Source organism: Oncorhynchus clarkii, chromosome 13 (genome assembly GCF_045791955.1).
Source record: "Oncorhynchus clarkii lewisi isolate Uvic-CL-2024 chromosome 13, UVic_Ocla_1.0, whole genome shotgun sequence".
Lineage (NCBI taxonomy): Eukaryota > Metazoa > Chordata > Actinopteri > Salmoniformes > Salmonidae > Oncorhynchus > Oncorhynchus clarkii.
Window position 1 is genome coordinate 55,606,291 of NC_092159.1, and position 70,801 is coordinate 55,677,091.

At 45.3% G+C, this 70,801-nt stretch overlaps 4 protein-coding genes and 4 non-coding genes across 8 annotated transcripts; 7 read left to right on the plus strand and 1 right to left on the minus strand.

Moving 5' to 3' along the window:
• The first annotated feature begins 1,734 nt into the window (after positions 1–1,734).
• On the plus strand, positions 1,735–27,782 carry LOC139365124 (transportin-2-like). Its single transcript, XM_071102536.1, has 25 exons — positions 1,735–1,814; positions 3,662–3,761; positions 4,606–4,681; positions 5,029–5,178; positions 6,003–6,109; positions 8,107–8,240; positions 8,915–8,996; positions 9,340–9,462; positions 9,576–9,694; positions 10,206–10,266; positions 11,780–11,942; positions 13,270–13,422; positions 17,346–17,571; positions 19,493–19,664; positions 20,056–20,142; positions 21,559–21,666; positions 24,325–24,483; positions 24,694–24,781; positions 24,993–25,091; positions 25,644–25,679; positions 26,126–26,221; positions 26,474–26,649; positions 26,963–27,037; positions 27,306–27,445; positions 27,651–27,782. The coding sequence occupies exons 2-24, from the start codon at positions 3,663–3,665 to the stop codon at positions 27,411–27,413; spliced, it is 2,697 nt and encodes an 898-aa protein (XP_070958637.1). The 5' UTR covers positions 1,735–1,814; position 3,662; the 3' UTR covers positions 27,414–27,445; positions 27,651–27,782.
• Positions 4,061–4,131, plus strand: LOC139365367 (small nucleolar RNA SNORD41). Its single transcript, XR_011626652.1, has one exon. It is a non-coding gene; the product is annotated as a small nucleolar RNA SNORD41 (small nucleolar RNA).
• On the plus strand, positions 7,944–8,014 carry LOC139365369 (small nucleolar RNA SNORD41). The gene has a single exon (XR_011626654.1). It is a non-coding gene; the product is annotated as a small nucleolar RNA SNORD41 (small nucleolar RNA).
• On the plus strand, positions 9,994–10,064 carry LOC139365365 (small nucleolar RNA SNORD41). Its single transcript, XR_011626650.1, has one exon. It is a non-coding gene; the product is annotated as a small nucleolar RNA SNORD41 (small nucleolar RNA).
• LOC139365368 (small nucleolar RNA SNORD41) lies at positions 13,661–13,731 on the plus strand. Its single transcript, XR_011626653.1, has one exon. It is a non-coding gene; the product is annotated as a small nucleolar RNA SNORD41 (small nucleolar RNA).
• Positions 27,783–33,459: 5,677 nt separating the features above from the next.
• LOC139365146 (F-box and WD repeat domain containing 9) lies at positions 33,460–40,868 on the plus strand. The gene is given in 9 exon segments (XM_071102577.1): positions 33,460–33,694; positions 33,952–34,085; positions 34,309–34,456; positions 34,734–35,169; positions 35,172–35,777; positions 36,106–36,254; positions 37,793–37,996; positions 39,158–39,223; positions 39,659–40,868. Coding segments are annotated over 8 exon segments (1,806 nt in total). The 5' UTR covers positions 33,460–33,694; positions 33,952–33,963; the 3' UTR covers positions 39,734–40,868.
• Positions 40,869–41,053: 185 nt separating this feature from the next.
• Positions 41,054–52,784, minus strand: LOC139365148 (guanine nucleotide-binding protein G(I)/G(S)/G(O) subunit gamma-12-like). Its single transcript, XM_071102580.1, has 3 exons — positions 52,629–52,784; positions 41,603–41,760; positions 41,054–41,315 (listed from the first exon to the last, which is right to left on the minus strand). Exons 2-3 carry the CDS (start codon positions 41,693–41,695, stop codon positions 41,190–41,192), a joined length of 219 nt encoding a protein of 72 aa, XP_070958681.1. The 5' UTR covers positions 41,696–41,760; positions 52,629–52,784; the 3' UTR covers positions 41,054–41,189.
• LOC139365147 (deoxyhypusine synthase) lies at positions 42,337–53,428 on the plus strand. Its single transcript, XM_071102579.1, has 10 exons — positions 42,337–42,394; positions 42,988–43,190; positions 43,783–43,932; positions 44,242–44,363; positions 48,739–48,835; positions 48,983–49,069; positions 49,431–49,536; positions 51,673–51,776; positions 52,280–52,405; positions 52,737–53,428. Exons 2-10 carry the CDS (start codon positions 42,993–42,995, stop codon positions 52,827–52,829), a joined length of 1,083 nt encoding a protein of 360 aa, XP_070958680.1. The 5' UTR covers positions 42,337–42,394; positions 42,988–42,992; the 3' UTR covers positions 52,830–53,428.
• The last annotated feature ends 17,373 nt before the right edge of the window (positions 53,429–70,801 follow it).

Sequence of the window (70,801 nt, forward strand, 5' to 3'; positions counted from 1 at the left end):
ATGGTTATTAACTGTACCATAAGTATCAAATCAAATCAAATGTATTTGTCACATACACATGGTTAGCAGATGTTAATGCGAGTGTAGCGAAATGCTTGTGCTTCTAGTTCCGACAATGCAGTAATAACCAACGAGTAATCTAACCTAACAATTCCAAAACTACTACCTTATACACACAAGTGTAAAGGGATAAAGAATATGTACATAAAGATAAATGAATGAGTGATGGTACAGAACGGCATAGGCAAGATGCAGTAGATGGTATCGAGTACAGTATATACATATGAGATGAGTAATGTAGGGTATGTAAACAAAGTGGCATAGTTTAAAGTGGCTAGTGATACATGTATTACATAAAGATGCAGTAGATGATATAGAGTACAGTATATACATATACACATACATATGAGATAAATAATGTAGGGTATGTAAACATTATATTAAGTAGCATTGTTTAAAGTGGCTAGTGATATATTTTACATCATTTTCCATCAATTCCCATTATTAAAGTGGCCAGAGTTGAGTCAGTGTGTTGGCAGCAGCCACTCAATGTTAGCGGTGGCTGTTTAACAGTCTGATGGCCTTGAGATAGAAGCTGTTTTTCAGTCTCTCGGTCCCTGCTTTGATGCACCTGTACTGACCTCGCCTTCTGGATGATAGCGGGGTGAACAGGCAGTGGCTCGGGTGGTTGTTGTCCTTGATGATCTTTATGGCCTTCCTGTGACATCGGGTGGTGTAGGTGTCCTGGAGGGCACTACCCTCTGGAGAGCCTTACGGTTGTGGGCGGAGCAGTTGCCATACCAGGCGGTGATACAGCCCGACAGGATGCTCTCGATTGTGCATCTGTAGAAGTTTGTGAGTGCTTTTGGTGACAAGCCGAATTTCTTCAGCCTCCTGAGGTTGAAGAGGCGCTGCTGCGCCTTTTTCACGATGCTGTCTGTGTGGGTGGACCAATTCAGTTTGTCTGTGATGTGTACGCCGAGGAACTTAAAACTTACTACCCTCACCACTACTGTCCCATTGATGTGGATAGGGGGGTGCTCCTTCTGCTGTTTCCTGAAGTCCACAATCATCTCCTTAGTTTTGTTGACGTTGAGTGTGAGGTTATTTTCCTGACACCACACTCCGAGGGCCCTCACCTCCTCCCTGTAGGCCGTCTCGTCGTTGTTGGTAATCAAGCCTACCACTGTAGTGTGGTCCGCCAACTTGATGATTGAGTTGGAGGCGTGCATGGCCACGCAGTCGTGGGTGAACAGGGAGTACAGGAGAGGGCTCAGAACGCACCCTTGTGGGGCCCCAGTGTTGAGGATCAGCGGGGTGGAGATGTTGTTACCTACCCTCACCACCTGGGTATGGAACGTAAAGTCACAGAAACAAGTGTTGCTGTGGCAGTTACGGAGAAGTATTTGGGATTACAATATTTTACTGCAGAAGAGTTAAAGGGGGTGTTGAATGGTAGTGTCCTGTCCTCCCAGGCCGTTGGCCTGGTGTTGATTAGATCAGGTTAAATTAACGGAATGGGATGGTGTTTCTTTTTATGAGTAGGATTAAAAGTTGGCGGGATAATTTGTATTTGTTATATCACAAAGTATAATGACTTTATTCTCCGGTTCAGTTGGTTGCGGTAATGCAACATTATATCGGATGCCAACCGCCGTTAAACCCCACCAAAGAAGAAGAAAGTGAACGGAAACCGGAAAGGGTCAGTGGGTCCTACAGAATCGGCGTGTTCATTTCAAACCTGTAGTACAAGAGAGGACGAGCACGAGAAAGAAGCTTCCCCGTCGAGAAACTTCAGTCTACAAATCAACATTGTACGTAGCATGTAATGTGTTTATCTAAGTATATTAAATAAAATAAGACGAAATATGATTGATATCTGAATAATTGGTCACATTAGCAAGCAGGTAACGTTAAGCGTTGGGAATCGAAATAGCTTAGTTAGCATTAGCTAGCTAACAAACAATTTCGGCTAGTGAGCTAGCTAACGTTAGCTTATTAGCTAGTGAGAGCACATGAATGCATTGGGCCACACTAGCAAGAAATCGCAACATCAACGAATTTACCGTTTGTCGATACTCGATGGGATTTAGCTAGGGATTCTTGTGAAGTTGGCTACTAACAAAATCAAAGTAGCCCACTGGCCAAATTTGGAAAGATATGTTATTATTTCGTTTGGTTAACGTTTGTAGCCATGTTTAGCAGTAAAGTAGCTAGCTAAACTTAGGAGCTAGTAACTTTGTTTAGATTACTTCTCAGTCGTTGTTAATTCTCTGCCATGTTAAATCGAATAATATATCGACTGCCTTAGTTTTATAGCGTTAGCTAACTAACCCATCTTTGTACTGCTTGGTAGTGTCGAGGCCGCATACTTGGCCTTTTTTTTTTACTGCATTTGTGTGGCTGAAGCCGGGGACTGCCGTGGTGAGAAGGGTTAAATTCAGTGGCGTTGATCCGAATAGCTACCGAATGGCCAGTACTTTGTTTTTTTTCGTGACTAGTTATAGTTAGAACGTCGGAATTAAAATAACCAACGTTAGTCGGATGGTTGTCCGGGTTGTTAAACTTCCCACTATCAGATCGTTTTTGGTGTTTAATATCCGCTTGCTATCGTTACTTGTGTTGTGTCCAAAGAAAGTTGTAGGGCGGCAATTGTTTCAAGTCGCCCAAGTCCAAGGATCACTAACTATATTGCAGCACACCGGCAGAAGGGAACCGGGTGTCGTGGGGGGTGGGGCAGGATTAGGGCGGTTAAGCTGGGTCACGGAGATATTTTACTCCTTGTCTAAAGTAGATCATCGCCTCGTTTTATTTGCCACAATCTGATTCCAAATTTCAACTCCAGCTCCCACACATTTTGTGCTCTGTTTGCACAGCCTATAGACCCGTTTCCGGGTAGAAGCAAGCTCATGCTCCTGGCAACGAGTGCAAATGGCGCTTTTTTTGTTGCCCTGCTCTGGCCATGTGCATGGCTCACCTTCAATCGCATAATGCCACTGAATTCCACATCATTAGTGAGCACATGGCGTTTAGTCTGGCAGTCGATATTTTAATCATAGAATTCTTCAATGTTCAATTTGGGAATCTGGCTGCAAGAGCATGTAGATTTTGTAGCCTGTTTCTTAGCTTTACATATACATCTATTGATTTGTTTTGTCATATATCCCAGTGCCAATCTGTGCCACACCACAAGAAGCATCTGTTTATAAACCCTCATACATTATTTAAACTATAGAAAGGTCAGTCAGCCCATGGTTACTTCCCTAATTGCACCTTATTCCCCATGGTGCACCATGTTGGTCAGACCTGTATGGGCCATGGTCAAAAGTAATGTACCAGTAAGTAATAGGGTGCCATGTATGATGCAACCCTGTCTCATTTTTGCAATGCTAATTACACTAAGTTTACTGTAGAATTCTGAGACCACTTGACCCACAGGATATGATGCACACTTAAAATGCATAACTTAATGATGGTGTTAGTATTCATGCTGTCTGATCCAGAGGTCTCTCATACAGTCATATACCTATACTCTCTCTGTCCCTGCAGACTTCTCTTCTAGTATAACTCTATCTCTACTTTTCCTTGTGTAGTATCTTTTATCAGTAACTGGGGACATAATTCCAATATCTGTAACTTTGTGTGTGTGCTCCCCATGCAGGATGGAGTGGCAGCCGGACGAACAGGGACTCCAGCAGGTCCTCCAGCTCCTCAAGGACTCCCAGTCCCCCAACACGGCCACACAGAGAGCCGTGCAACAAGTATCCTCATGTACAGACACTGACCAGAGGGTGGGGTTAGTGGAATGGCAGTGGTACTTCTGTGTGCTCTTCTGTGGTCCTCAGTTGGTAGAGCATTGTGCTTGCAACACCAGTATAGTTGGTTAGATTCCTGGGACCACCCATATGTAAAATATATGCACACAATACTGTACGTCGCTTAGGATAAAAGCGCTTGCTAAATGGCATATTATTCTATGGTAATTGCATCTAGTTCAGTTTGCATTGATCTGTCTATGGGGCCTGTATTGACAGTGTATTAAAGTGGACTGTCCTCCCCTCTGGATATGATGCATTCTATGTAACTCCTGACTGTTAATGATGGTGTTAGTATTCATACTGTCTGATCCAGAGGTCTCCTACAGTGACTTCTCTACTCTGTCTGGTCCTATAGATTTAGCCTCTGTTAGAATCGCATATAATCTTAATCCTCCAATCCATAACTCCCACTGGCCAATTTATTACGTACTTAAACCCTTGTCCTCATTAGGAACCGTGGGTAACGCTACTTATAACAGCAGTTATTTCACAACCGTTCATATGGTACAACCTATACAAAGGTGCGGAAACCATTTCTGTAGCTTTAGAATTAAACTTAGCCGGTATGTGACGAAATCACAGATCCGTTTGCATTCCAAACTCTGTCGCATTCCTAACTTATGAAATAAGCGCCTCACTTAGTATTTCAACAAGTGGTATTTTTCCTCTGTCTAAATGTCACCCGTAGATTAGTGCTGCAGTGAAAGTGTAGTCCCTAGGTATTTGTTTGAGTTGAGCATCACGTGAGATGTCTGTGATGTCATATTTCCCTTAACCGCTCTGTCAGAAACTTGAACAGCTCAACCAGTTCCCCGACTTCAACAACTATCTAATCTTTGTGCTCACAAGACTGAAAACTGAAGGTGAGAGCCCTGTCTGTCTGAGTTTATATGTTCTAGTTGAGCATCTGGTAGCCTGAGTCGTGTTCATTAGGGCACACACATTACTTCTGAGCTCAAAAAGTAGTTTTGTGTTTCTTTGTCTGTTTCCATTCTTTGGTCAGCATGCCGTCATTATCTGCTAGCCTTGTTATTAGTGGTTCTCTAGGCTGCTGCGTGTCATTCTGAATGCACGTTGCTGTGGCCTTCGTCTGCATCTCTGACATTCTTTTTTTCTTCCTCTACCCCATGACCTCATCATTCCTTCCTTCTCCCCCCCAACCTCATCCTTTCCTCCCCGCACCTCATCCTCTCCTGCTCTCCCTCTCCAGATGAACCCACTCGTTCTCTGAGTGGTCTGATCCTGAAGAACAATGTGAAGGCCCACTACCAGAACTTCCCCCCGGCCGTGGCTGACTTCATCAAGCAGGAATGCCTCAACAACATAGGCGACCCGTCGCCCCTCATCCGCGCCACCATTGGTGAGTCAGTGTGTGTGTGTGTGTGTGAGCTCTGGGTGGGTGGGTGAGTTGGGGTGGGGTCTTGACATGCGTTACATCTGTTTCATTGTCTCAGGTAACTGCTGTCCTGTGGCTTTAATGTGGCTAATTTTTCTCACTGTCTCTCCCTTTAGTAGCTACAGTTGAAGTTGGATTTCAATGTCAGGAATTGTGAAACTGAGTTTAAATGTATTTGGCTACGGTCAATGTAAACTTATGACTTCAACTGTATCTTCACCTCATCTCCTCCCAAATAAATTTGTCTCACCCCCCTATCCTGCCCTCTGGATATTATGCATTCTTTATAACACCTGACTGTTAATGATGGTGTCAGCATTTCTCTGTCTGATCCAGAGGTCTCTGGATTCCTTAACTCTCTTGTACATCCCTGTTTCCCTACATCTGGTCTGACAAGACAGCATAGGTGGAAACCTTTGAGAGGGTTTACGTTCACCTGTCCACTTCTTCCAGATCAGTGGGCTCAAACGTTTTGCTTCACCTGGTGCCCTGGATGGGCGGAGATTTCACGTAAGGACCAATGGAATGGTCTAAAATGTGTAAACTCCGCCCACCCTAGTCACTGGGCAATGCAAAATGAACGTGCCCAGTGAGAATGGCAGTGTCCCTTCCAAGAGAGTATTCTACACCTGCATTGCTTGCTGTTTGGGGTTTTAGGCTGGGTTTCTGTATAGCACTTTGAGATATCAGCTGATGTGCAAAGGGCTATATAAATACATTTGATTTGATTAAGACCAGACCACCCTATGATTGTTGGTTCCTAACCTCTCTTCATCCCTCTCTCGCAGGTATCCTGATCACCACGATCACTTCTAAAGGGGAGCTGCAGACCTGGCCAGAGCTGCTGCCCCAGCTGTGTAACCTGCTCAACTCTGAGGACTACAACACCTGTGAGGTCAGAGCTACCTACCTACCACACACTCACATCTTTTTCTAGCCTCTCCCACTTTCTCTTCCTCCTTTCTTTTCCATCTTCATTCATCACCCTTCATTTTTCTTTCATTTTTTTGTCCTCCCTGGCTTTTCTCTTTTCCCCTCATTCCCTGTCACACTCTTTCCCCTCATTCCCTGTCACACTCTTTCCCCTCATTCCCTGTCACACTCTTTCCCCTCATTCCCTGTCACACTCTTTCCCCTCATTCCCTGTCACACTCTTTCCCCTCATTCCCTGTCACACTCTTTCCCCTCATTCCCTGTCACACTCTTTCCCCTTACCTCCCCTGTCCCTTTTTTCTTCCTTCCATCTTCATATCCCTTCTCCTCTACCTCTCCCCCGCCCTCTACCTCTCCGCCGCCCTCTACCTCTCCCCCGCCCTCTACCTCTCCCTCTACCTCTCCCCCGCCCTCTACCTCTCCGCCGCCGCCCTCTACCTCTCCGCCGCCCTCTACCTCTCCGCCGCCCTCTACCTCTCCCCCGCCCTCTACCTCTCCCCCGCCCTCTACCTCTCCCCCGCCCTCTACCTCTCCCCCGCCCTCTACCTCTCCCCCGCCCTCTACCTCTCCCCCGCCCTCTACCTCTCCCCCGCCCTCTACCTCTCCCTCTACCTCTCCGCCGCCCTCTACCTCTCCCCCGCCCTCTCCCCCGCCCTCTACCTCTCCCCCGCCCTCTACCTCTCCCCCGCCCTCTACCTCTCCGCCGCCGCCCTCTACCTCTCCGCCGCCGCCCTCTACCTCTCCGCCGCCGCCCTCTACCTCTCCGCCGCCGCCCTCTACCTCTCCGCCGCCGCCCTCTACCTCTCCGCCGCCGCCCTCTACCTCTCCGCCGCCGCCCTCTACCTCTCCGCCGCCGCCCTCTACCTCTCCCCCGCCCTCTACCTCTCCCCCGCCCTCTACCTCTCCGCCGCCCTCTACCTCTCCGCCGCCCTCTACCTCTCCCCCGCCCTCTACCTCTCCCCCGCCCTCTACCTCTCCCCCGCCCTCTACCTCTCCCCCGCCCTCTACCTCTCCGCCGCCCTCTACCTCTCCGCCGCCCTCTACCTCTCCCCCGCCCTCTACCTCTCCCCCGCCCTCTACCTCTCCGCCGCCCTCTACCTCTCCCCCGCCCTCTACCTCTCCCCCGCCCTCTACCTCTCCGCCGCCCTCTACCTCTCCCTCTACCTCTCCCCCGCCCTCTACCTCTCCGCCGCCCTCTACCTCTCCGCCGCCCTCTACCTCTCCCCCGCCCTCTACCTCTCCGCCGCCCTCTGCCTCTCCGCCGCCCTCTGCCTCTCCGCCGCCCTCTACCTCTCCCCGCCCTCTACCTCTCCCCGCCCTCTACCTCTCCGCCGCCCTCTACCTCTCCGCCGCCCTCTGCCTCTCCGCCGCCGCCCTCTACCTCTCCCTCTACCTCTCCGCCGCCCTCTACCTCTCCCTCTACCTCTACCTCTCCCCCGCCCTCTCCGCCGCCCTCTACCTCTCCGCCGCCCTCTACCTCTCCGCCGCCCTCTACCTCTCCGCCGCCCTCTACCTCTCCGCCGCCCTCTACCTCTCCGCCGCCCTCTACCTCTCCCCCGCCCTCTACCTCTCCCCCGCCCTCTACCTCTCCGCCGCCCTCTACCTCTCCCCCGCCCTCTACCTCTCCGCCGCCCTCTACCTCTCCGCCGCCCTCTACCTCTCCCCCGCCCTCTACCTCTCCGCCGCCCTCTACCTCTCCCCCGCCCTCTACCTCTCCGCCGCCCTCTTTACCTCCTAAGAAGTATTTTTACTCTCTCTAAATGTTTCAGTAGCGTTCTCTCCACATCCCATGCCATCTGGATATGATGCAGAACACCTTGACAGTGATTGCCAGTGATGCTTGTTGTATTCATACTGTCTGATCCAGACCTGTAGCCTATTGCCTCCAATCATCCTACTTCATTTCCCTCTGTTGCTCTGAGTTTGACTCGGTCTGTCTGCGTGTGTTCTCTTGATCAGGGCTCGTTTGGAGCCCTGCAGAAGATCTGCGAGGACTCGTCGGAGCTGTTGGAGAGCGACGCACTCAACCGCCCGCTCAACATCATGATCCCCAAGTTCCTGCAGTTCTTCAAGCACTGCAGCCCTAAGATCAGGCCAGTCCCAGGTCCCCTGTACCGCCAGACTATCCTGGTCCCAGATCACTTTGTGCTGTCTTGCCAACACCTATGTTCATTGTTATGTCAGTGACTAGGTCTTGGCAAGACAGCACAAACAGATCTGGGAACAGGCTACAACCAGACGCCACTGGTTGTTTCTCTGTTCTCACTGTTTTGTCCAGTAGAGCATAGCACACCATAGCAAAACGTTTTGCACCAGATTACACATCTGTGTTCTTATTGGACCAGCTTAGGTAGTTGCATGGAACCTTTGTCATTTTCAAAACGTTTTGCACCAGATTACACATCTGTGTTCTTATTGGACCAGCTTAGGTAGTTGCATGGAACCTTTGTCATTTTCAAAACGTTTTGCACCAGATTACACATCTGTGTTCTTATTGGACCAGCTTAGGTAGTTGCATGGCACCTTTGTCATTTTCAAAACGTTTTGCACCAGATTACACATCTGTGTTCTTATTGGACCAGCTTAGGTAGTTGCATGGAACCTTTGTCATTTTCAAAACGTTTTGCACCAGATTACACATCTGTGTTCTTATTGGACCAGCTTAGGTAGTTGCATGGCACCTTTGTCATTTTCAAAACGTTTTGCACCTACTATCCCACTGTTTGTAAAACTCTGTTACTCATGGTGCTATTCTCTCTGCCTGTAGATCTCATGCCATCGCCTGTGTGAACCAGTTCATCATCGGCAGAGCCCAGGCCCTGATGGACAACATCGACACCTTCATTGAGGTGAGCATCAGGCAACGCACACCACTGTTGACCATAGAAATATAATCACCGTGGTCAGATGGGCTATTCCCATTCTAGTAGTTCTACTTCTATGGTGGTGACTCTGAAGAACACTGATCTGATCATCTGGCTATGTTGCAGAACACCTTGACAGTGATGGTTATTGACGCTTGTTGTATTCATACTGTCTAATCCAGACTCTACAGCCTCTTACATGTCCATCGTCTAGACAATGGTGTGTACTGTAATCAATGGTGTTGAGGATGGCTGTAGATTCAAGACTGACATCTGTCTCATTTTCTTCTCTGGTCTCTCTCTCTCTCTTCGTGTCTCTGTCTCTCAGAGCCTGTTTGCGCTGGCTACAGACGAGGACTCTGAGGTGAGGAAGAACGTGTGCCGGGCTCTGGTCATGCTGCTGGAGGTCCGTATCGACCGGCTGATCCCTCACATGCACAGCATCATACAGGTGAGACCACCACTTCCTTATTTACTCTCCCACTGACCAATCAGCATGTCCGACACTAATGTCATACCCCATCATCCAATCCCTGACACTGCTGTGTCTCTCTCCCCCACCAGTACATGCTGCAGCGCACACAGGACCCGGATGAGAATGTTTCTCTGGAGGCCTGTGAGTTCTGGCTCACCCTGGCTGAGCAGCCCATCTGTAAAGAGGTGCTCTCTGGACACCTGGTGCAGTGAGTAATCCTAAACATACCTGTAACATACAGCATCACCTGGACGTGATGTAGAGAGAGTGGGGACGGTCAGGTCAGAGGTGTAGAGGGGGACAGAGGTTAGTCAATAGTACAACATGCAAGAGTAACATTCCCATAGAGGTCCTATACTTCCTAGTGTGTTTCATTCTGTTTACACACTTCACTGTGTTCTATTAGGTGTTATGTTCAGAGGAACAGAATGTTGATGACAGTTAAAGGGTTGGCTAGCTGCAGTACAGACATCTCATGACATTTAACCTCTGCCCTTCCCATGCTGTCTGGATATGATGCATAACACATTAACTGTGATGGTCAGTGATTCCTGTTGTATTCATACTGTCTGATCCAGTCAGCTGCAGCCCACTTGCCACATCTGACGCTCTGTAACTTCAATCAATTATTATATGGAACCAAGAACTGCAGTGTTGCTGATTGACCAACAGTAGGAAGACGGCTTGACTAATGGTGTCTGTTCTGTCTCCTCCTGAAGGCTCATTCCTATCCTGGTGAACGGCATGAAGTACTCTGAGATAGACATTATCCTGCTGAAGGTGAGCCTGTCTCAGTTCTGGGTGTGAATGATGACACCACACCTATTTCCCCCCACCAGGGTTGTGTTCATTAGGGCGCACTAGCAAAACGTTTTGCAACGTGGAAATGAAAAGGACCAGTCAAGACAGTACCTCCCTGTTTCGGACCATTTGTTCAGTTGTGTGCTTAATGAACACGACCCAGAAGTCTTTCCTCCCACCTTCCCCCTCCTCTCTTCTTACTGGTAATCTTGGTGTGATGGCAGCTTTATGCTTGAGACTCGACTGATGTTAGACGTATTCATGCTCTCTGACCTAAGTGTTGTATCTGGTTAATGCCAGTTAATACTGTAGCACAGTTTTTCCTCTGTCAACTGTCCACACATTCCCAGTTCCACAACACCCAGGCTAACCCACAGGGAATTTCCCCTGCAGGCACTCCTCACTCTGACTCCTAGTCCTCTGTCAACTGTCCACACATTCCCAGTTCCACAACACCCAGGCTAACCCACAGGGGATTTCCCCTGCAGGCACTCCTTACTCTGACTCCTAGTCCTCTGTCAACTGTCCACACATTCCCAGTTCCACAACACAACACCCAGGCTAACCCACAGGGGATTTCCCCTGCAGGCACTCCTCACTCTGACTCCTAGTCCTCTGTCAACTGTCCACACATTCCCAGTTCCACAACACAACACCCAGGCTAACCCACAGGGGATTTCCCCTGCAGGCACTCCTTACTCTGACTCCTAGTCCTCTGTGAACTGTCCACACATTCCCAGTTCCACAACACCCAGGCTAACCCACAGGGGATTTCCCCTGCAGGCACTCCTTACTCTCTCTCCTAGTCCTCTGTGAACTGTCCACACATTCCCAGTTCCACAACACAACACCCAGGCTAACCCACAGGGGATTTCCCCTGCAGGCACTCCTTACTCTGACTCCTAGTCCTCTGTGAACTGTCCACACATTCCCAGTTCCACAACACAACACCCAGGCTAACCCACAGGGGATTTCCCCTGCAGGCACTCCTTACTCTGACTCCTAGTCCTCTGTCAACTGTCCACACATTCCCAGTTCCACAACACCCAGGCTAACCCACAGGGGATTTCCCCTGCAGGCACTCCTCACTCTGACTCCTAGTCCTCTGTGAACTGTCCACACATTCCCAGTTCTACAACACCCAGGCTAACCCACGGGGGATTTCCCCTGCTAGGCACTCCTTACTCTGACTCCTAGTCCTCGGTCATAAAGTCACACAGTTACTCATTTGACTGCATTAATACCCTTCTGGCTGTTTCTGGCATTAAGCTGTGTCCATATGCCCATGGTTCAGCATGCTTTTTAGAGTGAGAATGTCTTAGCCTCCTGAACTGAAACCACATTTGGCCTAAGTTATTAAATATTAGCCTGGTCCCAGATATTTTTGTGCTGTATAGCCATCTCTTATGCGTACTGTCATGTTTCACAGCACAGACCTCGGACCAGAAAAATAAAACACACAGCAATGATACATCTCTCTCTCTCTCTCCAGGGTGATGTGGAGGAGGACGAGGCTGTGCCAGACAGTGAGCAGGACATCAAGCCTCGCTTCCACAAGTCCCGCACCGTCACCCTGCAGCACGAGGGAGGAGAGGGCGAGGAGGGAGAGGACATCGATGAAGACGACGATGATGATGACGACGATGATGAGTCGGGTTTGACTTAAAGACAGTTACAGCCATTATCACATTGACTGGAACTCTACGTGAGTCGGACTTGACTTAAAGCCGACAGTTACTGAAACCACCGCAGCCAGGGTGGAGATGCGTTAGAGAAAACACATTGAGTAGATGACAGGAGCAGGAGGGTTGTGTCTGCTGCAGGCTCTACGTGAGTCTTGTCTGCGTGTGCTGGCTAAATGGTGTAATATACATATGATAGTCATTCCTGTGGGACAATGACAAAGTTCTCACACCATCCTGACAGCACTGGCTCGGTTACTTCCCTGTTTGGCTGCTCTCTCCACTGTTAGTGCACTGCTCCCCAGCGTCTCATTAGCAGTAGAGCTGGAGGTGCTGATTGGACAGTGTGAACCCTGAACAGCCAGAGTAGTGATTACTGACATCAGTGACGCTCCCTGCTGCTGTCTGGAAATGGAGTGATTGGCATGCAGAGATTCCCCAGAACGGTGGGAGACCCCTGTTATCACAATGGTGTCTAGAAATAAAACAACATGGAAGTGGTATTGCAGAGATTCACCAGAACTGTGGAAGACCCCTGTTATCACAATGGTGTCTATAGAAATAAAACAACATGGAAGTGGTATTGCAGAGATTCACCAGAACTGTGGAAGACCCCTGTTATCACAATGGTGTCTATAGAAATAAAACAACATGGAAGTGGTATTCTGTATATGAGTGTTATTTCACGTAGCCTTTACCCAAATGATTTAGCTTTTTAGCGGTGTCATAACTAGATTACAAGGTGGATAATCCTTAGACATTATTTTATGGAAATTGCTGTCATTGCTTCAGGGCTGTTGCTAGTCTCGTCAGCCAGACGCCAACATCAATGACATTCTGGTGAAGGACAATCTGACTTGTTGTGGAGAAACCTAGAACTCCTTAAGTGGCTGGTAGGCTGTTGCTAGTGTGTGTGTTTAGAGACTGCAGAAAGACATTGTGTTTAGCTGCTGCTGTGGAAGTGATGACATGTTCTCATCTGAACATATATGATGCTAATTAGAGATCGTTTTCTGATCCACAGCAGCATATTGGTAGGACTGGTCTCCTTCAACACCTTTGGTTTATTTGGAGAATCTGTTACTGGTCAGTCCTGTACAACTTGGCCTGGTCCAGATTCAGTAGTGTGAAAAGAGTATGATATTAAATGGCTAGTTCACTCTAAAACCATCTTTAGTATTTTGTTCATTAGTCCACTGTTAATAAAATCCCTGCAGTCAAGTTTTCAACATAGAGCACTTTGGTGCAGAGTTTGAGTGAACTATCCCTTTAACGGTTTGTCCCTCTTATCACCCCGTAGGCAAGTGTTCGGCGGCAGCGCTGGATGTGCTGGCCAATGTGTTCCGAGACGAGCTGCTGCCTCACCTGCTGCCCCTGCTCAAGGGCCTTCTCTTCTCCCCTGACTGGGTCACCAAGGAGTCTGGCATCCTGGTGCTGGGGGCCATCGCTGAGGGTATGGACTAGGAAATCAATCAATCACACTGTTGACACTACACATAGATCTCTTGCTCAGTCTCTCTCCTTCTGTGTGTCTCCCTCTCCACACTTTGGACTCTTTCTCTCTTGACACCATCTCTATCAGGTATCTCTCTGTCTGCTACTTTCTGCTCTGTTGCTCTCCTCTCTTCTTTCTCTCCTTCAGTACACAGTGGTTCTTTCTCCTCTCACTCCATTGAGAGTTGACTGTCCCTCTGGATATGATGCATTCTATGTAACTCCTGACTGTTAATGATGGTGTTAGTATTCATACTGTCTGATCCAGAGGTCTCCTTCAGTCAGACTTCTCTCCTCTGTCTGATCCAGAGGTCTCCTTCACAGACTTTTGTCTGATCACTCCTTTTTTTACTAGATTTAGTCTAGTCTTAGTCATTTTGACTAAAATATTAGTCACATTTTTGTCATTTGAATAATGATTTAGTGTAGCCATTGTTAAAATGAGGGAAATAGTGGGCCATTCTAGTCCACTAAATGTCTTCATATTGTAGTCCTATTTTAGTTAGGGTTAGGTTAGGGTTAGGGTTGGGTTAGGGTTAGGGTTAGGCCATTCATCACATTTTTCATGCCTCATTAACCGATAGTTAACACACATCACTGACTTCCATGTGCACAAACATACATAGCCTTGTCCTACCAACATATCGTTCTGCATAACATCCTATCACATGATTCTCTTCCCAATAGCCCAATTGGCAGAAAAACACATTACTCTGCAGCAGGTAAAAAAACAAGTGATTGTAGTCAGTATTTAGTCTCATTTTCATCAACGTAAATGAAAAATAATTTTGGTGAATTGCAATGTTTTCTGGGTCTGTTTAGTCAGTTATCGTCTTGTCTTTTGCCACTGAAAAATACAGTGGGGCAAAAAAGTATTTAGTCAGCCACCAATTGTGCAAGTTCTCCCACTTAAAAATATGAGAGGCCTGTAATTTTCATCATAGGTACACTTCAACTATGACAGACAAAATGAGGAGAAAAAATCCAGAAAATCACATTGTATGGGATTTTTTATGAATTTATTTGCAAATCATGGTGGAAAATAAGTATTTGGTCACCTACAAACAAGCAAGATTTCTGGCTCTCACAGACCTGTAACTTCTTTAAGAGGCTCCTCTGTCCTCCACTCGTTACCTGTATTAATGGCACCTGTTTGTTATCAGTATAAAAGACACCTGTCCACAACCTCAAACAGTCACTCCAAACTCCACTATGGCCAAGACCAAAGAGCTGTCAAAGGACACCAGAAACAAAATTGTAGACCTGCACCAGGCTGGGAAGACTGAATCTGCAATAGGTAAGCAGCTTGGTTTGAAGAAATCAACTGTGGGAGCAATTATTAGGAAATGGAAGACATACAAGACCACTGATAATCTCCCTCGATCTGGGGCTCCACGCAAGATCTCACCCCGTGGGGTCAAAATGATCAGAAGAACGGTGAGCAAAAATCCCAGAACCACACAGGGAGACCTTGTGAATGACCTGCAGAGAGCTGGGACCAAAGTAACAAAGCCTACCATCAGGGACTCAAATCCTGCAGTGCCAGACGTGTCCCCCTGCTTAAGCCAGTACATGTCCAGGCCCGTCTGAAGTTAGCTAGAGAGCATTTGGACGATCCAGAAGAAGATTGGGAGAATGTCATATGGTCAGATGAAACCAAAATATAACTTTTTGGTAAAAAGTCAACTCGTCGTGTTTGGAGGACAAAGAATGCTGAGTTGCATCCAAAGAACACCATACCTACTGTGAAGCATGGGGGTGGAAACATCATGCTTTGGGGCTGTTTTTCTGCAAAGGGACCAGGACGACTGATCCGTGAAAAGGAAAGAATGAATGGGGCCGTGTATCGTGAGATTTTGAGTGAAAACCTCCTTCCATCAGCAAGGGCATTGAAGATGAAACGTGGTTGGGTCTTTCAGCATGACAATGATCCCAAACACACTGCCCAGGCAACGAAGGAGTGGCTTCGTAAGAAGCATTTCAAGGTCCTGGAGTGGCCTAGCCAGTCTCCAGATCTCAACCCTATAGAAAATCTTTGGAGGGAGTTGAAAGTCCATGTTGCCCAGCAACAGCCCCAAAACATCACTGCTCTAGAGGAGATGCATGGAGGAATGGGCCAAAATACCAGCAACAGTGTGTGAAAACCTTGTGAAGACTTGCAGAAAACGTTTGACCTCTGTCATTGCCAACAAAGGGTATATAACAAAATATTGAGAAACTTTTGTTATTGACCAAATACTTATTTTCCACCATAATTTGCAAATAAATTCATTAAAAATCCTACAATGTGATTCTTTTCTCATTTTGTCTGTCATAGTTGAAGTGTACCTATGATGAAAATTACAGGCCTCTCTCATATTTTTAAGTGGGAGAACTTGCACAATTGGTGGCTGACTAAATACTTTTTTTGCCCCACTGTAGGTGTCAATGAAATGAACACTGCTCTCTCTGTCCCTGTGGACTCTGCTAGTCTCTAATATCTGTCTAGTTCCTTGTTGCGTTAGGTCAGTTCAGATTGACTTAGCAGTGGTGCTGTCGGTCCTTTTTGTCAGTGGATGCTCTATTGTCTCTCTCCACTGTGATTTGTCTCTGTCTCTCCTCTTTCTCTTTCTCTCTCCACTGTGATTTGGCTCTACTTTCTCTTTCTCTCCACTGTGATTTGGCTACACTTTCTCTTTCTCTCTCTCTACTGTGATTTGGCTCTACTTTCTCTCTCCACTGTGATTTGGCTACACTTTCTCTTTCTCTCTCCACTGTGATTTGGCTACACTTTCTCTTTCTCTCTCCACTGTGATTTGGCTACACTTTCTCTTTCTCTCTCCACTGTGATTTGGCTACACTTTCTCTTTCTCTCTCCACTGTGATTTGGCTACACTTTCTCTTTCTCTCTCCACTGTGATTTGGCTACACTTTCTCTTTCTCTCTCCACTGTGATTTGGCTACACTTTCTCTTTCTCTCTCCACTGTGATTTGGCTCTACTGTCTCTCTCTCTCTCCACTGTGATTTGGCTCTACTGTCTCTCTCTCTCTCTCCACTGTGATTTGGCTCTACTGTCTCTCGCTCTCTCTCCACTGTGATTTGGCTCTACTGTCTCACTCTCTCTCCACTGTGATTTGGCTCTACTGTCTCACTCTCTCTCCACTGTGATTTGGCTCTACTGTCTCTGTCTCTCTCCACTGTGATTTGGCTCTACTGTCTCTCTCTCATTCTTCAGCCCTTTATGACCCCTGTCTGTTAGTCAGTAACACACTAATATCGGCAGACAGCAGATGTTGACAGTGAGGGAGACGTGTCCTAATGCAGAGTAGGTGTAATGCCATATATTTTCCGCTGGGCTGACCCAGTTAACACGTCACTAATAGGATGTACACTAATTGGATTCCATCTGAGAGTATATTTTATATTAAAAGGTATAAACACTAAGCCAGATGACTGGCTGTCCTTCACGTGGCTTTGTGTTGATAATAGACTTGGCCAACAATTGAGTGTTGTCAATAAAGAATTTGCCTCAGGCTAGCTAGATTCAAATTCTATCCAACTTTATCGACATGAAAGGAGGAATTGAATGTTGCCTAAGCGATACACAGATCGCAATATTCAATTGAATCTCTTCACAAATACACCAGGGGAAGACAATGTGTCATGGTTAAACTGATCACTTAATATTGAGGTTTTATCTCCAATATGTGCTTTGACCTCATACCCTCCCTACAAAACTGATCCCCCCCCCACCCCCAATCACAAACCAAATATTAAAACAGCGTCATAAAAGGTCAAGTAAAATTCCATGCATTGTTGTGCTTTACCTCCCAGAACCCCCCCCCCCACCTCATCCTGTGTCTGTGACAAAAACACTCTCTCTAACCCCTCCTCTCCTCCAGGCTGTATGCAGGGCATGGTGCCCTACCTCCCGGAGCTCCTCCCCCACCTCATTGCATGCCTGTGTGACAAGAAGGCCCTGGTGCGCTCCATCGCCTGCTGGACCCTGTCCCGCTACGCCCACTGGGTGGTCAGCCAGCCCCCAGACTCCCACCTCAAACCCCTGATGACCGAGCTGCTCAAGAGGATACTGGACGGCAACAAGAGGGTGCAGGAGGCCGCCTGCAGGTGTGTACTGTGTGTGTGTGGGAGTGTCCTTTTGGCATTGTCAATGTGTTTCAGCTATGACAGTCAGACCTGCCCCCCCCCCCCCCCCCCCCCCAATTAATTAAGCTGTGCTTGATTGAGCTTGCCTGCTGTGATGGAACCAATGGAATAGTCCCAAAAGTTCGACCCTGGCAATCAAGGCAAGCTCAATTTAAACGCTCAAGATGGGGTGTGTGTTTAGAGACTGCAGAATGACTGGGCATTTGACTTCTGCTGTGGAAATGATGACATGTTTCTCACCTGAACATATGATGCTAATTTGAGATCGTTTTCTGATCCACAGCAGAATATTGGTAGGACTGGTCTCTTAAAGGGTTGTGTATAGGCCAGCTTGGTTGTTAACCTCTCTGGGAAATGTGGGACGGTAACGTCCCACCTCGCCAACAGCCAGTGAAAGTGCAGGGTGCCAAATTCAAAACAACAAAAATCTCATAATTAAAATTCATCAAGCATACGAGTATTTTACACCATTTTATAGATAAAATTCTCATTAATCCAGCCACAGTGTCCGATTTCAAATAGGCTTTACAGCGAAAGCACCACAAACGATTGTTAGGTCACCACCAAGTCACAGGAAAACACAGCCATTTTTCCAGCCAAAGAGTGGAGTCACAAAAAATACAAATAGAGATAAAATTAATCACTGACCTTTGATGTTCTTCATCAGATAACACTCATAGGACTTCATGTTACACAATACATGTATGTTTTGTTCGCTAAAGCTCATATTAATATAAAAAAAATCTAATTTTACATTGGCGCGTTACATTCAGTAGTTCTAAAACACTCAGTGATTTTGCAGAGAGCCACATCAATTTACAGAAATACTCATCATAAATGTTGATGAAAATACAAGTGTTACACATGGAAATAGAGATATATGTCTCCTTAATGCAACCGCTCAGATTTCTAAAGAACTTTACGGATAAAGCTGACCATGCAATAATCTGAGTACAGCGTTCAGACCCACAAAGCAGCCAAAAAGATATCCGCCATATTGGGTAGTCAACATTAGTCAGAAATAGCGTTATAAATATTCACTTACCTTTAATGATCTTCATCAGAATGCACTCCCAGGAATCCCAGTTCCACCATAAATGTTTGATTTGTTCGATAATGTCCATAATTTATGTCAAAATAGCTTCTTTTGTTAGGGCATTTAGTACACAAATCCAAACGCGCATTCAGGTCCAGCCGAACGTCGGACGAGAAGTTCAAAAAGTTATACTACAGGTCATAGAAACATTTCAAACTAAGTATAGAATCAATCTTTAGGATGTTTTTTATCATAAATCTTCAATAATGTTCCAACCGGAGGATTCCTATGTCTGTAGAAAAGCAATGGAACGGAGCTACCTCATGTGGAATGCGAGTGACCAGCCTGTGACTCTCTGCCAGACACCTGACTCATTCAGCTCTCATTAAGTCCCACTTCACAGTAGAAGCCTCAAACCAGTTTCTAAAGACGGTTGACATCTAGTGGAAGCCTTAGGAAGTGCAACAGAACCAATATCCCACTATCTCCAATAGGGTCTGAGCTAAAAAACTACAAGCCTCAGATTTCCACTTCCTGTTTGGATTTTTTTCTCAGGTTTTCACCTTCCATATGAGTTCTGTTATACTCACAGACATCGTTCAAACAGTTTTAGAAACTTCAGTGTTTTCCATCCAATACTACTAATAATATGCATATATTATAAGCATCTGGGACAGAGTAGCAGGCAGTTTATTCTGGGCACCTTATTCATCCAAGCTACTCAATACTGCCCCCCCTGTCACCAAGAAGTTAAAGCAGATGTTATTGAGTGTCCACTGTATTAATGTCTGTGTGTGTGACGTGTCCATTCTCGTGCTCTGACCCATTGGCCTTTGTGTCCCTCAGTGCGTTTGCCACCCTGGAGGAGGAGGCATGTACAGAGCTGGTGCCCTACCTCAGCTTCATCCTGGACACGCTGGTGTTCGCCTTCGGCAAGTACCAGCACAAGAACCTGCTCATCCTCTACGACGCCATCGGAACGCTCGCCGACTCCGTAGGACACCACCTCAACCAGCCTGTGAGTCTGGATCTTCACTTAGTTAGCAAACTAGCACTTAGCAACATCAGCAAGCTGGATCAGCTTCATTTACCGCCTTACATCCTCTGTTGTGGTGCGTTGTTGCTGTATCACAACCTCCTTGGTTACTTTTCATAGGTTCATCTTTATGCCCCTCTGCTCTCCTCTATGATGAATTCTAAACAGACATTGGAAATCTGAATCACCAGTGTGGATGTATTTTACAGTGAGGTTGTTTAGTGAGAGAAGACAGGTGTATAAATAATATCACATGTAGGTTGTCGCTACGTCACAATCTCAGCCTGGTTGGTTTACACAGGTTTCATCTTTATGGTGAGGAGACACAATATTACTGGACTGTATAATGACTGTCTCCTCTCTGCCCCTACAGGAGTACATCCAGAAGCTGATGCCTCCCCTTATTGCCAAATGGAATGAGCTGAAGGACGAGGACAAGGATCTCTTTCCACTTCTGGAGGTTCTACATTATTATATAAATATATACATTATATACAACCATGTTTGGTGCATCACGAGGTGGATCATTCTTAGTTTTGATTTTGTGGTATTTGCCGTCATTGCTTCAGGGCTGTTGCTAGTCTCCTGAGCCAGAGACCAAAAATAATGACATTCTGCTGAAGGACATTCTGGTATGTTGGGGAAAAGCCTAGAACTCCTTAAGTGGCTGGTAGACTGTTGCTAGTGTGTGTGTGTGTGTTTAGAGACTGCAGAATGACTTTGCGTTTAGCTGCTGCTGTGGAAGTGATGACATGTTCTCATCTGAACATATATGATGCTAATTAGAGATCGTTTTCTGATCCACAGCAGCATATTGGTAGGACTGGTGGTAGGACTGGTGGTAGGACTGGTGGTAGGACTGGTGGTAGGACTGGTCTCAACCTCTTCATCTGACAAATAACTGGTGCTGGAGATCGGGCATTAGGCTGGTTTTTTGTTGTAGGTCATTTTTTATTGATTTTTAAAATGATCTTTAGCTCTTAGAGCCACTCAAAGCATAACAATGGAAACGGGTGACTGTTGTGCTTCCATTGGTCTGTATTATACCACACATCTTATTGTACCACACATTTTGAGGTTCGAAGCGTTGGATAGAACAAAGACTGATATTTCACCGGATGTATCAGTGTGAAGCATCCGCTTGGCGTTTCAACTCCGTACCAGATATGATGAGAGGAAGCCCAGTGGCCGGCCGTGGGAGAAAAGATGGAGCAACATGTATTTAGTCTGACATGTTCTCATCGATGCAACATTTGATCTCCATACAGTTTTCTGTTACTAAAACTAGAATCTGTAACAGACTGGACTGTGTTTTTGAGACTTTACCTGTTGCCAAAGTAAAACAAATGTGTGTTTAGGAGTACAAGGGCAAATTTACTTATTGCACACGCTCACTTCAGAGTAGGCATTCCCTCGTGAAAATATGCAAATATGTACAAGAATGTGACAATAGGATCTCACTAGCTGGTGCTTGGCGCTACCCACCTCCTTGCTTGTTCTGCCCACTATGATTGATTTCCTCCCATTGGAAATGACAGGCTCTGGTTGATCTTGGGTTTGTTTATAAAAATTAAAAAATGTTAACGTCCAGATGTGATTTTGCAAAAAATGTCATTAGCTCATGAGATCTAAACGGGGATTGACTGACTTCTGTATCTGAGAAGTTATAAATCCACTCCCTCCATTCCTTTTGTTGATATGAAATCACAGGAACAGTAAAATAATGCTATTTCTTAAAGGGAATTTTAAGAATTTGAATATTTTTTTCTTCAAATTGACAGGACACTACTTTGACCTGTTGATATGCAGGCTGTATTTTTGTTGTTTCCGTCCCCCGCCCACCAAACTAACCCTGTCTCTCCCTTTGCCTCCCCAGTGCCTGTCGTCGGTGGCCACGGCCCTGCAAAGTGGCTTCCTGCCCTACTGTGAGCCTGTCTACCAGCGCTGTGTAACCCTGGTCCAGAAGACCCTCGCTCAGGCCATGGTAAGAATCTATAGAGCTCGACCGCTTGTTATCCTAAAAACTGGATATGAGTTACCCCGGGTAACTGAGTCGGTTAATTACATGACCTTTATGAATTCTGAAGCCTTTATGTGCTTGTTTTCATTACATTAATAGTTCAATTCACAAAAAGTGACGTTAGTTGAAGATTCTCATAAAACTACATGTAGAACATCTCCTAAGCCTGTGTTTACCAGATACCTTATTTTTGGCTTTTATCCCCCAAAAAGGATACATTTTCCCATAGGCTTTGTCCAACGAGCCATGGTTTTATTTATTTAGTTTACCTTTATTAAACCAGGCAAGTCAGTTAAGAACAAATTCTTATTTTCAATGACGGCCTAGGAACAGTGGGTTAACTGCCTGTTCAGGCGCAGAACGACACATTTGTACCTTGTCAGCTTGGGGGTTTGAACTTGCAACCTTCCGGTTACTAATCCAACGCTCTAACCACTAGGCTACCCTGGTGGAGTTAGTACCTACAAAAAGACACCATTACTATTGCTCTCTCTAGTACAGTTTATACACATTAAATCACTAGACATGCCTTCAGTGAAGAACCATGTTAATGTATAGCAACAAACTGTTACAAAATAAGCCAGCTATAGGTAGGTTTCCTTCCAATTGGCGACCAGATTTTCATGCAAATATTCGACAGGCGCCATAAAAACATTATGTGCGTTTTCCCACATGAGATGGTTCCATCCAATTGACTTGTTGTGTGTAGGTAGCACAGTGGTTAAAAGTGTTGGGTTCACTAAACGAAAGGTGGCTGGTTTGAATGGCCGAGCCGACTTGGTGAATAGTCTGTGCCCTTGATCAAGGCACTTCACCCTAATTTAACCTAAATTAACTTTTGTGGTTCAGTTTCCATGTACCAGGCCTCCCGGGTGATGCAGTGGTCTAGGACACTGCATGGCAGTGCTAGCTGTGCAACCAGCAACTGTAGGTTCGCGCCCAGGCTCTGTCGCAGCCAGCCACGACCGGGAGGTCCGTGGGGCGACGCACAATTGGCCTAGCGTCATCCGGGTTAGGGAGGGTTTGGCTGGTAGGGATCACGCACTAGCGACACCTGTGGCGGGCCGAGCGCAGTGCACGCTAACCAGGTCGTCGGGTGCACGGTGTTTCCTCCGACACATTTGTGCGGCTGGCTTCCGGTTCGGATGCGCGCTGTGTTAAGAAGCAGTGCGGCTTGGTTGGGTTGTGTTTCGGAGGATGCATGGCTTTCGAACTTTGTCTCTCCCGAGCCTGTACGGGAGTTGTAGCGATGGGACAAGATAGTAACTACAAGCCATAGACTACAAAAAGAAGCCTCCAACACACAGCAAAGATTTAAAAGCATGACTAGAGACTCAATGAGTAAAGCATAAAGCTACTGGGTTTATGAGGAAGTTCATGTTTAAGCTGTTATTCATCACTGTGACCATTTTGTTCAAAACTTTTAGAAACCAAGTGTTCCGATAAGCTTGTTCTTAGTAACAGCTTATTTTTTAATATCAAGGAATATTTAACTTTATAAATTGGTGCATGAGGCAGAAAAAATGCAGTGCGACTTTAGTTTGGCCATCAGTTTGGCCATCAGCCTCACCCCTGGAACCATCAGACTGTCCACTTCTCAGCGGAGGGAGGGAGGTAGAGCGGAGAGATGGGGAGTCTGGGGAATGGCAGCCTCACCCCTGCTCCCTTCCTCCCCTCAGACTGACCATCAGATGGAAGACTGTCCACTTCTCAGCGGAGGGGGGAGTCTGGAATGGCAGCCTAGAGACTGACCATCAGATGAGACTGTCCACTTCTCAGGGGGAGTGGGGAGTCTGGTGAATGGCAGCCTCACCCCTGCTCCCTTCCTCCCCTCAGACTGACCATCAGATGGAAGACTGTCCAGACTGGCAGCCTCACCATCAGATGCAGGCCAGCAGTCCAGTGAAAAACAAACGCATATTATGCTCACCTTGCTATAGGTGATATATTACCAGTGTGAGCATATACCTACATTTTTTTAATATAATAAGACAATTGTCAGGGTAATTCAAGCATAGCCAATATGCAGTGATACTGTTTTGGGGCTATAGCCTACTCCACAACCCTCATTGCTACAGTACTGATTGAATTGGTTAATGTTGCATAAGGCTTAGGTTTTTTAAGTCGAGGTTAAGAACAATCTGAGCTGTAGATCTCGGTTTACATTTTCAAACTGCCGTCAAGCGTCTCATCGTGTCGTAGTGGGGGGGACCACTTACCTTCGGTATGATGCTATTTCAATATTTACACAAGTTGTTCCACCGCCATTTCTCGCATAATACATTTTACCGAAGCAAGAAGATTCCACATGGTTTAATGTATGTTTTTGTTGTCCACATTTGGAAAGTTGACAAACACATCTTCTCTTTCCATCATGCCTGCCTGTTCTTTTTTATCCGACATGTTCTTTACACACATGAAGGTTTGGATGGAAGCCTGGTTTCAGATATGAATCGTAACTTAGACTATAAACAAATGTTACTTGCAAATGTATTCTACACCACAAAGCATGAGTTAGTGTAAACTGTGTTTATTCAGCAGTTTATTTAACAAATCGTACGTTTTGGCTCCATATCCTAACTGTGACCAAAACCCCACTGACTCTGTCTCCTCTCTCTCCAGATGTACAACCAGCACCCTGACCAGTACGAAGCTCCTGACAAGGACTTCATGATTGTGGCCCTGGACCTGCTGAGTGGCCTGGCCGAGGGCTTGGGGGGCAGTGTGGACCAGCTGGTGGCCCGCAGCAACATCATGACCCTGCTCTTCCAGTGCATGCAGGTACACCGGGGCCTCCAAGTGCCAACTGTCAGCGGCCATTTTGAAAATGTGAAATTAGTCAACTTGAAGGAGTATATGTTGCCGTATCGCTTGTTGCCGTTCGCAATTTTTTAAATTAAAGTTGATATTCTTGCTTTTTGGAGTGTCAAGAAAAGTTCAAAATAGTTGTTTTAACCAGATGTGTCTGAGACTAACTGTGCGTTCTTCCAGGACCCTATGCCAGAGGTAAGACAGAGCTCATTTGCCCTGCTGGGTGACCTGACCAAGGCCTGCTTCCCTCATGTCAAACCCTGCATTGGTGAGTCAACCATAGTAGTGAAGACATTCACTGTCAATGTCATGAAAAGGTACTGGTGCTGAGGTGTGTGTTGGAGTGGCTAGTAGTTTATGTATTATTTGTATGTTGGTGTGTTTAATGAACCTGTGTGTTTGTGGGAGTGTGTGTATACCAGTGATTGTGTGACTAGTTGTGTTTAGCGTTTGTATATAAACCTGTCTCTCCCCTCTAGCCGAGTTCATGCCGATCCTGGGCCTGAACCTGAACCCAGAGTTCATCTCTGTGTGTAACAATGCTACCTGGGCCATTGGCGAGATCGCCATGCAGATGGGTGAGTTACTGCTTGCTGTGTGTCCTTACTGCAGTCTTCATTTCTTACACACCCACCCTTTACCTCACAACCACTCTAAAATGTCTCTCACTATCTCTGCTTTTCCTCTCCCTCTAACTCTCATAATAACACACACAGACCACCAACAACCAGCCACTCCTATGATCTCTCTTAAGACTGTCTGAAATGTTCTATGTGGAAGTTGAAGGTCTGAGTGTGACTGAGGTCACAACATAGGGATGAACACACAGATGATTATGGTGCTGTGTGTTACGGTGTGTGATGCTAGGGTTTGGTGTCTTTTGGATGGAGCATGTAGCTAACTCTGTCCGATTTGATTCGCTGCTCTTGCTCTATAACCCATGAACTCAATGACCCTCTGTCATACGAGTGAGCCAATCTCCCTTGACTACAGTGTGCTGCAAGATGCCTGAGTGATGGGTCCTGCTACCATTGGACTCTGTAACAGTGAGGCCTGCAGGTGTGTGCAAGCATGGCAGGCCAACCAGCAGTAGTACAGTGTAGTGACATTGTGCTATAATACCTCTACAGGGAGAACTGACAAGAAGGATGAAGGAGATTGCTCAGGTGAGCTAGGGGGAACCATTGCTTATAGATGGCGGCCATTTTGGGAAATTGTCACGGGAACCCTATTTTTGTAGCAACACCACCAGATTTACTCCATCAGTAAATCATGTTGGTAGTGGTGATTTGATAGGAATGATTGTAATGACACTATAAATACTCTCAATGACAGTGAATACTTGACAGCGCTGATGTGGGGATTGATTATAGACCTGGCTTCAAATTCTATTTGAAATCATTTGAAATACTTAAGCTCTGCTTGATTGTGTTGGAAAGGAACCAAGAGAAAAGTCCCTAAAGTTCAAACCCTGTAAATTTGCCGCTCCAGGCAGGCTTGAGAAAATACTCAAAATATCTGAAAGATTTCCAATAGTAATTGAACCCATGTATGGCGAGCAATGCCATAATTTCCAGCTGGTTGATTGTGGTGTTTTCCTCTGTGCCTGTAGGAGCAGACATGCAACCCTATGTTGGGCTGGTCCTCAACAACCTGGTGGAGATCATCAACAGACCTAACACACCCAAGACCCTCCTGGAGAATACAGGTACGGTACTCACACAGACACGCATGCTTAAACCTCCCACCCCCATAGACAATACCACTATTTAGGCTCCAGTCCACTCCTATGATGATCTCTCTAACAGACATTCGAAATCTGAAATATTCTATGTGGAAGTTTAAGGTCTGAGTGTGTGACTAACACTTCTGACACTGAAGTGATTGTTCTAAACCCTGTTGTTATGGCCCTGTAGTTATTGCCACATAAATCATCACTCCTGTGTTTCACTTGGGACAGCCATTACGATCGGCAGGCTGGGCTACGTGTGTCCACAGGAGGTGTCTCCCATGCTGCAACAGTTTATCAGACCCTGGTGCACATCGTTGAGGAACATCAGGGACAATGAGGAGAAAGACTCTGCGTTCCGTGGAATCTGCATGATGATTGGAGTCAACCCCGCTGGAGTGGTTCAGGTGAGGGGGGAGGGGCTTCTGAACACTGTTCCACACAGGAACATGTATTTACTGGGTCCGGGACTGGTTCTATTTTTATTCCCTGAGTGTGTTGCCTCTCTGCTCTTGTCTATGATGAACTCTAAACAGACATTTGAAATCTAAATAACTAGTGTGGATGTAGTTTAGACTCTCAGATAACTGGTGAGAGAAGACTCATTGTATTCAACCTAGCGCGTTTGGTGTCATTGAAGGATGATTGGATGCTAAATTAGCGATAAGGGAATGTGGATGAATGTTGGATGTTGTCATATGAACGTTGGTGTCTCTTCAGGACTTTATCTTCTTCTGTGATGCTGTGGCCTCCTGGGTTAGTCCTAAGGACGATCTGAGAGACATGTTCTACAAGGTAAGCCTCAACAAATCTCACCCGTATGTTTGATCCTCAGAATACGAAGGGTCTAGACTTGGGTTCTAAGTCGACCTAGTGCTCCTCTTTCTCCACAGCCTGTGATGATCTTTCTCTACAGACATTCGAAATCTGAACATATCTTGTGGATATTTTAGAATCTGAGACGTGTGGTGCTAAGAAAACAAAAGAGAACCAGCTTTGCCAGTCGCTGAAGTCCTCTGACCCTGTACCTCACCTTGATTTACAAGCTTTGTTGTTTTTGTAGATCCTCCATGGCTTCAAGGACCAGGTGGGCGAGGAGAACTGGCAGCAGTTCTCAGAACAATTCCCCCCTCTGCTGAAGGAGAGGCTGTCGGCCTGCTATGGCGTGTAGTTCCCCTCGCCGACACAGGACACGCCTGTCAGGTATTGACACACTTTAGGTAGAACTGATCTAGGATCAGCTTCCCTTCCCCAAATCCTAATGTTATGTTTAGTCCAAGTTCTCTCTGTTCACCTGAATAAATAAAAACATTTTCTTCTCTCTCCTTCTCTTCCTATTCCCTCTTCTCTCTTCTTATTCACTCCTCTTCCTCCTCTCTCCCCCTTTCCCACTTTCTCCTCTCTCCAGGTTTAATCTACGGGAGGGTTACTGGGGGAACTCATCCATCTGTGTTACTGCACTGCCCTGATCGTGGGGGCAGGAGGAGAGGGACTGGCCCTGGCTCCTGTCCATTCAGACTACAAGTCCCACGACCCTGTGTGTCTCTGTGAGGGTGGGTGGGAGGGAGGGTTACTGGGAGGGAAACTGGGGAGAAAGCCTCTGGATTTCAAACGCCAAACTTAAATCCGACGACATACTCCGATGTAACCAAAGCCACAGGTTTCTGTAAGAGGGGGAGGGAGGGTAGGATAAGCATATGCAGGGGTCGGCTGCGAACGGCCCTAAATCCATTTGATAACTCTTTAGATACCAAGGTTAGAGGAGAGCTGTGGTGGGAGGGCGGGCGGGGTGGCAGCAACCCCGGAATAAATAAATTAAGGAGAAATCTAAAAACCAGCCCAGGAGCCACAGTTTAAAAACACAACTCACATAATAAGTAGACTGGCACACTTAGACTTAGTTCAGGAAGGGAAGGTAGTTGCCCTGGCCCGAACGACCAATCGGTGCACAAGCACTTTGCATTCATTCTACAGTAGTCATTTGATAATCTATACAAAGGCTGTGGGCGGGATACTGAAGTAGCGCTAATGTTTTATAATAGCTTCCCGAAGGCTAGCCTCAGAGGGGAAACATGAAATGCTTTTCAACGTAATGACGGGGAAAGTTCTAGAAGAGTCATTTGCACCTTTACTACTCAAGCGTTCATAGACAGTACAGTACCATACCTGTTCATATTGGGACTTCTCTATTAAACACAGGTCTATTTACACAGTTTTTCTTCCTTTTCCCACATTTGCTGAATTCATTTTACTTTTTGAAATTACTTTTTTTTTTTATCTTTTTTTTTTAGAGAAATTCTAATTTAAATGTAGTCTTTTTTCCTTTCATAGTTTTTACTACAACAGACACAATCCTTCCAGGAATCATTTTACTGTAGTGCTGACAAAGGTCATTTTTCCAATAAGGGATTGATTGGTTTGCATGGCCATGATAACCTCTTAAGTGACGTGTATCTCATTGTTACAAGTAGATTTTTACATTTAGAAACAATGGTAGTCAGCTTATCGTTCTAACGTAACAACACCAGGTTATTTAGCCACCCCCATCGTACTTATTCTGTGACCAGCCCTCTCCGTCGCCAGACCTAACAAACCGGACGGGTGGCTTTCTATAGGGTGGAGATCCAGCGATGCCATAGTTCAGAGACGCAATATTCAATCCATCTTCTGAAAGAATCACATCCCTGCAACCAGTCATACTCCCTTTTGCTGCTACTTTTGTTTTTCTAGTATTTACAATGGTCTAGAGCATCAAGGCTTCAGGAAGAACTTTAGAAGAAATCAGTTGCTGGTTCTAATTGATATTATGCACTTGTTTTTTTTACAACTTATGGCTTGCTGAAGTAAGAGACGATATAAATAAGATATTGTATAAGCAATGGTCAAAATGAGAATTTTAGGATAAGCCTAACGCCGCCGCTCATATGCTTGGTTTAAAAGTAAGGCATGCAATCAGATGGAATAGATTTAAAGGGTAAGGAGAGGACCATAGATTTAAAGGGTAAGGAGAGGACCATACATTTAAAGGGTCAATCAGCATTTTGAACAATACCAAACGGCTAATCCGCCACTGATGTGGTAAACAGCTGAGGGATGAGGCTGGAGAAATGTAACGACTCTCAACCTTATGGACAGAGTAATGGATACAGGGACTGACTGTCCATTATATCAAGATTATTGTTTTAACCATGTTTTGAGGCTATACAGTGTTTGTATACATTATTAACAAACAAAACTAAAAAAGCTTATTTTGGGTTCTGACAGTTGAGCTAAACGCATTAGGCATATGTTATAGTCAGGAATCAATGGGTATGATTTAATTTGAAAGCCCTTTTAAAGGGGAAGGACTGACAGACATCAAGTATTTTGGATCAAATGTACTTCCCACCAGTGTTTCCAGACAGTCCAACAGAAAATTGACCAGCATTTTCTACGTGATCAGAATGATGAGTATGTAGGGGGGAATGAAATGAGTCCACGAAGATGGAAAAAGACCTTGACTAGTCAGTCGGCTATCATAATAATACATAATACATATCTCGTCCATGGTCCCGAACAACCTTGAGTTGCATGCTTTTCCATAATCGCTTTATTTGACTATCATCTTATTAAAGGCCCTTCTAGGGGGACGTCTTTAGGAGCTTCATCAATTGCAACGCACCCACGCATGCTGTGATAATAAAAGTGGGCGGCTATCTTTAGTAGAAGTATGAAAAGTCCAGGTAAAACTGTCTCTAGTCCAGTTGGTGGTGGCTGTTGCCATTTGCTGTTTTCCTCAACCCGTTGATACTGTGTAGGATATGTCTGGGTATTATACTGATCCTAATTCTCTGTCTGTTTCCTCAACCCGTTGATACTGTGTAGGATATGTCTGGGTATTATACTGATCCTAATTCTCTGTCTGTTTCCTCAACCCGTTGATACTGTGTAGGATATGTCTGGGTATTATACTGATCCTAATTCTCTGTCTGTTTCCTCAACCCGTTGATACTGTGTAGGATATGTCTGGGTATTATACTGATCCTAATTCTCTTTGTTTCCCCTGAGGTTGGATACATTAACATTCGTGAGGGAGTGATTGTCAGGTATTTTGTCAATGTCTGGCGGTCCGTCACGTCGGACTATTTCGTTGCGTGTCTGTATTTTACTGTAAGTGTGCGTCCCGTTTAGACTCAACTTTGCACCGGCCCTCCCGCAAGGTGATGGACATGTAGCTCACACCTGAGATATTGGAGAAACCCTGTGTATCATCAACACTTGTCATATTTTACCATCTCAGTTTGTGATTGCCAGTCGTACATCAGTTCTCTTTCAAAGCTTAGCTGAGATTTAGCGAGTCAATGAAACTATGGAAATCTTTATCTTACGCCGCACCACGAAAATAGATATTCAGAATGTGAAGAAAACACTGCCTTAAGCGTCAGGCGTACCTGTGAAAATGCAATTTCAACGAAGCTGTATACAGATGTGTATTTATCCATATAACGTGGATTTTAACACTAACCCACTTGTACATAAGTGGTTGATTGGACAGTATTTTGAATCTTTACACACTTTTGTAAACCACTTCCACCCTTAGAGGGTGACACTTTAATCATATCCTAAAGGGGTAAACTGAAATGCAGGTTGAGAGTAGGATAGGTGTGCACAGAGAGACTGGCTAATTGCCACAGTCCTTGCACAATGCTCCCAATGTGATACTGGTCCTATCAGGAAGAATTGGGTCAAAATGTTGAACGGTGTTAAATCTCCTCTTAAATCGTAGTAACGAAACATTGATCTCAAAACCATCTATTATTCTCAAGTTTAGTGTTCCACAAGTTGAGGCATTTAAATGTTCATTTAGTTTTTTTATTTATGTTAATTTTTATTTTAAATTACTTTTTTTTGTTTTTGTGCAGAAGAGCACAAAGTTTTTTTTAGACTTTAAAAGTTTTTTTCCCTGTAATGTTCTTTTTATTTAAAGAATTTTTTTGTTTTCGTTGTTTTATAGCGGACCATTTGATTTTGTCAATTTTAATGTAAAGTGGTAGTACTGAGAAGGGGAGACAGAGCGTGGTGCATACCTGGGGAAAGAAGGGAAGAATTGTGAACTGTATTTTTGTTTCAATCTAGATATCAGCCTTGAGGAATGAATTTCATGTAGTACTGGTATTTTTTTCCTCAACTGTGGTGCAGGTGGGATGTTAACTGATGTATCGCTTTCTAGTTGACTTTTGTGAATGGGAAAATAAAAGGTTTTCTATCAAGCTGGGAATAAACTGATGTGGACTGTTTTTATTTAGAAGAACTTCTGATTATAGCATTTCTCTGTTAATGTACCAACTTGCTGACATATTATTGAGTCTGGCTGTACCACGTTAAAGCTGCGCCCTGTCACATTTTTTCATGGTTTCCATCAGAAAAAAACATCAACAAACTGGATGCAGTCTATCACAGTGCCATCCGTTTTGTCACCAAAGCCCCATACACTACCCACCACTGTGACCTGTAAGCTGTCTTTGGTTGGCCCTCGCTTCATACTCGTCGCCAAACCCACTGGCTACAGGTTATCTACCAGTCTCTGCTAGGTAAAGCCCTGCCTTATCTCAGCTCACTGGTCACCATAGCAGCACCCACTCATAGCACGCTCTACAGCAGGTATATCTCACTGGTCGCCCCCCAAAGCCAATTCCTCCTTTGGTCTTCTTTCCTTCCAGTTCACTGCTGGCTTGCTTCTGAAGCTAAGCAGGGTTGGTCCTGGTCAGTTCCTGGATGGGAGACCAGATGCGGCTGGATGTGGTGTTGGAGGGCCAGTAGGAGGCGGCACTCTGGTCTAAAAAAATATCCCAATGCTCCAGGGCAGTGATTGGGAACACTGCCCTGTGTAGGGTGCTGTCTTTCGGATGGGACGTTAAACGGGTGTCCTGACTCTGAGGTCATTAAAGATCCCATGGCACTTATCGTAAGAGTAGTGGTGTTAACCCCGGTGTCCTGGCTAAATTCCCAATCTGGCCCTCAAACCATCACGGTCACCTAATAATCCCCAGTTTACAATTGGCTCATTCATCTCCCTCCCCTGTAACTATTTCCCAGGTAGTTGCTGCAAATGAGAATGTGTTCTCAGTCAACTTATCTGGTAAAATAACGGATAAATAAAATAAATGACTGGAATGAACTGCAAAAATCTTTGAAGCTGGAGACTCACATATCCCTCACTAGCTTTAAGCACCAGCTGTCAGAGCAGCTCACAGATCACTGCACCTGTACATAGCCCATCTACCTACCTCATCCCCATACTGTGTCTATCTTGCTCCTTTGCACCCCAGTATCTACTTGCACATTCATCTTCTGCACATCTACCATTCCAGTGTTTAATTGCTATATTGTAGTTACTTTGCCACCATGGACTGTTTATTGCCTTAACTTAACTAATTTGCACTCACTGTATATAGACTTTTGTTCTACTGTATTATTGATGTTTTGTTTATTCCATGTGTTGTGTCGAATTGCTTTGCTTTATCTTGGCCAGGTCACAGTTGCAAATGAGAACTTGTTCTCAACTAGCCTACCTGGTTAAATAAAGGTGAAATAAAATAAAAAGAGGATCTGAACTCAGCTTGTTCTACAACCTTCCGACAGCTGCCTGACAATCTATGGATTATGCTTAATGTGCAGACCTATCATTCAATGTATGAATGCAATTATTGTAAACCATTGTCAAAACTGATCCTATGCTGGTCCTTTTGACTTAATTTTTTAAAAACTTAAATTAACAATACAATTTACAAAGCCAATAGACAGCTAGTGTACAAACAAATAACCATACAAAAAAACAGATTGTGGTTTGTTTACAATTTAGGCCAATGACGAAATGTCGAATGCGCCGGAAAAGAAACCCCATTTGTTAGGGTCGTCGCGTCACTGGCAGTCATAAACCGTACCTATTTCTAGAATTTATCTTATTAAAATCTCATTTTAAACGTAACCTTAACCACACTGCTCACCTTGAATTGAGATCCAAATGCTCGTTTTTGCTTTTACAATACAGCTATCTAGCTAGTGGAAACCTAATTTGAATGAAGGATCAACTTCTTACTGTAGCTAGCAACTCATTTCTAACTGATTTTTTAGAGAAGAAGAATCGGTCAGTGTTTTCTTTAAATATCGAGGAGCTGATTAGCACAGTTGTGAACTTGTACATGTGATCAGTTCCAGGATTACTCGCTTGATTGGCAAACAAAGACCATCTTGCAAGTTAGCGTGCTTGACACTGATAGTATAGTACCAGCCAACGCCCGGTAGTAACCGTCGCTGTCTAGCTGTTAGGCTTTTTCGTCTCGCACCGTGCTCATATTGAAAATATTCATTATACAGTTAAAACAAGAGAAGGCATACGAGGACTGACTAAGGCTACTGCTGTCAAATGAACTGTCTGTCGGACCTCCCCATAAGTGACATAGGGAAGTGTGGGTAAGTGCATCATCGAACTAGCTTGCTAGCATTACACTTGTTGCCGGTATCTGTCAAATTACAAGGGCCATTAACGTTATAAAGTTCCGTTCCCACTGTGGTGTATATATTTGACTTTTTTTTACTGTAGATATTATTTTTGTTAGCAATGAATGCACAATCATGACCCTATTGACAATTTGATTGTACCAGTCAATGATGGACTGCCTTAGCTGAGAATCTGAAATTAAACGAATGTATGATGCACTCTCCTGCAGTAAGTGGAGTGGATGTCCGAGCCCTGGGTCACTGTGGGGCAAGATGAGGCAGGGGCCGGGAGAGGGGAGAAAGAAGCTAAATCGGCACCACTGAAACAGCCCTCCAATGAAGCCTCCAGGCCTGGACAGCTGGGGTTAGTACCTCTGATGACCCTCACAAGTCTTCCTGCTTTCAGAACAGTTCCATTATACTTAGTAGTGCACTAATGAGCACTGCTGGCTTGGTTTTGATGCCAGCAGTGCTCATTATAGCTGGAACCGTGCTGGAAAAGACAATGTGACAATGTGTCAGCGCCTGTACAGTTTGGGTTGACACGGATGTGTAAGAAGGGTATAACACACAATTGTTTTTCACAGGCTGCCCCCAGGCTCTCAGCTCCCTTCTACTGAACTGAGCCCCTCCCCGTCTGCTGAAGGAAGCGGCTTGCTGTCGTTGCCGTGGGAGATGGTGGCTCGCATCGCCTCGCACCTCCCGGCACAGTGTGTCATCACGGTCCTGCCACAGGTGTGTGTCAGTGGACAGCGTCATACCTTTCCTGGATACAGATCTGTTTCCCTTGATGACAGAGTTGGCTAATGCCATAAAAGACTAGAAACCATGCTAGGCTAGGGACATTTGAAAAAAAGAAATGCTTGAGGGCGGTACTGGGCTGTCATGACCTGGTTACACAGCCATCATAGCTGCTGGAAAGGATCTTGAGAAAATAAAATTTCTAAGCCAGCCTAGTACTATTCAGGCAAGTCCTACAGTGTGAATCAGGTTCATGTCTCTCCCTCTACAGGTGTGTCACGCCCTGGGAAATGTGGGTAAGGACAGCACGGCGTGGCAGTTGCGGGCACGCAGGCTAACTGGTCCCAGAGCTTCCTTCCCCGTGGGGCCACGAGATGGCTTCGACTGGCCCTCGGCCTGCCTGGAGATGGAGGAGCTGATCGCTTGCTGGACGGGCCAGGGGGAGAGGGCTGCCAGGGAAGCCGAGCAGGCAGAGAGGGAGAGAGAGGTGGAGAGGGCCCAGGAGAGGGAAAGGGATAGAGAGGCCCTGGCAGAGGAAGGGATTGGAGAGTGGGAGGAGGTGGAAGAGGGCAGACCCCAAGTGGATGAAGGGGTAGATGAAGTGGGTTTTCAAGTGGAGGGCGTGATGGCGGTAGCGTGGGATAGGGAGGAGTTGATGGAGGAGGGAGAGATGCCGCAAGATAGGGAAGGGGATCTACCAATGGGAGTTGGGGAGAGGAGAGGCAGGAGGCTGCAGCTGAGGCCATGATGGAGGAGGAGAGAGATGATGAACAAGGTGTCCTGGAGGCCATCGAGGTGGAGGAGAGAGTGGGAGTTTTGGCGGATAGAGACGGTCAAGATTACATAGCGGGCCCGGGATTGGGAAGCGAGGGGGAGAGAAACCGGTCCAGCCGCGCTCCCAGTCCTCCCCCAGCCCTGGAGCGCCTCTCCCTCCCCTCGGGGCACATCGCTGAGGTCAACTCGGTCCTCTTGGTAGGGGGCGACGGGGCGTTGTGTGCCTCAGGCTCCCGTGATAGGAACGTGAACCTGTGGGACCTACGGGAAGGGGGCTCCACGGGCAGGCTGCTCCATACACTGGGGGGCCAGGGCCTCTTCAGCACCCACAAAGGCTGGGTGTGGTGCCTGGCGGCCCGGGGACCCCTGCTGGCCTCGGGCTCCTTCGACAGCACAGTGAGGCTATGGGACCTGGGGGCCCAAGGAGCTGAGAGGGGCCTAATCAGGGCCCGGGCTGCCGTGCTCTGCCTGGCCCTCCCCCAGAAGGACGTGCTGCTGGCCGGCACCTACGACAAGAAGGTCAGCGTCTACGACACAAGAGGTGAGTGATTCATAAGATGGGTACTTGTAGTCTCTGTTCTATTAAATTAAATTAGATTATATCAGTCGATAAAAGTGAACACAAACAATACTAATGGTTATCGTATAGAAATAGACTTACTGAGGGGTAATTGGACTAAGGACCTTTACCTGTTCTAGTAATTTATATTTCTATGTGTTATCCTTTGGTTGGCCAAATGAACTGCCCATTCAGAATATATCATCTGATTAGAGCAAATCCAGAAACTATCAATGGGTTTATGGAATTTGACAGACTAACATTGTCAGATGTCGCTGGATGATGAGGTCATGATCTGTCTGCACTGCAGTGGCGGAGCCTCTGGTAAAGAGCCTGCGTCTCCATAGCAACGCGGTGCTGTGCCTGGTAGCGGACGAGCAGTACATCCTTTCTGGGAGTAAAGACCGCACTGTGGTCATCTACGACCGAAGAGCAGGGAAAACCCTACAGAAACTACAGGTACAAACACGCATACACACAGTATAATAATATTATTATATTTAGGGTTGCAAAAGGAGGGTATATTACTGGAGACTTTCAAAGTATTTTTGGGTACTTCAAGTCATCACAGGTATGTGTAGACACAGATATAAAAATGAATACTGTTATTTATATATAATAATATACATACAGTACCAGTCAAAGGTTTGGACACACCTATTCATTCCATGGTTTTTCTTTATTCTTACTATTTTCTACATTGTAAACTAATAGTGAAGACCTCAAAACTATGAAATAACACATGGAATCATGTCGTAACCAAAAAAGTGTAAAACAAATCAAAATATATTTTAAATTTGAGATTCTTCAAAGTAGCCACCCTTTGCCTTGACAGCTTTGCACACTCTTGGCATTCTCTCAACCAGCTTCAGCTGGAATGCTTTTCCAACCTAAGAAGGAAAGAAATTCCACAAATTAACTTTGAACAAGGCACACATGTTAATTGAAATGCATTCCAGGTGACTTCATGAAGCTGTTTGAGAGAATGCCATGAGTGTGTAAAGCTGTCATCAAGGCAAAGGGTGGCTACTTTGAAGAATCTCAAATACATTTGGATTTTTTTAATACTTGTTTTGATTACTACATGATTCCGTATGTATTATTTCATAGTTATGATGTATTCACTATTATTCTACAATGTAGAAAATATTAAAAATAAAGAAAAACCCTTTACTGAGTAGGTGTGTCCAAACTTATTTGTTTGTTTTTAATCCCATCCTTCAGCTACCCTCAACCCCTCCCATCTATATCTGAAGACCATCCAGTTTGATTTCTATTTGCCATATGTTTTTAACTGTGCTGTTTCACAAAAGTTCTGAACCTATATACATTTTACAGGTACATATGATTTGACATTAGCTATCTTGTTGTTTTTAGTCCCACCCTTCAGCTCTTTCTGTTATCATAGTTTCTACAGATTGTAAATTAAAGATTTTTTACTAAAAGTATTATGTTATTGATCGATTGACTATAACTCCTCAAACCACCCAGCAGTGCTATTTGCAGAGTTAGCTCCAGGTAAACTTTTTCAGCCATTCCTGAACCTGCGACCAAAAACAAGCTACATGTGGACAGTACCAAAACAAGTCTCTTCACAGCAACATCTACAGAGCTGGAAAGGTTGAATCCCCTATATATATATATATATATATATAGACATTTGTATAATAATTAAAACATTCTACATTTTGAATCCGGTGTCGTTTTGCATATCAGTTCATTAACCACGTGTACATCGCAAATCTCTGTCACAGCTGTCAAGTTTTGGTCCTTAAACTGGTATACTTTATTTATTAAAATGTTCTTTAACTCATGTTGGTCTTTAATGCAGGGCCGACAGACAAGTTCCTTAATTTCTCACCCTTCCTCTTGTGCTGTTTTGTCTTATTTGGTTCAACAGTGACAGGATTTGGCAAGTTGGCACAAACAGATCCAGGACCAGGCTATAATATGTTAGTGTGTGTGTCTTCATTCTGGTTTGTCTTCTCTCTTCCCAGCTGGGCTCCTACCTGCTGTCAATGTGCTACAGTGACAGTGAGGTGTGGGCGGGGGACAACCGGGGCATTCTCCATGCCTTCTCCATGCAGGCCGGTTTCTTCAAACCCCTCTCCCAGTTCGACGTGGGACACACCTCACTGGTCACCGGCATCCACAGGTCCCCTGGGAGCCTCTACACCTGCTCCGCTGACCGCACCATCAAGGTATGTTAGCCTGGTTAGCCTGGTTAAACCAGTCTGAATGCTGTGAAACAATGGTGGGCATGGCATTCTTTCTGGTTTATGCCAGGCATACACTACACGATTTTGCCATGAATTCGCCACGTTTTTGCTGTCCCAGAATAATTTTCATGATCGGGGTGAAATCGTATTAATTTGGACTAGGATCAGTACGTCTGGACTCATGTAGTTTGTTTGAGCGGGTCAAGGACTCACCGATTTGCTGTTCCGTTCTCCAGACCCCTGTTGGAGGTCCCGATCAATTTTTGACGTCAGAAATGTTGATTGTGTATCTTGTAGTATGAGCAGTGCTACAACGCGATTGGGCGAGGCTGGCTGCCAATAGCCAGAGCATTCAGTATGTGAGACCGAAAGCAACAGCGACATGGACCGTGGTGATGTTTTACATGGCTCGGTGCCCCGGTTGGGCGGAGTTTTGATTATTTCCGACCATTCCATTGTTCCTTAAGTGAAATCTCCACCCACCTGGGAGTGCCCAGGCCCCTGCAAAACAAATTCCAGAAATATTATATCTGCGTCCTACCATGACAGAAACCAAAAAGAGAATTTCATATTAAGTCCATATTCTGGGCCTCAGTCAGTGTTTTTAACAAATGTTTCTGCCCATAATAATGTGCACACTTGTAAAGCAGCTCACTGTTTGCGCGTCAGCATTTTCTTCCTACGACAACCGAGAAACGCAGGGTTGGGTCAGCTAGGGAATCATTGAGTAATGTGAGCATCCCGGGGTTGAGGATGGGTGGAATAAAAGAACGGGTCCAAGTTAAGATCTAGAACCTGTGTGGTGTAAGCCCAGCATTAGCCAGGCTTACACCCTGGAGTCCACTACAATACAATGTCTTTATTGTCCATCTCAGGATGGTTCTTTTTCTTTGTCTCACAATATTACTACACATGTTCAAATAATGATCTATTCAGCTCTGTTGTAATGGTGTTCTGTTTGGGGGTTTTAAATACATGGACAGGCTACTTTATTGTCCTCAAAGAGGAAAATCATTTTCACTGCCCATTCGGTTACAAACAACATTAAACCATTATCAAAGAGCGTGTGCATTGATGACATGAATGAACACATCCATGTTTCTTCATTCCCTGTTCCTATCTTATCAACCATTCATCTTCCAGGTGCACCTCCCCTGTGCCCCTCCAAGAACGCTGTGCACACTGCACCACCAAGCAGGCGTCAATGGGGTGAGTCTCTCGCATCACATTTTTCCTTTTGAGATTCTGATGGCTGATAGCCTCTCTCCTTAGCCTCCTACCTTGATCTGGTTGAAGAAAGATCTGTTTTACTCTCGCTCTGTCTCTGTTCCTCTCTCCTCTCTCTCGCTCTGTCTCTGTTCCTCTCTGTCCTCTCTCTCGCTCTGTCTCTGTTCCTCTCTGTCCTCTCTCTCGCTCTGTCTCTGTTCCTCTCTCTCGCTCTGTCTCTGTTCCTCTCTCTCGCTCTGTCTCTGTTCCTCGCTCTGTCTCTGTTCCTCTCTCTCTCGCTCTGTCTCTTCCTCTCTCTCTCGCTCTGTCTCTTCCTCTCTCTCTCGCTCTGTCTCTTCCTCTCTCTCTCGCTCTGTCTCTTCCTCTCTCTCTCGCTCTGTCTCTGTTCCTCTGTCCTCTCTCTCGCTCTCTCTGTAGTTGAGTGTCGAAGCAGGAGTGCTGGCGATCGCGTCAGGAGAAATGTGTGTGGAGGTGTGGAGGGCCAGGAGTTGAGGGGGTGTGGCCACACCCACCCTAATCTACTTACGTTCCTGAAGTGATGCAAGATGACTGACGTATAATGGTCTGTCATTTAAATGATATACCTTCTCATACTGTATGCTGTGAGAATGTTGACGAGAAGGACCAGTGCTCTTAGCTTTACCCAAAAAACTATATACAAGCCAAACATATTTAGTGTGTCTGTGTGATTCCCATGTATTTTATCAAATAAAATAAGAAAAGAACACACAAAAAGGCTTCCTTAACTAATGTAAAAGAAAAGGCCTAAGATAATAGCACTTCATGGTATAGTGTAGTTCTGTCTGTGTGTCCCTGTGTTGTTGACCCAGCACTCATTCAAACGATTTCACATAAACTGGATTTGGGAGTTAATTTGAGGCACAGCACTACTGAAGGGTTTTAAACACTTGTACATGATTTGATTTTTCATTGGCCTGATTTTAGCTTGTTAATTAAAATGAGGACATTCCGCCACCAGCATTCCAGACAGTTGGTCTCTAGAAAATAGATTAAGAGTTTTTCTCTTTGACAATTGAAACAGATTTGGAAACACAATGTAAAGAATGATTCAAGCCGTTCTGACACACTGATTGTAAAGTATTTTGGTCTAACTGTCATAATGTGTGTAGTGGCGTTCTTGTACTCAATACCACAGCACTTGTTTGTCAATTACACTGTTTTGAGTTCTTCCTCTTTGTCATTCTCTCTTAGGGTAACTACTTTACCAACTCTTAACGTTTTTATTTAATTCTGCACTGTTGAGGAAAGCGCTGTACCGTTACACACGTGACAAAATAAACTTTGATTTGAATCTGTAGCGTCCCAGCATCAACCTCGCTCAACTGGCTCATTTGAGTGCAAAACCCAATAGTACTGCATTGTTCACTAATTATTTGTAACAAGTTTTTTTTATTACACACACTGATAGTCTGAGGCAACAGTGTCTGTCCTTAGCAACAATCAATCTCCATGACAACTCCTTATCTGCGACCCTTCTTCACCTGCTGCAAGATAGTCCTCTGACTGCATAAAAATACCTAAATGATTCAGATTTTGTAAATAGGCTTTTGTGAATATGCGATGTGTGATTTCTTTTGTTATGAATAAAATGTTTACACTCAATCAATTAATTGTTTACCAGTGTACCCTGTGGTTCTGTAATGTCAAGAAGAAGATGTGAACAGTTTGCTCCTTTTGTTATTGAGACATTCTGGACTGCAAGCCACATGCTGAAGTTACAGCATGACCAATACTGTACCAACCAGTCAGTTTATGCTTTAGCCAACATGTTAATGTCTTGTCTGGCATGTTGAAGTAGGACATGTTGAAGTAGGACATGTTGAAGTAGGACATGATGAAGTAGCCTGGCATCAAAACGTTTCACTGTTGTTGATGATGAAGCACTGTTGAATGCAGCACCAGAGAGCGGTGTCCCGGGGCAGCCTTTCTACAGCAGGACACAGGTCTTCTTGTCTTTGAAGGGGTTGGAGGAGGCAGAGATGCCGGTGAGGAGGGGGTCACTGCAACTGTGCTCCTGACAGTACTGCACCAGCTGGGCAGCTGCTGTGGAGATCTGGGAGGAAGAAATAAGGAACAGCCATAACTTAAAGCTTGTCTCAAAGCTGAGGTTATTGTACATTCAGAAGATAGGTGATGCCCAATACAGAGTTATCGATGTGTCCTAAGACGAGTGTGGGGGTAAGTTCACATTTTCCTTGATTCGTTCTGCATCAGACTGCTCTGCACTGCTCCCACAATTGATCTTATTTTTGATTCATCAAAATTGTCATTCTCCAAATTAATTTGAAATTCTACTTCCAACTAATTCATTACACACAGGCTACTTTAGTGTACTCTCACCTTGATCCTCTCCATGCTTGCCTCCACTCGTAGTTGTTCCACAGTCCTCCGTGCCTGCATCACACTGTTATTGCTGCACACCCTCCCTGACATCCCCTCCTCCAGAGAGACTCCCACTTTTAGTCCCAGACAGCAAGCTGAAACTCCACCTCTTTCCACTCCAAAGTGAGAGAAATAAATTAATGGAATTGCAATCAACTGTTGAGTTGAAAATGTTAAACCTGCCGAACACACAGAAACCTGTTCCACCTCCAAATATGGATTTAGATTTGAAATAATAATGGGAAAGTTGCTGTTATATTCTAACACTAGGCTATGTGAGCCTACGTCCAACCGAGGTCCCAAATTCTGTCAGAGTGGCATCCGTGCTTCTACACCTGCATTGCTTGCTGTTTGGGGTTTTAGGCTGGGTTTCTGTACAGCACTTTGAGATATCAGCTGATGTACGAAGGGCTATATAAATTTGATTTGATCTGGCCTCCCTTTTAACCTCTGGTCTCCCCCTCTGCTCTTTGTGGTTACTGTGGAGGCCACTTCAAAGCTGCTGTGATGTGTGTCAGGTTTAAAGGTTACACACACAGTCCTGTAAATGTCACATCAACATCACACATCCCTCACTGATGATAAAAGAGACTGTGAGTGAGATTAATGTTGACACACATAATGATAAGCATAGGAAGGATGCATACAGAACACAATCTTTCACCAGAATGCGTTGCTACGTTTGAACCTTTGCGCTTTCCGTAGTTGTTTCGTGTGCTGCATGGGGAATGTCAGAGCTCTAGACCTGTGGTGTGTTGCTAATGTTTTGCGTGTCTTTATACAATGATACCTTTTTAGTTTCAGCATTCTCTTATTCAAAAAACGTTATGTTGCTTCATTTGTCAGTGGGTGTAATTGTTTTTAAGCCAATAGAGAATGGATAGCTAGCTAGTTGCAAGCCAGGCAGTCCGCAGGCATTGGAGTGTTAGTTGCTAACTAACGTCTGCTATACTTTGATTAGAATGCTGTCTCTATAAGTTGCTACTAAGCACAATACAAGGCAGGATCCTAATATTGTTGCTTGCCACCAGCTAGCTATACAGTAGAATCAGAATCGTTCAGGGAGTTGACAGTTGATTTAGCTAGCTACTGAAGAGTTGACAGTTGATTTAGCTAGCTACTGAAGAGAGTTGACCGTTGATTTAAGGAGTTGATAATGGTGCTGACACTTTGCAAACCTTACATGAACTACAGGATTCCAGCGGTCAGATCATTTTGCTTGTAGCTATTCTAGGTTGAAAGCCACTAAAACGATCTTTGCATAGACTTAGGTAACGTTAATGTTCAGCACTCTTCATGCAACCGTTGCATACCTTTTTGATTTGTTTCCTTGTGTTTGACAGACGGCATGGCGGAACAACACGCCCCCTTCGTGGCCATGGATGCGGTGCTGATGCCCAGCACGGCCCTCCCAGACGACATGCCCCGTATCAAGGGCTATGACTTCAACCAGGGAGTGGACCACCATGCACTGCTCCAGTCCTTCCTCACCACAGGCTTCCAGGCTAGCAGTGTGGCCCATGCCATACAGGAGATCAACAGGATGGTGAGACTCACTGGAGGCCATCTAGCCTGGAATCCTAACTGATATGCTCAGTAAAACTATGGTATAACGGAGCATAAAAGGTTGTATTCCAGGCTAGATGATATCATCCATCTATAGAGCTTTAGGGAGTTGAGATGCCTGGTCCCAGATCTGTTTGTGTTGTCTTGTCAACTCCTATGGTCATTGTGAGTTGTCAACACAACACAGATCTGGGAGCAGGCTAGTGTTGTCATTGGGTCAGAGGATGTCCCGCTCTATGTAGGAGTTGCTCTACTAGGTACAGATCTAGAATCAGCTGACCTAAGATCAGTGTACAGGGGGGAACTAGGGATCCTACTCCAAACATCCCAGGATGTATAAGGGGATAAGATGCCTAGTAATTGGGGATGTGGAGAGTTATGTTAGCGTCCAAGTTGTTGCCATTTATATAGACATACGGCATTCCTTGTCTGATTCTAGGCCTTGCTTTTTGAGGGATTGGGAGAGGAATAAGAAGAGCGAGAAATGTTTAAAGCCCTTTATTAGAGAGAGCTTTTATCATACTGTATGTGGTCTATATTTCTCTCCTTCTGTCATCTATTTATAACCACAGATTGAGAAGCGTCTGGAGCCGCTGGCGGAAGAGGAAGGATGCGGCTCCTCCCTTTCCCATTTGGGCTGTACCATCTTCCTGGGGTACACCTCCAACCTCATCAGCTCTGGAGTGAGGGAGTCCATCCGCTACTTGGCACAGCACAAAATGGTACAGTCCTATACAGCATCCCACCCTCGTGTGTCAAATTCCAGTCCTCCAGCACTCAGTGTCTGCTGCCTGTCATTCCTCACTTGTACTTGATCAATGAATGTGTTTGATTAGTTGGAGCTGCCCCCACCTGGTTATCTAGGTCTTAATTGGACACCTATGGAAAATAAAAACCAGCAGAGACTGTAGCCCTCCAGGAATTAAGTTTGACATCCCTACAACATAAACACTCACTTCAAGATGCCAGTGCATATAGGTGATCGTATACACTAGTAAAATGCTACATGTGTTTGTGGGCTTTCCCAACAGGTGGACGTGATAGTGACTACAGCGGGGGGAGTCGAGGAGGATTTCATCAAGTGTCTGGCCCCCACCTACCTGGGGGAGTTCAGCCTGTCTGGCAAGGAGCTGAGACAGAGAGGCATCAACAGGTAGAGCACTATCACCTCTACTATGGATCGCAAATCATAATACAATTGAGCAATAAGGCACGAGGGGGTGTGGTATATGGCCAACATACCACGGCTAAGGGCTGTTCTTATGAATGATGCAACGCGGAGTGCCTAGATACAGCCCTTAGCCGTGGTATATTGGCCATATTTAAAAATGTATATATTTTTTTATAATAGTAATAATTTCACCTTTATTTAACCAGGTAGGCCAGTTGAGAACAAGTTCTCATTTACATCTATGACCTGGCCAAGATAAAGCAAAGCAGTGCGACCAAAAACAACAGAGGTACACATGGGATAAACAAACGTACAGTCAATAACACAGTAGAAAAATCTATGTACAGTGTGTGCAAATGTAGTAAATAGGCCAGAGACTAAATAATTATTATTTAGCATTAACACTGGAGTGATAGATGTGCAGAAGATGATGTGCAAGTAGAGATACTGGGGTGCAAAAGAGCAAAAATATATATAAATTGCAATATGGGGATGTGCTATTTACAGATGGGCTGTGTACAGTGATCGGTAAGGTGCTCTGACAGCTGATGCTCTACGTTAGAGAGGAGATATAAGTCCAGCTTCAGTGATTTTTGCAGTTCGTTCCAGTCATTGGCAGCAGAGAACTGGAAGGAAAGGCGGCCAAAGCAGGTGTTGGCTTTGGGGATGACCAGTGAAATATACCTGCTGGAGCGCGTGCTATGGGTGGGTTTTGCTATGGTGACCAGTGAGCTGAGATAAGGCGGGGCTTTACCTAGCAAAGACTTATAGATGACCTGGAGCCAGTGGGTTTGGCGACGAATATGTAGTGAGGGCCAGCCAACGAGAGCATACAGGTCGCAGTGGTGGGTAGTATATGGGGCTTTGGTGACAAAACGGGTGGCACTGTGATAGACTGCATCCAATTTGCTGTGTGTTGGAGGCTATTTTGTAAATTACATCGCCAAAGTCAAGGATTGGTGGGATAGTCAGTTTTACGAGGGTATGTTTGGCAGCATGAGTGAAGGAGGCTTTGTTGCAAAATAGGAAGCTGATTCTAGATTTAATTTTGGATTGGAGATGCTTAATGTGAGTCTGGAAGGAGAGTTTACAGTCTAACCAGACACCTAGAATATGTAGACAACTAAAAATACCTAAGTCAGAACCGTCCAGCTTAGTGATGCTAGTCGGGCGGGTGGGTGCAGGCAGCAATCGGTTGAAGAGCATGTATTTAGTTTTACTAGCATTTGGAGGCCACGTAAGGAGAGTTGTATGGCACTGAAGCTCGTTTGGAGGTTTGTTAAGTGTCCAAAGAAGGGCCAGAAGTATACAGAATGGTGTCGTCTGCTTAGAGGTGGATCAGAGAATCACCAGCAGCGAGAGCGACATCATTGATATAAAGATAAAAGAGTCGGCCCGAGAATTGAACACTGTGGCACCCCCATAGAGACTGCCAGAGATCCGGACAACAGGCCCTCCGATTAGACACACTGAACTCTATCTGAGAAGTAGTTGGTGAAGCAGGCGAGGCAGTCATTTGAGAAGCCAAGGCTATTGAGTCTGCCGATAAGAATGCGGTGATTGACAGAGTCGAAAGCCTTGGCCAGGTCAATGAATACGGCTGCACAGTACTCTTTTATTGATGGCTGTTATATCGTTTAGGACCTTGAGCATGGCTGAGGTGCAACCATGACCAGCTCGGAAACCAGATTGCATAGTGGAGAAGGTATGGTGGGATTCGAATGGTCGGTGATCTGTTTGTTAACTTGGCTTTTGAAGATTTTAGAAAGGCAGGGCAGGATGGATATAGGTCTATAAACAGTTTGGGTCTAGAGTGTCTCCCCCTTTGAATAGGGGGATGACCGTGGCAGTTTTCCAATCTTTGGGGATCGCAGACTTCACGAAAGAGGTTGAACAGGCTAGTTATAGGGGTTGCAACAATTTCGGTGGATAATTTTAGAGGGGTTCCAGATTGTCTAGCCCAGCTGATTTGTAGGGATTCAGATTTGTCAGCTCTTTCAGAACATCAGCTGTCTGGATTTGGGTGAAGGAGAAGTGGGGTGGGGGGCTTGGGCAAGTTGCTACGGGGGATACAGAGCTGTTGGCCAGGGTAGGGGTAGCAAGGTGGAAAGCATGGCCTGCTGTAGAAAAATGCTTATTGGAATTATCAATTATCGTAGATTTATCGATGGTGACAGTGTTTCCTAGCCTCAGTGCAGTGGGCAGCTGGGAGGAGGTGCTCTTATTCTCCATGGACTTTAGTGTCCCAAAACCGTTTGGAATTAGTGCTGCAGGATGCACATTTCAGTTAGGAAAGCTAAGGCTAGCTTTTTCAAACTGAATGTGTATATTGGTTCCTGACTTCCCTGAAAAGTTGCATATCGCTGGGGCTATTCGATGCTAATGCAGTACGCCACAGGATGTTTTTGTGCTGGTCAAGCGCAGTCAAGTCTGGGGTGAACCAAGGGCTATATCTGTTCTTCGTTCTACATTTTTTGAGTGGGGCATGCTTATTTAAGATGGTGAGGAAAGCACTTTTAAATAGCGACCAGGCATCCTCTACTGACCGGATGAGGTCAATATCCTTCCAGGATACCTGGGCCAGGTCGATTAGAAAGGCCTGCTCGCTGAAGTGTTTTAGGGAGCGTTTGACAGTGATGAGGGGTGGTCGTTTGACCACGGACCCATTACGGACGCAGGCAATGAGACAGTGATCGCTGAGATCCTAGTTGAAGACAGCAGAGGTGTGTTTAGAGGGCAAGTTGGTCAGGATGATATCTATGAGGGTGCCCATGGTTACGGATTTAAGGTTATACCTGGTAGGTTCTTTGATAATTTGTGTGAGATTGAGGGCATCTAGCTTAGATTGTAGGACGGCCGAGGTGTTAAGCATATCCCAGTTTAGGTCACCTAACAGTACGAACTCTGGGGGGGAATCGATTCACATATGGTGTCCAGGGCACAGCTGGGGGCTGAGGGCGGTCTATAACAAGCGGGAACGGTGAGAGACTTATTTCTGGAAAGGTGGATTTTTAAAAGTAGAAGCTCTAATTGTTTGTGCACAGACCTGGACAGTATGACAGAACTCTTCAGGCTATCTCTACAGTAGATTGCAACTCCGCCCCTTTTGGCAGTTCTATCTTGTCGGAAAATGTTGTAGTTGGGGATGGAAATTTCAGAATTTTTGGTGGGCTTTCTAAGCCAGGATTCAGACATGGCTAGGACATCAGGGTTGGCGGAGTGTGCTAAAGCAGTGAATAAAACAAACTTAGTGAGGAGGCTTCTGATGTTAACATGCATGAAACCAAGGCTTTTACGGTTACAGAAGTCAACAAATGAGAGCGCCTGGGGAGTAGGTATGATTCTGGGGGCTACAGGGCCTGGGTTAACCTCTACATCACCAGAGGAAGGGAGGAGTAGGATAAGGGTACGGCCGAAGGCTATAAGAACTGGTCGTCTAGTGCGTTGGGAACAGGGAATAAAAGGAGCAGATTTCAGGGCATGTTAGAATAGATTCATGGCATAATGTACAGAGAAGGGCATGGTAGGATGTGAGTACAGTGGAGGTAAACCTAGGCATTGAATGATGATGAGAGAGGTTGTGTCTCTGGTGGCACCTGTTAAGCCAGGTGAGGTCTCCGCATGTGTGGGGCTGGGACAAAAGAGCTATCTAAGGCATGTTGGGCGGGGCTGGGGCCTCTACAGTTAAATCAGACAATCATAACTAACCGAAATGGCAGTAGAAAAGGCTTATTGACATTAGGGAGAGGCATGTGTATCTGAGTGATCATAGGGTCCAATGAGCAGCAATAGGTGAGTCAGGGAGCCATTCGGTAGTCGCTACTACACTTGGTGAGCTGGAGACACGGCGATTCAGAAAGCTAGCAGATGGGTCTTCAGCAGCATCGCAACGGAAAAGCCTGTTGAAACCACCTCGGACGATTACGTCTGCAGACAAGTTGTGATGGATCAAGCGGGACTCCGTGTCGGCAATAAAGGGGCCAGACCAATTGGCAAAGTACGTATTGTAGCCCAATAATTAGCTGGTAGACCTCTTCGGTGCTTGCTTCGGGACAGAGGCGTTAGCCAGTAGTAGCCACTCGGTTGCAACTAGCTAGCTCCGATGATCCGGTGTAATGATCCAGAGCTTGCGGCAGGAATCCGGTGATCTGGTAGAGAAAAAGTATATGTTCTGGGTTGATATCGCGCTGTGCAGACTGGCAGGTATTGACCGAGCTGAAGCTGGCTGGTGTCTGAGTTAACGGTGAAGAGGGCTCAAACCACCCAGTTGTTATTATTGTAGGTGCTGTCTAATACACTTAATTGTCACTAATCTTTTCTTTCCTTTCTCCTCTCTCCGCTGTCGCTTTCTTTCTAGGATAGGTAACCTCCTGGTACCTAATGATAACTACTGTAAGTTTGAGGACTGGCTGATGCCCATTCTGGACCAGATGGTGCAGGAGCAGAAAGATGAGGTGAGCTAATTTAACCCTTCGTACAGGAAACGTCATCTTCTGTGTCTGGGTTGTATTCATTGGGGTAAAATGTATCAAAAAAGTTTATCATCCTGGTGTTGCTGGTATTGTCACATTCATTTGACCTTTGACCTCTTAACCCTTTAGGGCACCCACTGGACCCCGTCCAAGATGATCCACCGTCTGGGCAAAGAGATCAACAACCCAGAGTCTGTCTACTACTGGGCCTATAAGGTGAGGACTGGAGGGGCTCACTGTTCTCAGCCTGTCCTTGATATAGAACAGGCGATATCAGTGGAATGAATTGAAACCAGTGCTTTTTGCCCCCTCTCTAAACTCACCAGTATAATGTACAGTAGGGGGCTCAAGCCCCTCATTGGCCTCACCTTACACTATCACAATGACCTCTACAAGGTTAACGGATCATAATATTATTGTTCATATTTGTTGCTGTATCAGTTGTTTGTGGGTACTGTCTAATACACTAAATTGTCGTGCACATTTTCTCTCTCTGCCTCCCTCCCTCCCTGTAGCCGTCATTGAGTTACAATAGGCTGTGTTCATATAATCAATAGATTTTCAACCTCTGTTGCAGAATGACATCCCAGTGTTCAGCCCTGCTCTGACAGATGGATCCATTGGGGACATGATCTATTTCCACTCATATAAAAACCCTGGGCTGGTGCTGGATATAGTAGATGGTAAGAGAGAGAGGAGACATGAGGACTGGGGTTCTGTCTGTGTACATTCCAATTTTTGTAATCCATGGCGATTTACCGAAGCTATTAGGAATAAAGGCCTTGCTCAAGGGCACATTGACCGGTTTCTCACCTTGTCGTGTCAGGGATTCAAATCTTTCGGTTACTGGCCCAAAGCTCAAACCGCTAGGCTAGCTGCTGCCAGTTCTTTCCTTTGGTGATGTGAGACCACACACTTGCCTTGCTTTACATTGTAACTACAGTTGAAGTCGGAAGTTTACATACACTTAGGTTGGAGTCATTATAACTCATTTTTCAACCACTCCACAAATTTCTTGTTAACAAACTATAGTTTTGGCAAGTCGGATAGGACATCTTCTTTGTGCGTGACACAAGTACTTTTTCCAACAATCGTTTACAGACCGTTTATTTCACTTATAATTCACTGTATCACAATTCCTGTGGGTCAGAAGTTTACATACACTAAGTTGACAGCTTGGAAAATTCCAGAAAATGATGTAATGGCTTTAGAAGCTTCTGATAGGCTAATTGACATCATTTGAGTCAATTGGAGGTGTACCTGTGGATGTATTTCAAGACCTACCTTCAAACTCAGTGCCTCTTTGCTTGACATCATGGGAAAATCAAAAGAAATCAACCAAGACCTCAGAAAAAAATTGTCGACCTCCACAAGTCTAGTTAATCCTTAAGGGAGAAATTTCCAAACCCCTGAAGGAAGCACGTTCATCTGTACAAACAATAGTACGTAAGTTTAAACTCCATGGGACCACGCTGCCATCATACCGCTCTGTCTCCTAGAGATGAGCGTATTTTGGTGCAAAAAGTGCAAATCAATCGTAGAACAACAGCAAAGGACCTTGTGAAGATGCTGGAGGAAACGGGTACAAAAGTATCTACATCCACAGTAAAACGAGTCCTATAGCGACAACCTGAAAGGCCGCTCAGCAAGGAAGAAGCTACTGCTCCAAAACCACCTTTAAAAAAAAGTCAAACTACGGTTTGCAACTGCACACGGGGACAAAGATCGTACTTTTTGGAGAAATGTCCTCTGGTCTGATGAAACAAAAATATAACTGTTTGGCCATAATGACCATCGTTATGTTTGGAGGAAAAAGGGGGAGGCTTGCAAACCGAAGAACACCATCCCAACCGTGAAGCACGGGGGTGGCAGCATCATGTTGTGGGGGTGCTTTGCAACAGGAGGGACTGGCGCACTTCACAAAAGATGTCATCATGAGGCTGGAAAATTGTGGATATATTGAGGCAACATCTCAAGACATCAGTCAGGAAGTTAAAGCTTGGTCGCAAATGGTTCTTCCAAATGAACAATTAAGCCCTAGCATACTTCCAAAGTTGTGGCAAAACGGATTCAGGACAACAAAGTCAAGGTATTGGAGTGGCCATCACAAAGCCTTGACCTCAATCCTATAGAAAATTTGTGGGCAGAACTGAAAAAGCGTGTGCGAGCAAGGAGGCCTACAGACCTGACTCAGTTACACCAGCGCTCTCAGGAGGAATGGGCCAAAATTCACCCAACTTATTGGAAGTTGGGAAGGCTACCCGAAACGTTTGACCCAAGTTAAACAATGTAAAGGCAATGCTACCAAATACTAATTGAGTGTGTGAACTTCTGACCCATTGAGAATTTGATTAAATTAAATAAAAGCTGAAATGAATCATTCTCACATTCTTCACATTCTTAAAATAAAGTGTTGATCCTAACTGACCTAAGACAGGGAATTTTTACTTGGATTAAATATCAGGAATTGTGAAACTGAGTTTAAATGTATTTGACTAAGGTGTATGTAAACTTCCGACTTCTACTGTACATATCTCATCCACCACAAACTCGCCACTTGGTGACATTCATTCCAGATATCTATGCACTCAATAGTATGTGTCACTGTTTTGGTGCTTGGTTTTGTAGTTGAAGGGTGGTGTGCTTGGTTTTGTAGTTGAAGGGTGGTGTGCTTGGTTTTGTAGTTGAAGGGTGGTGTGCTTGGTTTTGTAGTTGAAGGGTGGTGTGCTTGGTTTTGTAGTTGAAGGGTGGTGTGCTTGGTTTTGTAGTTGAAGGGTGGTGTGTAATGTATTGTGCTGATAACACGGTCTGTGTTATAGATATCCGCAGGTTGAACAGCAAGGCAGTGTTTGCCAAACGGACAGGGATGATTATTCTGGGTGGGGGCCTGGTCAAACACCATATAGCCAATGCCAATCTGATGGTAAGTAACTACTATTACTACGACTATAAAATGTTCTCTATGATCATATTCCTTAATTATAATGTTGGTGTAATGATGAACTGTTCAATTCACCTATTTTCCTATGATTTTGTTCTGTCGCCACTCACCAGTTAGAAAGTTGACATGCTTAGCAGTGTTGGGGTAGTAAATGACATGTAGTAATGTAAGTACATTTTGCAGTAGCTTGGTGGTAGTTGAACTACATTAAAATCTTGGTAGTGTTTCCAGTAGTTAATGACTTTTCTGCCATGTAGTGGTGTAGCGAACTACTGTTCTTACCATTTGTAGTCCAGAACATTTCAGATTGAGATATTATAGTTTATCATGTAGTAGTTTGGATGTAGTGAACTACTTTTTCAAAGTAGTTGGTAGCTTGGTAAACTATATTTTCAGAGTAGCTTCCCCAACACAGGTGCTTAGCAACCTTAACTAACCAACCAGGTCAAACCATTTTATTATAATGTAACCCCCTCCCTCCTCAGAGGAATGGAGCGGACTATGCAGTGTTTGTGAACACTGGGCAGGAGTTTGATGGTTCCGACTCAGGGGCCAGGCCTGATGAGGCAGTGTCTTGGGGGAAGATCCGCATGGATGCCAAGCCAGTCAAGGTAACTCACTCACCAGCTATCTTATCCCCAGTCTGAAGGTTAATGGATGGAATAGGAAATAATCTAACTTTATTGGCCACCCGAAGATGGAAATGTGCTTTTGGCCTCACCTTATGCTAATATAGATGAAGTGAAAGTGTAACTCGGGGTCAAGCAGGAGAGCAGCTCCCCCAGAACTCTTGATAGATGCATTAGATTGACCAAAGATAAAACACAAACTCACGTTGAACCTTTTCCAATGGCTCTTTCCATTCCCATCTCCAGAGATTTCTCTTAGAGATCTGTATGTTTAGGCTTCTGTTTCCTTTCTGTGTTTTGTTTCTCTCTCCAGGTGTACGCTGATGCTTCCATAGTCTTCCCACTGCTGGTAGCTGAGACGTTTGCCCACCATGCTGACAAGCTGATTCCTGACAAGAAAGAATAACCAAACTAATCAAGGTGTTCCCACTCCACACTTAAAGGAATAATCCACAAAAAAACACGTTTTTTGTTTCATTAGTCAACTGTTGATACAGCCCCAAAATGTTTTGCATGTCAGCAATCAAGTTTTCAAGATATAGAACTTTCAGAAGGTTGGTTCACTTGCCTCATCATCATGATGATGCATCATATGACAGTGATCTGTCTCTGCGTCTGTTTTTAGACATGATGTTCTGTTTACGGACTTCTCTCGCCATTATTTCAGAAATAACTATTTGCTACGGGGTACATTTAGCGTAGCGTAAGTGTTTTTGTTGTTGAATGACGTGAATTGCCATGTACCAATGAGTTGTTTGTGTATGTGTGCATACTGGCACGTTTGAGAATGACATTGCTGAGTGAGACATTACTATATGGTAAACTTATAAGATATGTTATTTTTTTAAGTTAGTGAGAGGGTCTCTGTTATTCAAAGAAATGCTTACTGAGGTGAAATGTATTTATTTATTACCTAGTACCTACTCATGTATATCTCAGTAAATTAATAAAAACAACCTCAGAATGTTTCCATTATTACAGAATAAAACATCTGATGTTGTCTTACTACCTCTTGTTTTCTTCTCCCAAAAACGTTTGGCAATGCTGTAGTACTTGAAATGACCATAAGGGGTCTCCCCTGCCTCACCCACTTTGGGCACGCACATATACAATAGTCCTTGACCGCAACTCTTCCAGCTAAAGTGCATATCATCTCTGACAGTGATCTGGAGGCATTAGCTACCATTGTGTACATGGATGTACTTGCCAATCAGTCAGAATGTTTATACTTTACATGAATCAGCATCATGTGAGCAAATCTACAGCTGAGTACAGGCAGCTCAATTCTGATATTTTGCCCAAATATTGTAGAAAGCGATGATCTGATTGGTTAAAAGTCCAAGTGTAGAAATAAATAAATTGGGCAGCCCAATTTTGCTGTGCACCGTTATACATTTAATATATTTTATTGAACCTTTATTTAACTAGGCAAGTCACTTAAGAACAAATTCTTATTTACAATGACGGCCTACCAAATGGCAAAAAGCCTCCTGCGGGGACGGGGGATTAAAGATAAAAATATAGGACAAAACACATCATGACAAGAGACAACAACACTACATTAAGGAAAAACCTAAAGCAACAACAGCATGGCAGCAACACATGACAACACAGCATGGTTGCAACACAACATGACAGCAGCACAACAGTTACGTCATATGTCAAACTCATTCCACAGAGGGCTGAGTGTCTGGGTTTTCGCTCCTCCCTTGTACTTCATTGATGAAATAAGGTAAATAATTAGTAAGGAACTCCCCTGACCTGGTTGTCTAGGTCTTAGATGAAAGTATAACCAGAAACACTACATTTTAGTAATTTAGCACAGTGTTTCCCAACGCTAGTCCTCAAGTCCCCCTACAGAACACATTTTTATTGTAGCCCTGGACAATCACACCTGATTTAACTAATCAACAAGCCCTCTGAGTTGAATGTGTGCTGACCATTATGCTTGTTTACACTGAGCAGCACTGGGGTCGGAATACAATCGTGGTTATATGAAGACACCATGGACCCGGCCAGAGATATGAGTTGGAAAACGTACCTCAATGCAGGGATGGGATATGCCACTATACTCCAAATTGTACCTTTATCCAAATTGCTGTTTTGGTCCTCTTGCTAGCTACCAGTAGCCACAGCAGCCACTATGGAAAGGCACGTCATGTTGAACAACAAAGGAACTGATTCCACTAGCTGCTAGCTAGCATGGGGACGAAAAGGGAAGTATTTCAATCTTCTCGATGTATCCGTGTGGATAAAGGTAAACTGTGTAGTACAGTGGCATATCCCTGCATTGACGCACGTTTTCAACCCCGTATCTGGCGCCAGTTCCTAACCATGATTGTGTTCTGACCCCAGTGCAGCTCAGTGTAAACAAGCGTAACGGTAGGGTCAGTATCTTCTGGCAACCGGAGCTACTTACATCAGTGTATTCATCTTAAGATAGCCAGGTGAGACAACAACCTATCACAGTCGTAGGAAGTTATGAAGCTCAAAACAAGTCAAGGGTATAGTTATTGACAGTAAGAGGATATTGGCATTAACACTGCAATTACATGCTACTGTGGGGTGAGATGTGTGGTAGTGTGTTTGTTCATTGTTTTCAGTTGGTGGGTGTTATTGAATGCGTTTCCAGATCCAAGAGGCCATGTCAGGTAACCATTCCATCAATCACTGCTGTTGTCTGTGTGGTTCTGCCCCTCCCAGTTCCCTTGAAGAGTTAATGAAGGAAGTATGTGTCGTGTGTGGGCTGTTCTGTGGAAATGTCTGTTGGCACCGTTACCGGTTGTGCACGCACACACACACACACACAAATGCGTTTGTTTTACTATCCTTGCGGAGACTAAACAATTGATTGCCATTCAAAATCCTATTTTCCCCTAACCTGATCGTGGACTTCAGGAAACAGCCGAGGGAGCACCCCCCTATCCATATCGACGGGACAGCAGGGGCGAAGGTGGAAAGTTTTAAGTTCCTGGGCGTAAACATCACTGACAAACTGAAATGGTCCACCCACACAGACAGTGTGGTGAAGAAGGCGCAACAGCACCTCTTCAACGTCAGGAGGCTGAAGAAATTTGGCTTGTCACCTAAAACCCTCACAAACTGTTACAGATGCACAATTGAGAGCATCCTGTCGGGCTGTATCACCACCTGGTACGGCAACTGCTCCTCCCAGAACCGTAAGGCTCTCCAGAGGGTAGTGAGGTCTGCACAACGCATCACCAGTGGCAAACTACCTGCCCTCCAGGACACCTACAGTACAGCACCCGATGTCACAGGAAGGCCATAAAGATCATCAAAGACAACAACCACCTGGGCCACTGCCTGTTCACCCTGCTATTATCCAGTAGGCGAGGACAGTACAGGTGCATCAAAGCGGGGACCGAGAGACTGAAAAACAGGTTCTATCTCAAGGCTGCTGCCTGCATACACATACTTGAAATCATTGGCCACTTTAATAAATGGAACACTAGTCACTTTAATAATATTTACATTTCTTGCATTACTCATCTCATATTTAGATACTGCATTCTATACTTTTCTACTGTATCTTAGTCTATGCCGCTCTGACATTGCTTGTCCAAATATGTATATATTCTTAACTCCGTTCCTTTACTTGTGTATTGGGTATATGTTGTGAAATTAGATTTGTGTGTATTGGGTACATGTTGTGAAATTGTTAGATATCACTTGTTAGATATTGCTGCACTGTCGGGACTAGAAGCACAAGCATTTTGCTACACCCACAATAACATCTGCTGTATGTGACCAATAACATTTGATTTGGCTTGATTAGAACCCTAACTCTTAACCCTAAAACTAACCACTACTCTACAACACTGGTCCATCAAAAATATTGAAATATTGCCTATTTTCCCGGAAAACTGCCCTTTTTGTCCTCATGCTGGCTAGCAGTAGCCACAACAGCCATTATGGAATGGCACTTCATATAGCATATGGACGAAAAATACAGTTTTCCGGGAAAACTAGCAGTATTTCAATCTCCTCTATCAGTGTGGATAAAGGTTACATTTGGAGTACATTGGCATATCCCATCCCTGCATTGAGGTATGTTTTCGAACCCATATCTCCGCCAGCTCCCGGGTGTCTTAATGTAACCATGAGCCGTAGAGGCTCCTCAGAGGACGAAGGGGAGGAACATCCTCCTCAATGAATTTCATAAAAATAGTGAAACAAAGTTATCATTTTTAGATAAAACTACTAAATATATTCACGTCTCCAAATAATTGATAAAAACACTGTTTTGCAATGGTGTACAGTAGCCTCAACAGCACTCTGTAGAGTAGCACCATGGTGTACAGTAGCCTCAACAGCACTCTGTAGAGTAGCACCATGGTGTACAGTAGCCTCCACAGCCCTCTGTAGAGTAACACCATGGTGTACAGTAGCCTCCACAGCACTCTGTAGAGTAGCACCATGGTGTACAGTAGCCTCAACAGCACTCTGTGGAGTAGCACCATGGTGTACAGTAGCCTCAACAGCACTCTGTAGAGTAGCACCATGGTGTACAGTAGCCTCCACAGCCCTCTGTAGAGTAGCACCATGGTGTACAGTAGCCTCAACAGCACTCTGTAGAGTAGCACCATGGTGTACAGTAGCCTCAACAGCCCTCTGTAGAGTAGCACCATGGTGTACAGTAGCCTCAACAGCACTCTGTAGAGTAGCACCATGGTGTACAGTAGCCTCAACAGCACTCTGTAGAGTAGCACCATGGTGTACAGTAGCCTCAACAGCCCTCTGTAGAGTAGCACCATGGTGTACAGTAGCCTCAACAGCACTCTGTAGAGTAGCACCATGGTGTACAGTAGCCTCAACAGCACTCTGTAGAGTAGCACCATGGTGTACAGTAGCCTCAACAGCACTCTGTAGAGTAGCACCATGGTGTACAGTAGCCTCAACAGCACTCTGTAGAGTAGCACCATGGTGTACAGTAGCCTCAACAGCACTCTGTAGAGTAGCACCATGGTGTACAGTAGCCTCAACAGCACTCTGTAGAGTAGCACCATGGTGTACAGTAGCCTCAACAGCACTCTGTAGAGTAGCACCATGGTGTACAGTAGCCTCAACAGCACTCTGTAGAGTAGCACCATGGTGTACAGTAGCCTCAACAGCACTCTGTAGAGTAGCACCATGGTGTACAGTAGCCTCAACAGCACTCTGTAGAGTAGCACCATGGTGTACAGTAGCCTCAACAGCCCTCTGTAGAGTAGCACCATGGTGTACAGTAGCCTCAACAGCACTCTGTAGAGTAGCACCATGGTGTACAGTAGCCTCAACAGCACTCTGTAGAGTAGCACCATGGTGTACAGTAGCCTCCACAGCACTCTGTAGAGTAGCACCATGGTGTACAGTAGCCTCAACAGCACTCTGTAGAGTATCACCATGGTGTACAGTAGCCTCAACAGCACTCTGTAGAGTAGCACCATGGTGTACAGTAGCCTCAACAGCACTCTGTAGAGTAGCACCATGGTGTACAGTAGCCTCCACAGCACTCTGTAGAGTATCACCATGGTGTACAGTAGCCTCAACAGCACTCTGTAGAGTAGCACCATGGTGTACAGTAGCCTCCACAGCCCTCTGTAGAGTAGCACCATGGTGTACAGTAGCCTCAACAGCACTCTGTAGAGTATCACCATGGTGTACAGTAGCCTCAACAGCACTCTGTAGAGTAGCACCATGGTGTACAGTAGCCTCAACAGCACTCTGTAGAGTAGCACCATGGTGTACAGTAGCCTCAACAGCACTCTGTAGAGTAGCACCATGGTGTACAGTAGCCTCCACAGCCCTCTGTAGAGTAACACCATGGTGTACAGTAGCCTCAACAGCACTCTGTAGAGTAGCACCATGGTGTACAGTAGCCTCAACAGCACTCTGTAGATTAGCACCATGGTGTACAGTAGCCTCAACAGCACTCTGTAGAGTAGCACCATGGTGTACAGTAGCCTCAACAGCAGTCTGTAGAGTAGCACCATGGTGTACAGTAGCCTCAACAGCACTCTGTAGAGTAGCACCATGGTGTACAGTAGCCTCCACAGCACTCTGTAGAGTAGCACCATGGTGTACAGTAGCCTCCACAGCACTCTGTAGAGTAGCACCATGGTGTACAGTAGCCTCCACAGCCCTCTGTAGAGTAGCACCATGGTGTACAGTAGCCTCAACAGCACTCTGTAGAGTAGCACCATGGTGTACAGTAGCCTCAACAGCACTCTGTAGAGTAGCACCATGGTGTACAGTAGCCTCAACAGCACTCTGTAGAGTAGCACCATGGTGTACAGTAGCCTCCACAGCACTCTGTAGAGTAGCACCATGGTGTACAGTAGCCTCAACAGCACTCTGTAGAGTAGCACCATGGTGTACAGTAGCCTCAACAGCACTCTGTAGAGTAGCACCATGGTGTACAGTAGCCTCAACAGCACTCTGTAGAGTAGCACCATGGTGTACAGTAGCCTCCACAGCACTCTGTAGAGTAACACCATGGTGTACAGTAGCCTCCACAGCCCTCTGTAGAGTAGCACCATGGTGTACAGTAGCCTCCACAGCCCTCTGTAGAGTAGCACCATGGTGTACAGTAGCCTCAACAGCACTCTGTAGAGTAGCACCATGGTGTACAGTAGCCTCCACAGCACTCTGTAGAGTAGCACCATGGTGTACAGTAGCCTCAACAGCACTCTGTAGAGTAGCACCATGGTGTACAGTAGCCTCAACAGCCCTCTGTAGAGTAGCACCATGGTGTAGCAGGAGGACAGATAGTTATCCTTCTGGTCCCCACAAGGATAGTAAAACCAAAAACCTGTATTACATAACGATGAAAGAATTGTCAGCACATTCTCAGCTTTTATGAGTCTGACATCAGTCACTTCACACTATATACTTCACCTCAATAGTAGAGAGAGTATGTACTCTTCTCTCATTGAAATAGCACCATCAGTGTTCCCCTAAGGGGAGTTGAGCCTTCCAGTGTCTAATCGTAGTTCCATATACCCAAACCTCCACTCTACACGTCACCATGCAGACCCATTATATTCCAACCTTTTAAATGGAACATTTGCAAACAAAAACAAATGTGTTTATTCATGAAAAGCCACAGTGACGTCAGGAATGTTTTATTTATTTTTTGCCCAAAATGTATATGACCTTTCCAAGATGGGAATAAAACAAAACAGAACAGAATTTTGGGTCCATTTTCCCAAACCTCAGCCTCTTTGTGTCCTCCCCCCACACTCTCTACAGTTCCTCTTTTTGCACAAACTGCTTTTCCATCCATTTAATCTTCCTTTCATTTTCTATTGGCTTTGTGTGCTGTATGGTGTGTGTGCGTGTGGCACGGTGTGCTGTATGGTGTGTGTGGCACGGTGTGCTGTATGGTGTGTGTGCGTGTGGCATGGTGTGCTGTATGGTGTGTGTGGCACGGTGTGCTGTATGGTGTGTGTGCGTGTGGCACGGTGTGCTGTATGGTGTGTGTGGCACGGTGTGCTGTATGGTGTGTGTGGCACGGTGTGCTGTATGGTGTGTGTGTGGCACGGTGTGCTGTATGGTGTGTGTGGCACAGTGTGCTGTATGGTGTGTGTGTGGCACGGTGTGCTGTAGGGTGTGTGTGGCACGGTGTGCTGTAGGGTGTGTGTGGCACGGTGTGCTGTAGGGTGTGTGTGGCACGGTGTGCTGTATGGTGTGTGTGTGTGGCACGGTGTGCTGTAGGGTGTGTGTGGCACGGTGTGCTGTATGGTGTGTGTGTGTGTGTGTGTGGCACGGTGTGCTGTAGGGTGTGTGTGGCACGGTGTGCTGTAGGGTGTGTGTGGCACGGTGTGCTGTAGGGTGTGTGTGGCACGGTGTGCTGTAGGGTGTGTTTACCAAGGGCTAGACGTTAGATTGACAGTACAAAGGCCACACTGTATGGATTTTCCATCACGTTTAGATGCTTATGTTTGTTTAGCGCTTTATTGCATGATGAGGAGACAGAAAGTCTGAGAGAGAGAAGATATTGCGTGGATATTTGTCTTGTGTGTGTGTGTGGGCATGTGTGCTCACGGCAGTGTGTGTGTGAATGCACGTGCATGCTCAGGGCTGTGTGTGTGTGCATTATCTAGTCACGCTATGATAATGTTGTGTGACGTCTCCACAGAGCGGACAGTGTTAGGACCTTCTCTCGCTGAACAATCACTACTCTGTGTGATGTGGGGGCCACAACAGTCATAATGGCAATTATGTCTGTTCAGCAGCCAGATTGGCAGATATCTGCTGAGAGGGAGGGAAGGAGGGAGAGAGAGACAGAGAGAGTGCAGAGGGGGGAGAGAGACAGAGAAGAGAGCGAGAGAGAGAAAGAAAGGGAGAGGGAGGAGGAAAAAAGAAAGAGGGAAAGTGAAAGATGACTGGCTGCACAGCTGCAGGGTGGGTGGAGCCTGTCGAGTCTAGTGCAGCGTGTGGTGTTGTGCACATTTTTCTATGTGTGTAGTGCGTGTGTGTGTTGTTGTGCACATTTTTCTATGTATGTAGTGTGTGTATGTCCTGTCTGTACACTCTTCATCCTCATGCCCTTATCTGCTTCACTGTTTACCTGTTATGTTGCCATGGGGACTCCCGCCCTGGATCCATGCCAAGCTAACCTGCAGACAGGGACGTCATTCACCCCCAAAATCTGAGGGGGCACAAAGTATGTGAGGATGGCTGAGGGGTGACTCGGACAGGGGCTAGGCCTCCTGCTGGAAGTTGGAGAATTTAGCATTTTTCAAACATCTTAAACAGCTTTTTCCTGCAATATAGATCCATAATCATTATGCTTAATTCTATATAAAAAAAATAGTTTGTTTTTCTGCATTTCTAAGCATATCTCTTGAGCTGTCTGTGTCCTGGTGGTTATATCTTTTTTGGTATTGAAAGGAATGTGAGTTTTATTCAGTAATTGCTTGGTTTTCTAAAGTCTACCAACCTTGCTAGCAGGCATCCCATCGTAGATAGTTTGACAAGCTAGCTACTCTAACTTGAGTGATAGCCTGAAATGGCTTCTTGGTAGCTAGTTATGAGATTTGGAGATTGGGAACCTATCTGGGCTAGTTAAAGCCAAATTCATAAAATTGCTAGGTGGCTTGTAGTATTACAGAGAAACAACAACCAAAAATGTAACTTTTTCCCCCCTCCATTTTGTATTTTATATTTGTAATACAAACCCTGTTATTCATTATACATTTATTTTTACAGGACAAATCTGAGGGGGCATGTGCCAGCAGGTGGCAGCAGGTGAGGGAGTGCGGGGGGCACTTGATTTGTCTGTTATTTATTTTTATTAAAAAAATGTACATGAGAGAGAAAGTGAGTGAGTCAACCTAGAGAGTGAAAAGAGAGAGAGCTTTAGCCTCACCTACAAACTGCTTTCTTAGAAACAGGAAGTTGATTGATGCGGTGTAACCTCTGACGCAGCCAGCTGCCGCTGCTGACGGAGACTTTCTCCGTTGGCCCGGCAACGACTCAGAAAATACAAACATCTGGACCGATGCTAAACTCTTTACCTCCATCATCAGCATTATCGTCATTGCCGCTATAATCGGTGTCATTATCATCTTTCCCATTATGGTCATTAGCTTCGACAGCTGGCGCGCCTGGTTGGGGTTGGTTGGTGGTTGTAGAAGTCAGTGATAATATGACCCCATTGATATAGATCGTTTGGTTGACCCTGTCTCACCTGCTGTGGATAACCTCCCACAGTTAGCTAGTCACTACAGATACAGCCTGGATTCGAACCAGGGTATCACAACCGGCCGTGATTGGGAGTCCCATAGGGCGGCACACAATTGGCCCAGCGTCATCCGGATTTGGCTGGCGTAGGCCGTCATTGTAAATTAGAATTTGTTCTTAACTGACTTGTCTAGTTAAAAGGTTCAATTAAAAAAATAGACAGCCATCAAGTTCTCTACATACCTCCCTTTAAGAAGACATGGACTCTGTCACCCTCTCATCTGTCTTTTGTTACCCCATATGGTGGTGCCAGATTGGGCAGTTTTCCTCACCTGCAACTGGGCTCCCTTTAATGGACTTGGTGGGATTTTGGCTCAGATTCATCTGTAAAGTGTCATGAAATCTGGCAACACTACCTCCATATACGTAAAAGAGACAGCGTTTTTACAAACGTTATCCTCAAGTCAGAAAAAATGATTGTGATGTAATATTGTGGTGTGATATTCAGTTGCGACACGTTGCCTTTTGGTTCACAACACGGTTCACCATGTTCTAGTTCACCACAAGTGTTATATGATGTGTTCAGATAGCTAAGCTTCAGTCATTTCATCATTGCAAATGATTTGCGCTAGAAGGGTGTGGCATGCAGGCATCGTCTTTAGTGTGTGGTGTTTTGTTTAATATTTGTGAGTTACTTTGTTCTAGCAACCTTTATTCATCATTACAATATTGATTAATATCACAAATATATTGGAGATATTTACAGATTAAGTCCCAATGGAGAAATATAGCTCAGCAATGTAGTTAGTACATTATGACATGTACTAGTCTATTCAGGGGGCAGGTAGCCTAGTGGTTAGAGCATTGGGCCAGTAACCGAAACGTCGCTGGTTCCTTTACAGAAATCGACAAGGGGAGAAATCTGTCAATGTGCACTGAAACCTAAATAGCTCCAGAGGTGCCGTACTACTATGGCCGACCCTGTAAAACAACATATTTCACTGCACCTAGCTGGTATATGTGACAATAAAAAAAACATATTTTTTTCTAAGTTAGGAAGTTTCACAACTTGCACATGTAACTGAAAGCACATTATGTGAAGTTTTCCATTTTGCCGTTGTTACTCAATCCACATCACATCTGCTGTGAGGGCTGAGAGAGTTTACAGTACAAGGACAATACCATCATAAAACAGGAGGAGGACATCGGGGAAGATAAAGAGGAGGGACACAGTGATAAAGAAAGACAGGGATAGGAACATAGAGATTGAGAGAGATAAATAGAGATAGTACATCTTGTTATAAACCTGTAGAATAGGTTTTGTTACCGTGGTATTCATTGGAAATAACCAACTTGAGAAATAACACAAAGAAAAACATCATGCATTTTAGAGTATTCTTTTATTTGCATACTTTCATACCAAACACACACATTTATGCATTTTATGTAATATAACATTAAAACATATGCAACAATTCAATCTGTTTTCTGTTCACCTGTCCTGTACTTCAATACAAGAACCATGGCTATGTTTTTATTGATGGAGAGATGGATATGATGGAGGAAGACGGGGGTGTATTCACTAGGAACCAAACAAGTACACTGGACAAAATTGAGAGGGACTAACCTTGAATTTGTCCTATAAGAAATGGTCATTTTTGTTGCAAAACGTTTTGCACTAATGAATACACCTCTGTATTCTCTTGCCGATGGTTTAGTGGAGTGAAACACTGGTCTCAGGTCGGGATGGTTCACCTGTTCTAGTATGTCTCTCTCTGGCCTCCAGCCACTGTGGATGGGCCAGGCCCCTGTTCCTGCTGAACTGAGCCAGCTAACCTCACACACTGATTATCAGCACAGCAGGCACGGGAGACAGGCCCAGTGAGGGGGCAGAGAGAGACCACACACACACACACACACACATAATACACATTCATGCAGGCACGGATGTACACACACACACACACACAGAGTAGTTAATATGCTAACACATACAGTAGCTACCCCAGCAGGAAGAGACAGCAGTGAGATAGCTGACCTACTACTCTTAATGAGGACAGAGAGAGAGACCTTCACAGTTCTTTGAATACACTACATGTCCTAAACTGTACAAATGGAGACTAGTAACCAAACACAGTTTTAGTTACACACGGAGAGATCAAAGCATTCAATTTGTATTGTTTGGATGACAGGAAACAGTGGGTACACAAACACTCCCTGCTAAAACCACAAGTAAGACCAACACTTATATTACAAGCACTGGGGTCTCTCTCACACACACACACACACACACACACACACACACACACACACACACACACACACACACACACACACACACACACACACACACACACACACACACACACACACACACAGAATAGAAACTGATGGATGACTATGAAGTCTTATTTTATTCATGCATGAATACAGTCCGAGAAGCATTAATGCACCTGGAGAGGATGAAAGACTTCCCACCTGGTCACACAGCCAGTTGATAGAGAGAAAGGAGCGACCATCAGAATCACAGACAGACATATAAACAGCCATGATAATGTCAGGCCCCACTTTATTTACAGAGTCCCAAACAGATGATCTGTAGATGGTTACGGGTGATGGATAGTTAGCTGAAATGTTGTTGACAGTTATTGAACATCTACAAACCAAATGAAGTGTTACCTAATGTCATGCTTCAAATAGGTCCATCAATGTGTGGTGTTACAATGGCGTAAACACTAACTGGTGGAACTTTGGCAATACTAAAATCCATTCTCAGAGATCCAGGCTGGGGTAAGGGTCCCAGTGATCCTCCCCAGTGCCCCCTCTCCTCTCCTGGGTTCAGACATACAGGCTGTGGCCCCAGGGCGGCAGAACTTAACCACTGTGAACATGGAGGTAAACGTACAGTGTTCACATGTGTGCTAAGTCCTGCCGCCGCGCAACCAGGTGTGTGTGTGTATATATATACATGTTTGTTCACACACCTTTATTACCAATAGATCCAGGTTGCATACTTCATGCCGGCCATTGGAAATCCCTGGCAATGTGATTCAGTCTTTAGTCTTAAAAATCACTCTACCAGGAATTCCCCTGGCCGGCAGCATGGTTGACTAGACTTGAGGCGTTTGTGGTGGAGGTGTGTGTCTGTGTCCATGGTAACTTGTGGTAAAAGTGTAGGTCCATGGCACACTAAGATGTGCTATCCTAAAAGACACCAGATGAAAACCCACAGATAGTTTCTGTTTAAGTCCATGAGGGTGTTGTTCTGGATCTTCCCCTGGTCCCTCCTTTCACACTGTCTACAACTCCAGCCAGCTCAGTGTGTATGTGTGTGTGTATGTGTGTGTATGTGTGTGTGTGTGTGTGTGTGTGTGTGTGTGTGTGTGTGTTCTTCAGCACTGTCATATCTTCGTCATTCACAGGTCATTGTTGATATCCTTTTTCAGCAGTGTGTTGTGGCTTCTTGAAGACTCAGCTTCCTGTGGCCTCTTAAAAATAGCTTTTCAAGGATAGTGTAGAGAATTCAGTCAGAAGGATGTATAGCCAAGTGGCACTCCCATTAAGATGTTATACAGTACCCTCTGTGCCCCTCTCTCTGTCACTCCCATTAAGATGTTAAACAGTACCCTCTGTGCCCCTCTCTCTGTCACTCCCATTAAGATGTTATACAGTACCCTCTGTGCCCCTCTCTGTGCCCCTGACTGGGGAAACTGACTCAGTGTACAGTGGCGCTGCTCTTAACTCCTAACTCGGCCCCAACAATACCTCATAGTGGATCTGCACCTAACTCTGCCCTAACCATACCTCACCATGGACAGGACTACTCCTAACTCTGCCCTAACCATACCTCACAGGAGCTGGGGTTTTGTTCTTAACTCTGCCTCAACCAAACCTCACAGGAGCTGGGGTTTTGTCCTAACTCTGTCCCAACCAAACCTCCCAGGAGCTGGGGTTTTGTCCTAACTCTGCCTCAACCAAACCTCACAGGAGCTGGGGTTTTGTCCTAACTCTGCCTCAACCAAACCTCCCAGGAGCTGGGGTTTTGTCATAACTCTGCCTCAACCAAACCTCACAGGAGCTGGGGTTTTGTCCTAACTCTGCCTCAACCAAACCTCACAGGAGCTGGGGTTTTGTCCTAACTCTGCCTCAACCAAACCTCCCAGGAGCTGGGGTTTTGTCCTAACTCTGCCTCAACCAAACCTCACAGGAGCTGGGGTTTTGTCCTAACTCTGCCTCAACCAAACCTCCCAGGCGCTGGGGTTTTGTCATAACTCTGCCCCAACCAAACCTCACAGAATCTGGGACTTTACTCCTAACTCTGCCCCAACAAAACCTCACAGGAGCTGGGTTCTTCCTCTGCCACAGTGAATGACACGTCCAGACTGAGTTTGGTACATCCAGTATTAACAAAGTGCTATATTTAACCATTACCTAATGGACGGATATAAATTTTAGAGAGCTGTTTTATTCTAGTCTAGTGATTCTGGATCACACCATATGAGTCAGTATTAGAGCACCTTTTGGGGGGAATTCCAGGCCCTAAATAAGTTAGTCTGGTGTCTGTACACAAGGCCTGCCTTGCCAGCCAAAGTACACCCGTGTTAGCATCGCTAATGCTAACTTGTCGTCTGTATAGGCAGATGCTAATGCTAACTTGTCGTCTGTATAGGCAGATGCTAATGCTAACTTGACGTCTGTATAGGCAGATGCTAGCTGTAGCACTAAAAGCTGTAAAGTTCCTAATATACTTTTACCAAGCTGGATCTGTGAATGAAGAGTAGTGTCAGACTATAATTAGCTAATGTAGTGTGTCATTGATGTCTAACAGACCGGCGGTTTTAACACAAACCAAATAATAAACAGTGAAATAAACACTCATTACAAAATGTGTACACAGCTCACTTGATTGTGTTCAAAATGTTGATGTACAGTTACTATTTATGTCTAAATGTAACTTGTATGTATTTGAACTACCCGGAGTAAATGGTCCCTCGGAGATAAGATTCCACAGAGATAAAGATTCTATACTCCATACCGGGTCACGCTGTGAACTGTGTGTAAAGCAGCCCTATGAGTGCTCATTGTTAGCTAATGCTGACGAACATCTCTGTGTAGCCTGCAGGTTGGCATGCTAATGCTAACTTTAACAAACGTATCTCTCTTATCTCTGGGTAGCCTACAGACAGACCAGCCCAGCACATGCTAATAATATCTCTTGATGGGACAGACTAGCCCTATGAGCGCTTCTAATGCTAACAAACGTATCTCGCTCTCTCTGTACTGGTGCATAACAGCCCTATGAGTACATGCTAATGCTAACAAGCTTCTCTCTTTCTGACCAAAACCTGGGTTGCTCTGCCAAACCAACGTTCTGTCCCACCACTGCTGCTCTCTGTGGGTCAATTAACCAATCAAAGCTTGATTAACAGCGCAGGACTAGACGTGATCGGGTGGCTGCTGGGAAAAAACCGAGCAACTAGAAGTTTCTGTCTGTCATTCTTCTCTCTCTAGCTCTGGCTCTCCCTGCTTACAGTATGGAGTGTGACTGACTTCAATTTGGGGACAGATTCAATTAACTGCTGAGTTATCGTTTTTGCATCATTGAGGGCCCCTGTTGTTGGTTCACATTTCAGTGGACACAGGGATGCTGCAAGTTGATTTAGAGAAATACAAACATTTCTTCACAGTTTAGGCTACAGTATGTCTAGCCTTTTATCATTGAGTTGTATCTGATGTATTTTATTGCATCTATGCTTCTAACTGTATGAGTTACATATGAATAACTTTCCCGTCAAGACAGTTTCATGTTCATAATATTTACTAAAGCTTTAGTCTCCTGGAGACAGAAGGTCATTCAAGGTCAGCGCCCTTATAAGAAAGACCATAACTGAACCTCTTCTCTGGCAGCATATCAGTCAGTTACACTGTGTACCCATATGTACTTTCATCTCTATCTCTCTCTCTCTCTCTCCCCCCCATTGGGGCCTTCTTTTCCCCATTCTAACCCCCAGCCGTTAGTACCTATGAGCTCATTCCTTCCCTCTTCCCCTCTTAATGACAGCATGGCTGGTGACGCACGCCGCCCTGCCGCCTCACCTCAAACACTTATTCAAGGGATAGACGGCTATTATCTCTCACTGCTTTCCCCCTCTCTTTCATTCTGAGTCAACGAGTTTTTGGCTAATTCTCAACTAATCATCATTTGGTAATTTGTGAATCCTGAGCGAAGCGGAGAATTTGAGGAAAATGTAATCACTGACTGAGTGATGTTCAGAAGCAGATGTATCTTAGCAATGACAAGCTGTGTGTGTGTGTTCTATGGAAAAGAGAGTATAGGGTGTGTGTGTGTGTGTATGTGTGTCTGTCTGTCTGTGTTTCTCTATGTGTAGACGTGGACTCCTCCTGCCACCAATCTCTCTGTTCTCAGATATTTGGGTAGTGTGTGTGAGTTGAGCAGTAGCATTTACACAGCCATTTACACAAGGGCATAACGCTAAGTGGAAAACACTCTGTGAAGACAGCTGGATCTCAATGTGTGTTGTCTCTAAACATATCTTCTCCCTGTGTGCCTATCCAATCAGCCTATCACACACACACACACACACACACACACACACACACACACACACACACACACACACACACACACTGCTGAGTACCCTTCAGAGTACAATGCACACACAATATGCATATAATCAATATACAAACAGCATTTTTTCACAATGTCCTTTAGAGCAAACACAGTGAGGTGTTAGCAGCACTCTGACCTTAGCGACTCATAAAAGGAGAACAGAATCCAAAGCGATACTGTAGCAGCCTGACATCATACTCAACTTGGTAGTGTGGACTGGCTCCCATAGCCTAATACAGAACCAACTGGACCAACCGTACCATTAAGTGTAATACTGTGTTTTTACAGACTACAGCATACTGTACATCGGTGGAGGCTGCTGAGGGGAGGACGGCTCATAATAATGTCTGGAATGGAGTGAATGCTCCGTCCTCCCCTCAACAGCCTCCACTGCTGTACATAGACAGATGAATATAGACTGGAACATAATGTCTAGTTTAATTATATTTATATGTGTTACTATGGAAAACTACTGTATTGCCATGATCTACATGATGCTCAATACTGTAAATAAGCAGGGATCAGGGGTGTTGCTAAGATGACATCGTCACAAACTGGATGAGGCCTACCGTAAATTACCATGAATCCTCTTAAGCCTTTCAATCAGTCCTTCAATCAAGAGAGCTGAAGTAGTGTGTGTGACACAGCAGAATCACTGTGTGGCACACTCGCTTTAACCTAGTTCTGTAGACCTACACACCTTGATACACTCCCACACCCGTTCCTTTGTGTGTGCTGGCCTCTATTTCCTCCTAGTAAGTGTGTGTGTTTGCATGCGTGTGAGGTCATAGTTACTGCTGATTCCGTGACATTCAATGACATTCACAGAAAGATGTCAATGTCATTGTTATGTTTAACAGCGGTAACAGAATCAAAGCCAATTCAAAGTTCCCTGGAAGTCGAACCAACAACCAAGGGAACACGTCACAAATGGTACACTAGCATGAAAATAACAAGTATTTCCAGACAAAAAGCTTGATGGCCGTACCAGCCCAGAACCCAGCCCAGCTCAGCCCGGCCAATCCTTCTCTCCCTTCAGCCCAGCGGCTGTAACCCTACCCTGGGCCTTATCCCCTGCCAAACCCCACCACCATCGTACTTCGCCACGGACGCCCACGCCGCCTTACACACACACACACGCACGCACGCGCACACGCACATGCCCCAAAGTAGACACCCCAAACACCAGGCCTAGCTCCAGACCCTCATCTTCTACTTCTCCTCCACCTCTTCTCCTTCTCTTCGCCCTCTTCCACCTTCCTGTCCGGCACCTCTTCTCCTTCTCCTTGCCCTCTTCCACCTCCCTCTCCTCTCTCTCCCTTCCTTCCATCTATTTTTCTCCTCTTTGTCACCATCCGCCCTTCCACCTTCCCACCCCTCCGCTCCTCCACCCCTCTCCCCAATGTCCGGTGACACTTGCAGTCTTAATGAGCACAGTGTGAGAGGATAAATGATCACCCCCCCACCACTTCCCCTGCCTGGAGGTCTAGGACTGGAGGCCCAGTTAGCGCCAGTAGAGACCCAAGCAATGAGAGCCCCAGAGAGGGGGAGCCAGATAGCCAGAGACAGACATCCTGGCTGGTTAAACCCTTGACTAGAACCGTGATCTGTATAATTCCCTTTCATGGAGGTTCTCTCCTCTCTGGGCCGCTGTAGCAGACTTACAGGACTTCTGAACAATGACAGGAATGTTCAGAGCTCTCCTCTCTCTCCCCCTCTCTCTCCCTCTCTCTCTCTGTTCCACGTCCTTCTCTCGCCTGCTTTTCCAACAAACTTTTTATGACATCCGCTGTGCTCTGTCTCTCAGTCCCCAACTAACTCAGGCCTGGTTGACAGACGAAGACAGACAGACGGACAGATAGGCAGACAGGCTTACAACAAGAGAGAGCGAGAGACAGACTAACAGATATATGGACGGACAGATAGATAAACGGACAGACATACGGACAGACTAACAGATATACGGACGGACAGATAGATAGACGGACAGACATACGGACAGACTAACAGATATACGGACGGACAGATAGATAGACGGACAGACATACGGACAGACTAGA

Bases quoted from the DNA above. Each gene is read 5' to 3' on its own strand.
- LOC139365124 (XM_071102536.1), top strand. From the start codon at position 3,663: ATGGAGTGGCAGCCGGACGAACAGGGACTCCAGCAGGTCCTCCAGCTC. The intron at 4,682-5,028 runs GTGAGAGCCCTG...CTCCCTCTCCAG, and splicing joins CACAAGACTGAAAACTGAAG to ATGAACCCACTCGTTCTCTG. The intron at 5,179-6,002 runs GTGAGTCAGTGT...CCTCTCTCGCAG, and splicing joins CCTCATCCGCGCCACCATTG to GTATCCTGATCACCACGATC.
- LOC139365148 (XM_071102580.1), bottom strand. From the start codon at position 41,695: ATGTCAGGGAGGGTGTGCAGCAATAACAGTGTGATGCAGGCACGGAGG. The intron at 41,316-41,602 runs GTGAGAGTACAC...TCTTCCTCCCAG, and splicing joins CAAGCATGGAGAGGATCAAG to ATCTCCACAGCAGCTGCCCA.
- LOC139365147 (XM_071102579.1), top strand. From the start codon at position 42,993: ATGGCGGAACAACACGCCCCCTTCGTGGCCATGGATGCGGTGCTGATG. The intron at 43,933-44,241 runs GTACAGTCCTAT...CTTTCCCAACAG, and splicing joins ACTTGGCACAGCACAAAATG to GTGGACGTGATAGTGACTAC. The intron at 44,364-48,738 runs GTAGAGCACTAT...CTTTCTTTCTAG, and splicing joins AGACAGAGAGGCATCAACAG to GATAGGTAACCTCCTGGTAC.